At 37.8% G+C, this 72,089-nt stretch overlaps 4 protein-coding genes across 6 annotated transcripts in view; 2 read left to right on the top strand and 2 right to left on the bottom strand.

Moving 5' to 3' along the window:
* The window catches only part of LOC107596649 (beta-chimaerin-like), a 47,768-nt gene extending 34,370 nt beyond the window's left edge, over nucleotides 1–13,398 (top strand). For both annotated transcript variants that reach the window (XM_016287427.1, XM_016287428.1), the window contains 7 exons: nucleotides 829–915; nucleotides 4,696–4,780; nucleotides 8,983–9,156; nucleotides 10,610–10,687; nucleotides 10,946–11,083; nucleotides 12,391–12,496; nucleotides 12,896–13,398. In XM_016287427.1, the coding sequence (XP_016142913.1) occupies nucleotides 829–915; nucleotides 4,696–4,780; nucleotides 8,983–9,156; nucleotides 10,610–10,687; nucleotides 10,946–11,083; nucleotides 12,391–12,496; nucleotides 12,896–13,067 (840 nt within the window). In that variant the 3' untranslated portion in view covers nucleotides 13,068–13,398. The remainder of the gene's footprint in view (nucleotides 1–828; nucleotides 916–4,695; nucleotides 4,781–8,982; nucleotides 9,157–10,609; nucleotides 10,688–10,945; nucleotides 11,084–12,390; nucleotides 12,497–12,895) is intronic.
* Nucleotides 13,399–18,390: 4,992 nt separating this feature from the next.
* LOC107596753 (peptidyl-prolyl cis-trans isomerase FKBP14-like) lies at nucleotides 18,391–21,752 on the bottom strand. 2 transcript variants are annotated; one of them, XM_016287551.1, is made up of 5 exons: nucleotides 21,428–21,752; nucleotides 19,923–20,074; nucleotides 19,645–19,772; nucleotides 19,200–19,280; nucleotides 18,391–18,932 (listed from the first exon to the last, which is right to left on the bottom strand). In XM_016287551.1, exons 1-5 carry the CDS (start codon nucleotides 21,622–21,624, stop codon nucleotides 18,855–18,857), a joined length of 636 nt encoding a protein of 211 aa, XP_016143037.1. In that variant the 5' UTR covers nucleotides 21,625–21,752; the 3' UTR covers nucleotides 18,391–18,854. The 2 variants fall into 2 exon arrangements, with proteins under 2 accessions (XP_016143037.1, XP_016143038.1); XM_016287552.1 differs by lacking the exon at nucleotides 19,200–19,280 and having other exon boundaries at nucleotides 18,391–19,013.
* A 1,001-nt stretch (nucleotides 21,753–22,753) lies between these two features.
* On the top strand, nucleotides 22,754–45,481 carry LOC107596648 (pleckstrin homology domain-containing family A member 8-like). Its single transcript, XM_016287426.1, has 13 exons — nucleotides 22,754–22,886; nucleotides 23,298–23,414; nucleotides 24,430–24,585; nucleotides 25,233–25,363; nucleotides 25,609–25,767; nucleotides 25,851–25,891; nucleotides 25,966–26,069; nucleotides 26,160–26,448; nucleotides 28,457–28,542; nucleotides 30,630–30,688; nucleotides 31,174–31,375; nucleotides 31,490–31,551; nucleotides 44,379–45,481. The coding sequence occupies exons 1-13, from the start codon at nucleotides 22,847–22,849 to the stop codon at nucleotides 44,574–44,576; spliced, it is 1,644 nt and encodes a 547-aa protein (XP_016142912.1). The 5' UTR covers nucleotides 22,754–22,846; the 3' UTR covers nucleotides 44,577–45,481.
* Nucleotides 45,482–56,950: 11,469 nt separating this feature from the next.
* colq (collagen-like tail subunit (single strand of homotrimer) of asymmetric acetylcholinesterase) overlaps nucleotides 56,951–72,089 on the bottom strand; it is a 20,931-nt gene continuing 5,792 nt past the window's right edge. Inside the window, exons 6-17 of the mRNA XM_016287425.1 lie at nucleotides 71,119–71,190; nucleotides 69,740–69,802; nucleotides 69,601–69,627; nucleotides 69,448–69,492; nucleotides 69,320–69,355; nucleotides 69,103–69,183; nucleotides 68,918–69,014; nucleotides 68,062–68,174; nucleotides 67,778–67,897; nucleotides 64,905–65,031; nucleotides 59,153–59,255; nucleotides 56,951–57,807 (exon numbers count right to left, since the gene is read on the bottom strand). Coding sequence (XP_016142911.1) covers nucleotides 57,738–57,807; nucleotides 59,153–59,255; nucleotides 64,905–65,031; nucleotides 67,778–67,897; nucleotides 68,062–68,174; nucleotides 68,918–69,014; nucleotides 69,103–69,183; nucleotides 69,320–69,355; nucleotides 69,448–69,492; nucleotides 69,601–69,627; nucleotides 69,740–69,802; nucleotides 71,119–71,190 — 954 coding nt within the window. The 3' untranslated portion in view covers nucleotides 56,951–57,737. The remainder of the gene's footprint in view (nucleotides 57,808–59,152; nucleotides 59,256–64,904; nucleotides 65,032–67,777; nucleotides 67,898–68,061; nucleotides 68,175–68,917; nucleotides 69,015–69,102; nucleotides 69,184–69,319; nucleotides 69,356–69,447; nucleotides 69,493–69,600; nucleotides 69,628–69,739; nucleotides 69,803–71,118; nucleotides 71,191–72,089) is intronic.

Below are 72,089 nucleotides of genomic sequence, written 5' to 3'. Positions count from 1 at the left end.
TTTAAATTACGGTTTAAATTGGGTCTAAGCAAATCTGAATCCTGAAACAAGTGATTCCGGCACTATAGGAGTATCCTGTGATGCAGGATTACAACTGTAAATCTGCTTCAATCCTGATCAGATTTGTAACAGAAGTTACAATCAGAAGTTTAGTGACGGAGAGAGGTCTAAAAGGCTAAACCACATAAAACCTCTCAGTGCTAGACCTGAAAAGAGAACCTACTCTTCTCAGAGCAGATCTCTGATTTTATTGCTTAGCTCTTTGGCTTTGAGCTGCAGGATTATCTTCTCTCAAGGGAACTGCGGTGGAATCGTGTCTGGAAGCGCTGTGTTCTGGATTCCATTGATCCCACTGCAGAAACCTGCTGAGATGTATCTACAAGACTGACACAATCACTCCTTCTCCCTCTCTCTCGCATTGCTGTTCTCTAAGAGTGCTGAATGTATGCTATTGTGTGAGACACACTCCTGCCCCCAGGCAGCCCACCCACCATACCTCCCACCCCCAGCCCTGCCCATGCAGGACCAGGCTGTCCCCGTTCTCAGTCGACCCAGATCACCAAGGAGTGGAGGACTGACTCAGTCCCTGCTTTTATCTCCCATTCCATATTATTCTCATCTTCCTCTACAGAGGAGATGCAGGCTCTTCCGAGGCCCAGGGCCCAGGTTGTTGGCACTAAGGGGTCAGCGAAAGGTGAATTAGCCCCTCACAAAGCCAAACAGGAGGAGCGTAAGCACCAGGAGCTGTTGGCGTTAGCTCTGGGGGTGAATCTGGGGGGTAAGGGTGCCCTCCTCTGGACGCCTCTAAAGATTTTTACTTGTTCACAGATCAGCCCGTCACCACTGAGCCGACGGACCACAATCAAGGACGGACCGGAGAAACACTGCAATTATGAGAAGATCCACAACTTTAAGGTGGGTGCTGGTTGTGTTATGGTTATGTCATGTTGGAATTATGATATCTGCACCATTCAAAAGTTTGGGGTCAGTAATATTATTTAAAAAAACATAATAATAATATTTTTATTTAGCAAGGATGGCAATTGGGACATTTATAATGTTACAAAAGATTTCTATTTTAAATAAATTATGTTTTTAGAACTTTCTTTTCAGCAAAAATATCCTGAAAACATATTAAGCAGCACAACAGTTTTCAACATTGATAATAACATTGTTAATCATTTTCATGAATGACAAATCAGCATATTAGAATGATTCCTGAAGGATCGTGTGACACTGAAGCCTGGAGTAATGACTGCTGAAAATTCAGCTTTGCCATCACAGGTATAAATTATATTGTAAAATATATTTAAATAGAAAACTGTTATTTTAAATTGTTATAATATTTCACAAGAATACTGTATTTTTAACCAAAATAAATGCAGCTTTGGTGAGTATAAGAGGCTTTAAAAACCATCAAAAATCTTACCAGCCCCAAACTTTTGAATGGTTCAAAATGTTCATCTCATCATAAATCCTTATTGACATCATACAAAAAGAGCCAAACTGGCTGCATCTTCAACAGCTGAAGGTAGTTGGGTAACTATCTTTTGACTGATTTTTATTTGAAATGCTATTTTATTAATTAGTCTCACTACGTCATCTCTTCATTGTGATCAATTTGACATGACATCAATTTTAATGTAAACATGAATGTTTTATGCAGAATTATCAGTTATTTTAGTCAATTATCTGTATTAAATGTTGATATGGGCATACTGAGGATATTTTGTGAAGCCTTGTACATGTATTTGTTTGAGATTTCTCAATTGTTTAATAGTTTTTTTCAAAATCACCAAAATTTGAAATGTTGGTTGTGGTCCTAACAAAGTCAGTCACTTCTATATTTGGCATTAGCATGAGATTTCTCAGATGTTTACTAATGTCTCATTCAAATGTTTATGTACTGACAGCATTTAAATGCACAGTACACATACTGTGAGCCTCGTATCAATAAGCTTAAATCTATCATATGAGCCTAATTGCCAAGGCTTTTAATCCATTAACAGCACTATTGACTGATAGGATTGATCGCACAAATCAATAACCTCTTGCTGCCGAGCTGTTGAATGGACTCTGCCATTTCATGCCTTTTCACACAGTGTACCATCATCTGACTTCCTTTTTAAACCCCAAAAGAGCAAAACAAAGCAATCATCTGACTTCAACGTGTCGCTTGGAAGTTTCCTTATAACATCTTCCTCATGATGAACTCAGGCTGTGTTCCAAAACCTAGTGAGCGCACTCAGTATGTAGCGTTTTAAGGTATCATTAGTGTGTTCCCTATGCCAAGGCAATGTAATTTATGCTGGCTCGTGATATATATTGTTTGGCCAAATGTATCAATCAAAAAAGCATGATAAATATTTTGATACTAAAAGTAATCAATAAGTAGTTTAATGTTAAAAAATGTAATGTAATTGTTAAGAAATAAAATAAGATATAAAATATCTGTATGTATGTATGTATATGATATATATATATATATAATTTAACATATTTCTGGCCAAATCCAAAAAAAATAAATTAAAAAACAGAAAATTCAAGACGATGAAGGAAGAGAAATATTTATTACTGATTTTAAATACTTATAAATAATCAACAAATACATTAATGTTTAAGAGTAATAAAAAAACATCTAATTGTTAAAAAAGTTGCATACAAAAAAATAAAATTAAAATATTTTCACGTTTGCTATGTGTATTGAGTGCTATTTATCTGATAGAGTTTCTGCCCTATGTAGGGTGCAAATCAGTCACTTATGAGGGGGCATTTCAGCTAGAATGTAGACAGCTCATTGGGTTTTGGAACAGCTGCTAGTTCTGGACAGAGATTAATAGTATTCTCATTATGATATTTACATTTCAGCAGTCATACACCTGGGCTTTGTTCCAAAACCCTGTGTTGTGTCTTTTCTTTTGTCCATCTTTGTTCTGTGTTTTGACAGCACAAGGGCGTGCATGGGAACATGCTTTGCGTGTGACTTTCAGCAGCTTGGTAACAGATGCCAGACACATTAGCCCCTAGCAATCCTGTAATCTGACTCACATGTATTCAAATTTAGAAAATCAGGGCTGTGTCTTTACAGGGGGTCCTCCCTATTTACATTCTTTCGGTACCACCCTCAGTCTTAGAGGTTTGATTATTTCCTCAGAACTTTGGATAGGAGCAGTTTGTCTCTGAAGTTCTTCCTGCCTTCAAACTGACCCTTGAGTGATTGGTTGCTGTCTTAGGGTTTGGCACCTGAGACGGTGGAGCTAACACTTCACAGAGCTACAGACAACAGCTTCACTCGTCACTGGCTGTCGTTTCCTACAACAAACTTCATGTGTCATGTCAATCTAAACACATTGAATTTTAATACATTTTTTGGAGCTATGACCCAAGAGTTAGTGTACAAACACTTTGCCATGATGGTGCATTGATGACAGAAAACAACATTTTAATCACTTCAGTCACATTTCCTGGTACTTTCAAGAAACTTCATGATGATCATTGTTTGGTTGGTTGGTTTTGATTTGTTTTGATATATATCTATATATTTTTTTGCTTTGTTTATTTTTGCTTTGTTTTGTGTTTTATTTTGTTTCCTGGGGCAAGTGACAAATTGAAATAAAATAAATAGTTTTATTTAATGTTTTGTTTGAATTTTTGTTTTGTTTTATCTTCTGTTTTGTTTATTTTTTGTTTTTTGTATTTGTTTTCACAGCTGTTTTGTTTTGTTTTTCTGAGGCAAGTGGTAAACTGAAATTATTTAAAAATTAATTAAAATATTTAATCAAATTTAAATTGGCCAGTTTTCCAAAAATACGTAACTTAAACGTTATTGGTCAGTACCTGCCAAAATTTGTAAAATAATATAATGTCAATGGTTCTTTATGGAAACCCGTTTCCGCCACTGAATAAAAAAAAATTAAAAAGGTAATTGCGACTTTTTATCTCACAATTCTGACTTTTTAGCGCAATTGCAAATTTATATCTTGCAATTCTGACTTTTTTCTCAGAATTGCGTGATATAAACTCAATTGTGAGTTATAACGTCAGTATTGCGTAAAATATATAAACTCACAATTCTGACATTTTTTAAATCAAAATTGTGAGATATAAACTCACCATTGCGAGTTATAAACTCCAATTCTGAGGGGAAAAAAAGACTGTTATTTTCTCAGAATTGCGAGTTTATATCTTACGATTCTGACTTAACTCACAATCGCGTGTTATGAAGTCTGAATTGCGAGATATAAACTCACAATTCTGAGGGGTTTTTTCTCGCAATTGCAAGTTTATATGTCACAATTCTGAGAAAAATCAGAATTGCAAGTTTGTATCACGCAATTCTGACCAAAAAAAAAGAATTGTAAACTCGCAATTGTGAGAAAAAAGTCGTAATTACCTTTTTTTATTCAGTGGCGGAAACGGGCTTCCATAGTTCTTTATACATCATAGAACTATAAATGTGTAGTTCAATGCTTTTCTTTTTATGTTTGTCCAGTCTCAGTGAGACACGTTCTCTTAGTTGTCAGGTACAGTAAGAGATACTCTGGAAATATAATCATTCATTTTCTGTGGAACTTTCATTATGAGCTTTAGCTGGAAATGAAAATCTAGAGATGAATGATTCACTGGCCTAATATGCATGTATGTGTGTTTTCAATGTGTGCTTGACTCACAATGACTGCTTTGCCTTTGGTGTAGGTGCACACCTTCAGAGGGCCGCACTGGTGTGAATACTGTGCAAACTTCATGTGGGGTCTTATCGCCCAGGGCGTCCGTTGCTCAGGTAACCCGCCACCAATCACAAACCCTCCCACACAAATAAAATGTCCATCAGAATTATGGCACCGGCCAAGGAGCATTATTCATATCAAATTACAATCCAAAGGCCGCTTAGGATCCAGATAATTTCTCATGCCATTCTGGTAACAATGCCTAATTGGCTGTAGACCTTTTCCAACATGCGGTGGCAACCTGAGGCTAAATGAGTGAAAGTGAATACCTGCGACAATCAGGGTTTTAACTAGTATGCTGATGTGTGGGTATTTTGCATTCCTAAATGACACCTGGTCCAAACCAGTTGAGTGCCTTCTGTTGAGTGTTGACTATTTATAGTGGAACATACTGTGTACACTGTAGAGTACTGTGAGAGAGGCACACCCAGGTAAACCAGGACAGTCTCCTTGTGTTAATGCCAAATGCATCAGGCTACACTTCAAATCACACAGATAAACATACATAAACAGATGCTTATATGCACGCACACCTGTACTGTATGACAAAGTATGACACTTTATTGGTTATGTGTCATTGGTTAAGTGATGCATATGATTTATACAATAGCTTTACAATAAACTTAAATTCTTTCAAATTAATAAATGATGCATCACGAACTAACAATTTTTGTAGGAATTCATTTTAATCCAGGTGAATCTAGGTTACTTTATAAGTAAACTATTGTTATTGTTTTTATATTGTTCAGTCATGTTTGGTCATTAATCGCATCAAAAATAAAAGTTTTTGTTTACATAATATATGTGTGTGTACTGTGTTTGTTTATTATGTATATATAAATACAAACACATGCATGTATATATTTAAGAAAAATATGTTTATATATTAAATATATTTATATATAATATAAAACATAAGAATATGAATATATAAATGTATAAACATGTAAATATTTTCAAAATACTGTATATACTGTATGTGTGTGTTTATATATACATAATAAATATACACAGTACACATACATATATAATGTAAAAAAAACGTAAATTTTGGATGTGATTAATCGCGATTAATTGTTTGACAGCACTAGTTTTTTGTTTTGTGATATATATGTTGTGTTTTTGTTTTGTTTTGCTTTGCTTTGCTTACCTTTGCGTTGCTCTGTTTTGCTTTTCATCATTTTGTGAGGCAAAAGACAAATTGAAATTAAATGTAAAAATAACAACCAATAAATCCTAGTTGACCATTTTTGATACAGGATGGTCCTAGATGTGACCTAGATAAATAAATACACCTTAATTCCATGATTACAGGTTTGCTCAGATCTCATGTTAACATGGAGCTGGTTATTGTTTGACATCACTTTCCCAAAACACTCTGTACATAAACTCAATCCAGTCACAAGGCTTTTTACTGTTGGTTTTTCACACTGTAAATGGTCTCATCCATTCAAGCCATTATTCAAGCCTTTTCTTTCACACAGGAGCCTCTCTTCTTTCACTCTGGCCCCCGGGCGAGTCAGTGTCATCAGACACATTGAGAATCAAAGCAGAGTTGAATGTGTCCCTAGGCCCATACGGAGGAACACAGAACGTTTTTCTTTTTGTATTCTTCTGTTTTTTTTCTCGGCGGCCTAAAGATGTGAAGGAGGGGTTCAGGCAGGCAGTAAAACTGACAGAGTGTGATTAATGGCATTGCTGAAGATGAGGAGCAGTGGGACAGCATGTGCATGCTACTGGAGACACGCTGAGAGACAGACCACCCTACTACCACATTCCCCTACACACACTCACAGTCTCAGTGTCAAAGCAGGTTATCAAACCAGGATTCTTACAACTTAAACAACATAAAAACCTGTTCATTTTTTCCACAAGTTCTAATTGTGGAGTCAAAGGGAGAGTCTTGCACTCATTAATTGTAGCAAAACTGTGTCAAATGCAATTTTAAGTAGATTTTTACATTTTCTGAAGAAAATGTGAGGGCTGCGTGAAATGCAAACATCGCCACAGACACTAGGGTGTTTTGCGTGGTTCCCAGAGCATTGCTATGTGGTTGCTAGGCTGTTCTGGATGGTTGCTAGGTGGTTGCTTACTCTCTAAAGTAAAAAAAGAAAACTCGTAATGGTCCCTAAATATTCTATTCATATAATATTCTGGTTCAACACCTGTCCTTATGCCACATAATTTCAAGTATCATTCATGTCTGTATCACAATTTGTGTGGGGTACATTGCATGCTGACGTTTCATTATTTTTTTCTCCAAATATCAAGCTAAGCAAACACCTGTAATATGGAAAAAGGTCACATTTTACAGTACGGTTTTATGTGTAATCATTTGTTCATGCAGTGGCTGACATGAAACAACAATGAACAATACTTTCACAACATTGTTTGTACTTGGGCTAGTACATTTTTAATATTTTAAGTTAGATTGAGTATAAATTAATATGAGTTTATATACAATGAACAAATAGTAATAAATATACTTTGATATACTATGAATAAGGAGTAATAAATATTACATTTATAGCTTTAAGTTCACCCAAAAATGAATATTCAGTCATAATTTACTAACCCTCATGTCATTCCAAACTTGAACGTTTCGGCTGTTTTTGTCAATTTTAATCGAGGGAACTCAAAAGCCTCAAACTCCCAAAGCGACATAGTCAGTGTTATTTTAGTATCATTGAGGTGCTATTATAGTTTTTATTAATATTTTGAATTAGATTTTATGTTTAGATTTTCTGTTTTCAGTTTTAATTTAGTTAACATTTTAGATAAAATTGTGTTGTGTGTTTGTTTGGTATTTTTATAATTGTTGTATTGTTTTTAATATTTTTATTTCCGTTTTAGTTTGAGTCATTTTAGTACATCAAGTTAAACTAAATGAAAACAAGAAATATTTCTTGGCAGCTGGGAATAAAAATAAGCTTAATATGTTTTAATAATTCAGTAAATAAAATGTTTTAAGTTTTATTATTTCTGTTATACTTTTTATCATTCTATTTTAGTTAATGTTTATTTTATTTTGAGTGATGAAAATGTTTTAAAACTAAATGTTTTAGTTTTAGTTAACTATAATAACCCAATGCAAATGGATGAGGCCAGTCCATAAATGGTAAAATACTTCGTTTCAATGGTACAGCCACAAAACATATACTCATTATATAGTTGTGGACTGTTAGTTCATGACACCTGTTCATTAAGGGGATAGTTCAACCAAAAATGAAAATTCTGTTGTTAATTACTCACCCTCATGTCGTTCCAAACCCGTAAGACCTACGTTCATCTTCGGAACACAACTTAAGATATTTTTGATGAAATCCGAGAGCTTTCTGACCCTCCGTTGACAGCAACGCAACTACCACGTTCAAGACCCAGAAAGGTAGTAAAGACATTGTTAAAACAGTCCATGCGACATCAGTGGTTCAACCATAATGTTATGAAGCTACGGGAATACTTTTTGTGTGCAAAGGAAACAAAAATAATGACTTTATTCAATAATTTCTTCTTCTTTTAAAGATGTCCTTACTACCTTTCTGGGTCTGGAACGTGTCAGTTCTGTTGCTGTCTATGTAGGGTCAGAAAGCTCTTGAATTTCATCAAAAATATCTTAATTTGAAGAACGAACATCTTGCGGGTTTGGAATGACATGAGGGTGAGTAATTAATGACAGAATTTTCAATTTTGGGTGAACTATCCCTTTACGTACTGCTAACAAATTCAGCTTCATTGTGTTGCTGAAAAGCAAATAAACAAACTTTTTGCAAACAGATTGCAAACTTACAGATTCCTAATTCAAATGAACAAAATATGTGTAAAACAGTTGGACACAAAATTCAGGCTAGACTGAATAGGGGCAAGAGCAGAAGAATTGTTTTTCAATTAAGCAGGTGTCCATCACGCACATGACAAGAGGCCCCTGATATACACCTGCATGCACATACATGTATGTACTGTATGTAGGCCCGCTGGCAAACACACCCAGAAGTCTCTCAAGGTTATGCTCTCAGAATGACAGAACCACAAACACACGTCAAAATGAATGTGACTGATATTGTCACACTTTACCACCCAGTTTGACTGACATGCACCTGTTTCTCCACGTATACTTTACCCTGAAGATATACCCTCCATAAGACCCCTAGACACACACACACACTTTGGGTCTCCATTCCCTTGGAGTCTGTCTTTTTGCCTCTTTGGAGACAACAGGGTCACACTCTTCTAACCATTTAACCTGTTACTCTTGCAGACTGTGGGCTGAACGTGCACAAACAGTGCTCAAAACTCGTGCCCAGTGACTGTCAGCCGGACCTCCGCAGGATCAAGAAAGTCTTCAGCTGTGATCTCACCACGCTGGTCAAAGCCCACAACACGCCACGGCCGATGGTTCTGGACATGTGTATCAAAGAGATCGAGCACAGAGGTACTGATCGCTTCTAAAATGGAGTGCTAGAACATTTTAATATGGAGATCCCAGATCTTCTCTAGCACCTGTGGCCTTCAGTAAGGCACTTAATCACTGACTGCAGGCGTCTCACAGCTGCCCTATTCTCTGGCGTCTCCTTGTCATATATCAAGATGTGCAAAAAGAAGAATATCTAACATAAAACAACAGGGAGAGGAAGCAAACATTCTCCACATTTTGACTGATTGGGTAACGCCTTCCATTAAAGAGAGCATTCTTTGAGAAATTTGTTATATATTAGCCAACCGGCATTCTGCTTGCTATATTTGAGAGAAAAACTAGTCAAATAAAATTAACTTTTTGTTTTAATCAGTTTCTTACTATAGAGAGACATATAATATGTGACCCTAGACCACAAAACTAGTCATAAAGGTACATTTTTCAAAATTGAGATTTATACATCATCTGAAGGCTGAATAAATAAGCTTTTTATTGATGTATGGTTTGTTAGGATACGACAATATTTGGCTGAGAGACAACTATTTGAAAATCTGGAATCTGAGGGTACAAAAAAATCTAAATATTGAGAAAATCGCCTTTAAAGTTGTCCAGATTAAGTTCTTAGCAATGCATATTACTAATCAAAAATTAAGTTTTAATATATTTACGGTAGGAAATTTACAAAATATCTTCATGGAACATGATCTTTACTTAATATCCTAATGATTTTTGGCATAAAAGAAAAATCTATAATTTTGACCCATACAATGTATTTTTGGCTATTGCTACAAATATACCCCAGCGACTTAAGACTGGTTTTGTGCTCCAGGGTCACATATATAATATAAATATGTATTTGTATTGTAATATGAATTTTTCTGTGACTAGAAGTGTGAAAACATTTCACAAATGCCAATATGCACAAATAATAATATGTTGAATTCATGTTTAGATAGTATTTTAATTATTTGTTTTTGGCTTAAGTATAGTGACAGTATAAAATCCTACTTAATTTTGCATATAAATTGTTGTCTTATCATACAGCTTTTTTTTTTACATGATATAAAATGTCTTTATGCATGAAATTATATAGCTGATTTTGTATTTTATGAAGATGAAAGATCATAAGGAGATCCTTATGTTTTGGGGTCGTCATTTTTATCCTGTAAAAATGGCAAAAGGAGGAAAAATTAATTTTTTATAACAGGACTGTATAACAGTTCCACATAATTAAATTTTCCATCATGGAGAATCAGGGATGAAGTTCCTATACACACATGTGTGAGTGGATGATAGATGAACTGTGCAAGACACCGCATATCCAATTTGTCAAAAGGATAATCAAAACAATTGATTATCTGATTAGTTGTTAGCTGCAGTCCCAGTTTGATCAATACTAATTTACACTTTTACCTCCAAGTGCACTGACTGGATAGTTGAAGTAAATATGTGTTACTTCTGCTTCTTCCAGGTTTGAAATCAGAGGGTCTGTACAGAGTGTCAGGCTTCACAGAACACATAGAAGATGTCCGACTGGCCTTCGACAGAGGTTTGTAGAGGTTTAGAATAACTGTTTGTGCCTCAAACCTGATGTAATCAGGTGTATGATAGGTGTTCAACTAACATTTGGTCTCTTCACATTCGCTTACATGCTTGAATGAACTCACAGTCCTTTGTATCACTGTTATTTTATCAACATGCAGCCTGGATGGAAAAACCCATGCTTTTCCATTCAAAACAATGTATTGTTGGTACGGTATAGTGATTAATCTGTTACTCATAACAGATAACTAATTCTCCTTTGCAGATGGTGAGAAGGCAGACATCAGTGCCAATATCTACTCAGACATCAATATAATTGCCGGAGCTCTGAAGCTTTATTTGCGAGATCTGCCCATTCCAGTTATCGCATATGACGTCTACTCCAAATTTATTCAATCTGCCAGTAAGAGACTATAACTATATATCAATTATATGTGTTATAATTAACTAGAAACTTTCTCTTGTATTCTGTTTTGATGATCATTATTTTTTTTACTACTTTGATCTAGTCATTAAAGGGTTAATTCACCCAAAAATTCTGTCATTAATTACTCACCCTCGTGTTGTTCCAAACCCGTAAGACCTTCGTTCATCTTCGGAACACAATTTAAGATATTTTTGATGAAATCTGAGGGCTCTCTGTCCCTCAGTGAGCCACACGCTCGCGTCATGATACTGTCGTGAACGCGTGTCCACAAGTGACGCAGTAGAGACGAAAATGTGGAATAAAGTCGTTATTTTTGCGCAAAAAAGTATTCGAGTAGCTTCGTAATTTTACAGTTGAACCACTGATGTCACATGGACTACTTTGTCAATCATCTTGGTACTTTTCTGGACCTTGAACGTGGTAGTTACCTTGCTGTCTATGGGAGGGTCAGAGAGCCCTCAGATTTCATCAACATATCTTAAATTGTGTTCCGAAGATGAACGAAGGTCTTACAGGTTTCGAACAACACGAGGGTGAATAATTAATGACTTTGAGTAATGAATAATTTTTGGGTGAACTAACCCTTTAAATACCCTTTGATTCTGGTACAACACTTAAATAATTTTAATAACTTTAATAATTTTGACAATGACATTCAGAAGTTTGGGGACAGGATGATTTCATTGATCAAAAGTGACAAAAACATTTATAATGTTACAAAAGAATTATATTTGAAATAAATGCTGTTTGGAACTTTCTATTCATCAAAGAATCCTGAAAAAAACCCTTATAGTTTCCACAAAATTATTAAGCAGCCCAATCGTTTTCAGCAGTGAAAATAATAGGAAATTTCTTGAGCAACAAATCAACGTTAGAATGAATTTTGAAGGATCATGTGACACTGAAGACTGGAGAAAGGGCTGCTAAAAATTCAGCTTTGCCATCAAAGGAAAAAATAAATTTTTTAAAATATATTAAAACAGAAAATGGTTATTTTAAATTGTAATAAAAATTCACAACATTACTTTTTTATACTGTACATTTGATAAAATAAATGCAGCCATAGTGAGCATAAGAGCAAACATTTAAAACATATTTTTAAATCCCCAAACCTTTGAATAGTAGTGTAACTTGTTAATGAAAAACTATAATAATACAAAAATAAATCATTTTCATTAGTGATCTCAGATTTTGGACTGTACGTGGTCAAATAGTGGCCACAATTCTTTGCACAATTCTGAACAGTATTTTGCAAAACATTTTCTTACACTTTCTGTTTTCAGAAATAACAGACCCTGATACTAGACTGGAGGCAGTTCATGATGGTCTCCTCCAACTTCCTCCAGCCCACTATGAGACCCTGCGGTACCTGATGACGCACCTGAAGAGGTATTGAATTTCCACACACATTTACTGCTCCCTTAGGTGCCGGTCCCATAGTTCATTACATGGCTCTGTACCTCATTGAGCTGTTAGGTTTTCAGGTTTTTTCAAGCATTCTCTCTGCGGTTTTAAAGAGTGATTTTACTTCCTGTCACCCTGCAATATAAAACGTATAAGACTGATTAGAAGGAAACAGGAAACACAATACGGCACTTTAGCTCAGTGCACTTTAGGAACTAAAAAACCTACACAATGATCCTGAGGGTTTTGTGCTTTACCTCTAACTTGCCAAGCCAGCTTTGTCACATTTCCCATCCATGGAAAGTATATCAGTTACCTACCTGCATGTTTATTATCAAAATTGTATTGTCATTGATTTTTCCACATCTTTTCTCTGTTTATCAGGGTCACCATGTACGAGAAGGACAATTACATGAACTCGGAGAACCTAGGAATCGTTTTTGGCCCAACACTCATGCGGCCCCCGGACCTGAACACACTCACCACTCTCAACGACATGAGATACCAGAAACTGATAGTTCAGCTCCTGATAGAGCATGAGGACATCTTGTTTTAAACAGCTGAAAGAGCGTGTACATTTTAAAAAGCAGCCTGCCACACATTTCAAAGATACTATGTTTTCTCTTTTGCGTACGAAATTTGGACTTATATGCACATTTCACTCAATGTGTTTCAATTCCCCAAACAAATACTGATAAGCATGGAGTAAATGAACATTCGTGCTGAAAACAGAATGAATTATTATTGATGGGCATTTTGTTTAAAGGAGTAGTTCACCCAAAATGAACATTTCCAGATACTTTGTATATAGATGAGATTGTTTCCCCATCAGAACCGATTTGGAGAAATTTAGCGTTACATCACCTGCTCACCAATGGACCCTCTGCAGTGAATGGGTGCCGTCAGATTCAGAGTTCAAACAGCTGATAAAGACATCACAATAATCCACAAGTAATCCACATGACTCCAGTCCAACAATTAACATCTTGTGAAGAGAAAAGCTCTTAACAAGATGTTAACTGATTATGATAATTGATGAACTGGAGGTGTGTGGATTATTGCAATGTTTTTATCAGCTTTTTGGACTCTCATTCTGACGGCACCCATTCACTGCAAAGGATCCACTGGTGAGCAAGTGATATAATGCTAAATTTCTCCAAATCTGTTCTGATGAAGAAACAAACTCATCGACATCTTGAATGGCTTGAGGGTGCTTTTTTGGGGGGGTGGATTCCTTTAAATCAAATTACAGTACCTTTTTATACTGTATGAAACTATGGTCAATTAGCATCGCGAAACTGACATATTGTCAAGTATGATTAAAAAAATATATATATATATTTTTGGGTCATGAGGTTGGTAAATGTATGTGTGCTATAAAGGTAAGACAGTTAAGATCATGTGTAAAGCGCTTTTTAATTTCACATGGAGTGTAAATAGTTAATATTTTGTTCACCCTGTGTTAATAATGCTGTGTTTAACCCATGCCTCCTTCAAATTATATTTTGTTAGCCCTGACAACAATTAAGTGATCTACGTTATCACCCTGTGAATGGACAAAATGGTTATGTGAGCTTTTATTTAGTGCTTGTTCCTTCCTCCTTGGACTTGTTCCCATTTCAATGATTTCGCTAAACAAAATTATGTGTATTGTGTTCATCTTGGACTCCTGAGAATAGATCAGTTATTCACCTTGAAAAAAAAGTCCACATATGGTACCATTAGTTCCTTCAAATTGTTTATTTGATCAAATCTTTTTACAGTTTTTTATTAAAAGTTATTTCAGTGAATGATTGTAATTATGATTGTAATTTATCAAATGCTGATTTATTAAATTATGTAAATCTGGTTACTTTAAATCATTTTGACAGTCAAAATGAACTTCTGAAAGTTTGTGTATTATTACTTAAAGCTGCAACACCTCACACTTGCAGCATGTGAAATATGTTGCCTTAATTAGTGCTTGGTCAGCTCTCTTTAGGCGTTGGTTTTCTCTAAGCTTGGTTTTCTTGTTCCAAATGCAGGGGTGTGAATGGCAGCATTGTTTCAGTATCAGACAGCTGAGACAGTATATGCCCCAAAGTGACTTTTTCACCAAATCACAGGGGAAGCGAGAACCTGAAACCAGCTTTCTGAGGGCAGTTGCAGCAGCTCAACAGACCAATGAGAGAGAGGAAGGAGGGCAATGAGCAACAGGTGAACTATAAATGAACGAATTCATCACTCATTATAGTTTAGACAGAGAGATGCAGCACTGTATGATGTTGTAAAGAATGTTCTGCTGGATGTTTTCTTAAAAGACAGGACTGTCAGTCTCTGGCTGACAATAACACACCTGAAGCTGAGGTGAGTATTTCTGATGGATAGATAGTTTCGCTTTAAAATGTCAACATTTAAAGTATGAGTTAAACTGACTAGAGATATAGCCTAGATAGATAGTTTAAAGAGTTAAACTGACTATATATATATATATATATATATATATATATATATATATATATATATATATATATATATATATATATATATATATATATATATCTGGATGGATGGATAACATAGTAATTAAAATATATATTCCTATTGTATGTATAACAATAACAATGTTCGCATATCATTTTATAAACGTTAATATATTAATTGCAGTGTGAACCGAATAATTAGACAGAATGGCAGACAGATACTCCTGGTGGAAAAACTTAACTGGAAAAAACAAGAACCATTTTAAAGAAGGCCAGCCGGAATTTGGAAATGCGACGTCGGTGAAACAAACTGGCGACGACAACAAGAACGGCAATCTGATCAGCGACGAGACGTACGACGACTCTCAGCTGGAGCCTTCCTTCAATGAACACACGTGCCGGAGGAATTGGACAGTTTCACGGTCTGGCCGTTTTAAGGAGAAACGAAGAGTGCGGGTCACCATGCCCGAGAACAACTTTTATGACAAAAACATTGCTGCAGCAAAGTAGATAGCCAGTTTACGGTGTTTATAATAAATGAAGTTGTTTACACTGCAAGCGCGCGATGCGTCTTCTGGAATTGAGGCTGGCATCTGGAGAAGTCCATCTGTCAAGAGGGCGTTGTTCTCATTTTGTGTGGGTGCGTCGTTCGCTTGCAGTGTAGAGATGATGTTATGAAGAAAACCATAATTCGGTGGAGCCATTGACTTCAGCTTCAGTGGCTGACTGACTGTAATGACACCCGTTACATTCTGCAGTAACCTGGGATTTGTCTCTGCTGAAGGCTTCATATGAATTTCAGTTATTTGCCTAAAAAATTTTTTTAGATGAAGGATATTCAAGATATGATGTAAATTATTATTATTACCCCTGCTGCAAACTCACAAGAGGTCAAAAAGGTGACATACACTCTTAAAAATAAAGGTGCTTCAAAAGGTTCTTCAAGCCATGCCATAGAAGAACCATTTTTGGTTCCACAAAGAACCGTTCAGTCAAAGGTTCTTTAAAGAACCATCTCTTTCTTACCTTTTTGTAATCTGAAGAACCTTCTTTTGCCACAAAGAACCTTTTGTGAAACAGAAAGGTTCTTCAGATGTTAAAGGTTCTTTATGGAACCATTTAGACAAAAAGGTTCTTCTATGGCAGGGATTCTCAAATCTGGCCCACGAGATCCACTTTCCTGCAGAGTTTCGCTCTAACCCTAATCAAACACCCCTGAGCATGCTAATCAATGTCTTCAGGATCATTAGAAAAATCACGGGAAGCTGAGTTTGATCAGGGTTGGAGCTGAACTCTGCAGCGCATTGGACCTCCAGGAGGTACTTTAAAGAACCATCTCTTTCTTACCTTTTTGTAATCTGAAGAACCTTCTTTTGCCACAAAGAACCTTTTGTGAAACAGAAAGGTTCTTCAGATGTTAAAGGTTCTTTATGGAACCATTTAGACAAAAAGGTTCTTCTATGGCAGGGATTCTCAAATCTGGCCCACGAGATCCACTTTCCTGCAGAGTTTCGCTCTAACCCTAATCAAACACCCCTGAGCATGCTAATCAATGTCTTCAGATTCATTAGAAAAATCACGGGAAGCTGAGTTTGATCAGGGTTGGAGCTGAACTCTGCAGCGCATTGGACCTCCAGGGCAAGATTTGAGGAACCCTGTTCTATGGCATCGTGAAGCACCTTTATTTTTAAGAGTGTAGTTTGGAAGAATGCCATAGAAGAACCATTTTTGGTTCCACAAAGAACCGTTCAGTCAAAGGTTCTTTAAAGAACCATCTCTTTCTTACCTTTTTGTAATCTGAAGAACCTTCTTTTGCCACAAAGAACCTTTTGTGAAACAGAAAGGTTCTTCAGATGTTAAAGGTTCTTTATGGAACCATTTAGACAAAAAGGTTCTTCTATGGCAGGGATTCTCAAATCTGGCCCACGAGATCCACTTTCCTGCAGAGTTTCGCTCTAACCCTAATCAAACACCCCTGAGCATGCTAATCAATGTCTTCAGGATCATTAGAAAAATCACGGGAAGCTGAGTTTGATCAGGGTTGGAGCTGAACTCTGCAGCGCATTGGACCTCCAGGGCAAGATTTGAGGAACCCTGTTCTATGGCATCGTGAAGCACCTTTATTTTTAAGAGTGTAGTTTGGAAGATGACCATTGTATCCTCCCCCAGAATAATTTTTTTTTTGAGAATTTAACATGTAAATGATGCGTTCTGGTGCACAATGACAACAAAATAAAGGGAAAAGACAACATGCTTTTATTTTGATTTGTGTAGCTTAAATTGCATAACAGGGTGATCCATTACCAATATATAAATTCTGATATATTTATATAAATATTTGCAGCCCAGCAATGTTTTAAAGGTAAAAAAAAAAAAAAAAAGCACATTTATACCACAAACTTATTGTACAGTGCAACTCTGTTGTCATCGGTGTTCGTACTTCTCTTTGTGAGCAGTGGAGTAATTTATTTTCGCAAATTTTAATGTTCACATTAGAGTGCGCATACTATCAACAAACTCCATCTTTCCACTGCTGAGGAAACCGAAGCTGCATCTGAAGTGGCATTAGATGTAGGCTATTTATTTTACACAGACTGTTTGATGAAGCTGAGGTGCCATAAATGCATGTACACCACAACATTTCAAATGCATAAATGATTTTATAAGATTAGTGTTTTAAATATTTTTGAACATGCAAGTTAAAAATGTTGGGAAAAATGCATACTTTTAAAAATGAAACCAAACCACCTGGGGTAAATGACTGTTTTAATGAGCTAGTCATTCATTCAAATGGCTGATTCATTCAAAAACGAGGCAAGTGACTGCTGTCTTTATGGAAAAAAAGAGAGAAATCCTTTTCGGATCTAGACGATTCTCATACATGACATATTTTGATTAAAAAGCGACTAGTGGGCAGGTGTGATTACCTTTTCAGTTCTGTTTGGGGGACAGCTTGGTTGGATTTACATTACCTACTGAATGTTATTGGTTTCGAGGTTTTATCCAAAATGATTTGAGACTGGGCAGATTCACCGGAGCAAACTAAAATGGAACTGTAAACTTGCTTAAATTTTACAACAACTGTGTAATGCCATAGTATGAATGGAATGCCGTTAAGCGTGACTGAGTATATGTTGTTGTAGGAAAATTATGCACACCACACACTAGTCATCTGCATTATGTAGGTGTGTGATGATGACTGTGCCATCTGCCAACAAAATGCCACTTGACTACATTTTAACTGAGCGTCTCATCGTTTTCAATAGTTTTGCATATTATTAAACATTACATTTTCTAAGAGTACTGTATGCAAGACATTTGAGACAATCAGTTATTTTGTGTCATGGAACAGGCTAAGAGAAGAGCTCTCTCTAGTGATGGTGTATAAAACTACAACGTCAATAGTGATGAGCAGCACAAAACTGATATACTTTATTCACATCACAAGAAAATACTTAAAGGCTACTCCAGACAAATTGACCGAATCATGTTCTAAATATTGTAAACATTATTGCAAAATTCATCTGAAAAAGTGACACACACATACTATAAAAAAATCAGCTCTGATGAAATATTCAATGTTTCAGCCAACAGGCACTTTGGGGACAAACATTCTCTTTGAGCAGAATTTAACACTTTACAATTGAAGAAGAATTACAGTCTTCAAATACTATAAAAGCTCAATCATACCACCACCTGAGTGTATTTACTCTAAAAAAAAAATAAAAATACAGACATGATATTTAGATAACAGAAAACCTGTTTAGAACTACTGAAACATGACATGAAATGATACAGACAAGCTGTAAATCTCAAAGAGAAAAATACTGGAATCTCTCTGAAGGTAAACATTGATGCTGTTATGCAGGAGTGTGAAGTATTTATAGTTCATCATGTTTGTAGGTGAACTCCCGAGCAGATATAAATCCATCATTATCTTCATCTTCTTTTTGGAAGATGTCCTCAACCATCACTTCATGATGGGTGTCATTGGCAGCATATCCATGCCGTTCAAACTCTTTACGCAGGTATTCTTTGACCTAAAACAGAAAGGCGTTTAGAATAACACAAATAACTCCCTGAAATGTATTATTGGCATTGATGGTTTCGTTAAGAACATTTAACATTCATGTAACCTTTCAATTGTACAAAAAGTTCTGTTTTACGGTGAAAAAAAAAGGTTCTTTAGATTATTAAAATATTCTTTAGAAAAAGTTTTGGAAGATGTCCTCAACCATCACTTCATGATGGGTGTCATTGGCAGCATATCCATGCCGTTCAAACTCTTTACGCAGGTATTCTTTGACCTAAAACAGAAAGGCGTTTAGAATAACACAAATAACTCCCTGAAATGTATTATTGGCATTGATGGTTTCGTTAAGAACATTTAACATTCATGTAACCTTTCAATTGTACAAAAAGTTCTGTTTTACGGTGAAAAAAAGGTTCTTTAGATTATTAAAATATTCTTTAGAAAAAGAAAAAAAAAATGCTTCTTTTAAGAACTATTCCATGAAAGGTTTTTTGGGGAACCAAAAATGGTTATTCTACTGCACTGTATACAAAACCCCCTTTAGGAACCTTTATTTTAAGAGCGTATCATAAATCTCATGCTTGATGGACAGCTGCTTTCTGATGCACAGTTGTAAACAAGCAACTGTTTCGACAAACCTCTGCTTTGGAAAGTTTCCAGTCATCATTGAGGTCCATTTCCTGAAAGGACTCATGTGATCTAGGCCCATTTCGGATCTCGATGATCTCAATGTCAAAGATCAGAGTGCTCTCCGGAGGGATTTTACCTGTGAACATAGCATAGCCATTGTCAATATAGCTAATCCGAGTTATAATTCGTATAGGGGTATGTTAGACAGACTTCAAATTCAATAGCAGAAGGTGGAGAACACCAGAGTTCCTCAAATGTTTTATGCATAAGCATCTTGCTGGCACACCTTTGCCCTCTTTGCCATATGCAAGAGCTGGAGGGACGGTCAGTTTCCTCTTCTCCCCTGCACACATGCCTTGAAGACCCATGTCCCAACCCTTGATCACCTCACGGATCCCCAACGTTAACCAAACAGGGTTTTTGTCTCCATGATGGCGGCTGCCAATTACAAGACATATGCATTAGTATTAAAGGCTAGAGACATGCACACTCTGTTGGAAAACCAAGCTTGAGTTGGTAGCTGTGCTATGGAACATGGCTGGTGGTTCCTATCTGGTCTAAGCTGGTCATTCGCTGGTTCAAACTCAACCATCTTGGGTCAGCAACACACCAACTAACAGCTAACGTGGTCAAGCTGGTTTTTGGATCAAGGTTGCTGACCAACTAATGATCATTCTGGACCAGACAGAAACCAGCAGTACAATGTTGCAAAACATAACTGTTTACCCTTACGAAAAATAAGTTTATTCAAGTGTGCTATTAGTATACTTCTTTTAAACTAAAAAATAGGAAAGTATACTTTTAGTGTACTTTTATGTACTTCTCAGAAATGGGCTTTATGTACTTCTCAGAAATATACTTAAAATGACATTTAAGTATACTTGACTGTACTGAAGAGGTAATAATGACTGTCAAGCTTTTGGGTGTTGATCAACTTTATCTATGTTTTGATTATCATTCTGAATCCAATTCATAGTCTTTTTTTCAGCTTTTTGTTCAAAATTTTGTTTATTTCTTTATTTTTTTATTTATGAAACTTAACCACATTCAGGTGTTTAAAAAAAAAGAATGCATGAAGCTAGAATCAAATGTTTTTGTTTACAAGCAGATACCCTGTTCTTTTGATGTTTTGTATGTTCAGATATTCATGTAACAATATATACAAATTAATACCTAAATAGGGACATAGTAGTATACTTAAAGTATGATGCAAAGCTCACGTAAAGAAAACTTACGAGTACACTTGCGGTATAAAACTACTAAACTAGTAGTTTACTGAGACTATACTTCAAAGTGTACTAAAAATGCTACTACAAGTATTAAATTAGTAAACTATCAGTATACCTATAAGTTCACCTTTAGTATAGTTGCAGTACAAGCTAAAAAATTTTATGTAAATTAGTTGTGTACTCAAAGTTTACTACTGTTATACTTAAAGTATACTTTTATATACTAGAAAGTGGGCCAATTTAGTCCCAAGGAGTATTGAAATAGTACACTTACAAGTATACTACTAGTACACTGATATTTGTATACTTACTACATAAAGTATACTTAAAAAATATACTTGAACTTAAGTATACTTAATAAAATAAACTTGAAGTATACTACTTTTTGGTAAGAGTAAGCTTAAAAAAAAAAGTGTATTCAGCAACAATAAACACATTCTGACAGTTAACCAATGCATTCTCATTGCAAAAGGGGAAGGTTTGGTTAATGAAGTAGACTGATTCTTGTGTAGCCTATATTTGCAGTGTATGAACATGCATTAGATGGTCCATTAGATGTCACCTGGAATGAAACATTGTGCCATTACTCTCCAGAAAGCCTTCGTAGTGAACCAGAAGAATATCTCCGTATTTGGATTTACGATGACAAAGGAAAGGTTTGTATAGAACTTCTATTTTCACCTCTGGTTCCGGAAGTTTTGCTCCATGCACGTAAAAGAATAATGCAGAAAAAATGCATGTCCACAACTCTGGAATCATCTTAAATATAAAGAACAGTTTAACACTCTCTCACTGTTTAACTAATGTTTCATGCACAACAAAGTTCTGATAAAACTTCCCAAACTACAAGTTGTGCCGCCGCGACTACGTGGCAAGCGAAATTTCTACAGGGGTCTTTCCCAAACCAGGGATGTCCGAGCCGTGAACGAGTCGTTCTTTAGAGTCGACTCTTTTCAATGAATCGGTTGAAACTGTTCACTAACTTGAAAAACGAGCAGTTCACTGTGACTGTTCGGTGTTCTCAATAGTAAACAGCAGACATGTTACAAATTGATCGTACTTGACATGTTTATGACTGATTGCATGAAACATTGAAATACATGAATGAAAGATAATTAATTTGACTTTTTATCTCAAAATACAAATTAGGCTACATTTTGTTTTATGAGCTTTATTATGACTTCAACAAGCTGGGAAATATCACAATTGCAATAACAGATTAAAGAAATATATATTTAAAATATAAACGTTATAAACGACAGAAGTGTTAAATGTACTGGACTGTATTTCATATTAAAATATATGAAACTTATTAAATTGTTAAACTTAGAAAATCTTTTTTTTTAGATAAGAGATAATGCATTTTGTTTATAAAAATACAAATTATATGACACTTTTCAAATTACTGGAACACATCACAATTACAACAAAGCGTAATAATAAACGGCCGTTTAGTTTAGAGAATGTAGTATGCCAAGTTGAGATATCATAACGGGATAGCGTAAAAGACTCGCTAAGTTCTTTTGAAAGGAATTGTTCGAAAGAACCGACTCTCGGATCTCAGCTCACACGCCCAGATTCCCAGCGTAAACGTTGCCGCCCTAAAATACAACATTTAATTATTATTGGTCAGCTTTTATTGAGGACACGCCTTAGCGACCAGTATCTAATTTTCATTGGACATTGCACACATAGTCTCAGCACAACCACGCCCATCTACTCACACCGTATCCAATGAGAGGTTCGCTAAACGAAAATCCCACAGGCGTCACGTACGTGGGCCGAGCCTTCTATGATCACATGGACCGGTATTCTCCAAGCTTTTACGACAGTCGTTTGCGTAATCTCAATTCCCAGCAGTCACTTTGCGTCTTTCGTATATAGTTGTCGTAGTTCAGAATTATCTCGAGTTTCTCAAAGAGGCTGTGTTGGGCTCAGTCTTGCCACGACTAAGTAATGAATTGTCAAGAGAAGGCCTATCATGGAGGGAGTTCTCTATAAATGGACAAACTATATTAGCGGTATGTATACAGCAATAGTTAAAAGCTATATGACGGAAATCAGGGAAGTCTGAAAAGCAGTTAGCCTGTTTGCTAGCTCAAGTAGCGTTAGCGTTAGGGTATAAATGAAGTTAAGCTTCATCCTCTTTAGCTCTTTGTGCCGATATTCTTTTTTTCCAAAGCTGGGACCAACTCAACCACATAAGTCTCATCTGCCAAAAGTCTTTTCAGAAAAGTTTGTTTTGGGTTTAAGATTATGTGTGATTCTGTTTTATGCACTTCTAACTATGACCAGTTAAAAGCCTGCAGTTGACTGGAAGAACAAGTCAAACCGTATTATGATCATGCATCTCAAACGTCAACATATTCATTGTTACATGTGTCAGTTACAGTGGAAAAATGTCATAATTGCTTTGTTGTTTCTCTTGAAAGGTTGGCAGCCTCGTTGGTTTGTTCTTGAGGGAGGCACTCTTTCCTACTATGACTCTCAAGAAGATGCATGGAAAGGATGCAAGGGCAGCATCAAAGTATCTGTGTGTGAAATACAGGGTAAGGAAAAGTTTATGCCTAACCTGAGCAGGAGACCTAATAACCATTACATCACAAGCAGTTATTCTTTTTTTTATGCTTCAGGATATCTTAACACATGTCTAGGCAAGTGGATGTTTCTTCCTCTTTGGGAACTTTTATGTCCCGGGGGCTGATTTTCATTAAAGCTAACGTTCAGCTGTTTTTTTTGTGAAGTTTGCATTAAAGCTAGGGTTGCAAAGGCGTGGGACATTTCCGGAAACTTTACAAAAATCCCTGGAATATTCCAAAAAAATCCTGGAAAGTTTCCAGAAATTTCTGGAGTCTTTCCGAAATGTACTGAAAATGTTCCACCTTTTTGCAACCCTAATTAAAGCTGTCTTGGGAACTTTTTTGATTTGTTTTTTTTTTTTGTTATGCCTTCAGATCTTATTTGTTTTGCTACTTTTCGAATGTCTTATTTGATTTTATCATTTTGTTTTTGTCCTAGACCAAGGCTATTAATCTTAATTATAAAAATGCATCGTGAAAGTATGAATCATTGCATCTTTGTAACAACCTTTTTACAATATTGTTTGAAAATGATATATAATTATTGCCTCTACAACAACAATGTTCTCCCTAATAGATTTCGAGACTATATGTTGGATACATAAAATGCTAGATAAGAATTTAGCCTTATGAAAGCAATTTATTTGAAAAATGTTCAAAATGTACATTTCCACTGCCATCGTTTCCACCATACAATCCTATCAAACATAATGCCTCATTGGAGATGTGGTGAAAATGACACTGATTAAAATCGTTATTGCTTTACTTAATAAAACGGGGAAAAGGAGCAGAATTGTGTGTTCACCATTGAACACAGTAATAGACTAGTAAAATAAACAAGTGAGAGTGTGAAGAGACTTTATTTTTTTTTAACAGGGCCAAAAGTGTCCAGAGTTGAGGAAACACCCAAGTACTGTATTACAACTATAGTGACTGATCTCATGCTTTACTTATCCATCTTCTTTGTTCTCTCTCTCCATTGTAGTTCACCCATCGGATTTCACAAGGGTTGATCTGATCATTCCAGGAGAACAATACTTTTATCTCAGGGCAATTAATGCAGCAGAGAGGCAGAAATGGCTTGTGGCGTTGGGGACTGCAAAAGCCTGCCTCACAGACAACCGAACTAAGAGAGAGAAGGGTGAGTGTTGTATTTCTGCCGTAATAGACAAGATATTCTATGTAGATCATCTGACTTGTGTTGATAATGTATTATAAACTACCGTTTAGGTTGATAGTTTGCAGTCAGTTCTAATGTTTTTGAAAGAAGTATGTTATGGTCACTAAGGCTGCATTTATTTAATTAATCAAAAATGCAGTAAAAACTACAAATCTGAAATTTCAGCAGCCATTACTTCAGTCTTCAGTGTCACATGATATGCTCTTTTGGTGCTCAAGAAACATTTCATATTATTATCAGTGTTAAAAGGGTTGAAAACATTCTTTGTTGAATAGAAAGTTCAAAAGAACAGCATTTATTTGAAATAGAAAGTGTCTTTTTTGTCACATTTATTGCATCCTTGCTGAATGAAAGTATTAATTTACTGAGTTTAATTTTAAAAAGTGTAAAATAACTGAGCCCAAACTTTTAAATGATATGTTTTAATGATGTTTTAATAGACAATATGTCAAATACAGGAAACGTATGATTTCATGGGGGCTTTAACCAATGAGATTACATAACCCATTCAGATCATGACGTTTGTTCATTTGGCAATTTTTCAAAGAGCTGTCAATTCAAGTCTATGAAGAAAATAATGTCATCAATAGTCTCTTTTATCTTCTCAGAGCTCCAGGAAAACACAGACGCTCTGAAAACAAAAATGTCTGAGCTAAGGCTTTACCGTGACCTTCTCCTTCAGCAAGTGAACAAAATACAAGAAAGTTCTCAAGCGGAGATGGCAGCCGATTCGGGGGAGGTAAGTAAGGGAGTGCTTGTCTTGAGTCAAGCTTCACTACGCTTAATTAAACAATATATAAGCTGTTCAAACATCAATACAGAGTGTTTAATAGCTCAGACTTGCACTAATGAATTGTATTATCATTCTGATTTTTCGTAGTTGTCTTTATCACAAAAATGAGGAGCAAAAATCAATTCTAAAACAGTAAGACTGATCAACCTACTCTAAATCTTAAGTTTTGTTGTGCTATGTGTGGGTTTCAGGTAGGGAATGAGACTGGAAATCTAGTGAAGTCCACTTGCACCACCTTCTTGAAGACCCTGGAGGAGTGTATGCAGATTGCTAGCCGGACCTTCAATCCAGACCTTCTGAGTCGGACCCCTCCAGGCTCTCCTCCTGTGGCTACCATCAAACCTCACAAGGTATATTAAATCTAATCACTGAATGGTTGTAAATTAATTTAGTTTGTCAGAACCTAAAATAGAATGTTTCTTTTTTCCCATAGATCAAACCTACTGATCCAAGAAATCAGCACCCAGGAGAAAAGTGAGTTCAGTTCATATTAATGTACTCTTGTGGTTTAGATTTTCTCTACAATGTTTAAAATGTGTGTTATGCAGACAAAAGGACTTAATAAACATCTCAGGAACATCAGCACATGAGAGTGGACCAGAAAACAAACCACCTCCATCTCCTCAAAAAAACATGCCTACATCTCCTACAAGTATGACAAACATTAAGTCAGATTCAGAAATGATTACGCATGCAGCATTTGGCAGACCTCAACTATCATTTCCTGTCTTGTTCTGTTTAGGAAGTGGTTTAATGGAGGGCCAGAGGGAGCCCACGGAGCCTCGTAATGGCTCTTCATCAAGCACACGGGACCCTGAAGAAGCTGTAGGAGAGGAGAAGGACATACCGACAGAAGAAGCCGACCTTCCCCAAGAAAAACAAGAGGAAGTCTCACTGAGCCCCACACAAAACAAAGAAGAAAAGGTCACTGAAGAAATCCAGGCTGACCTGGTAGTGAATGAGCCTCAGTCTGAGAATAAACAGGAAGAGGAAGATAAGGTGGACACATTCTTCAGTACCATGAGCCACAGGTATGAGGCGCCTCCATTGCTGTGATCCTCTGAGGGAACAAGATGAATGTACTGCACACATTTACACTATTCAGAATCTTGTTTTTGGTTTGAAAATTAGCTACGGTCATGCTAATGTCAAGTTATAAGCTAACACTACTCTTAGAGTTTTGTTTACAGAAATGTGCTATATGCAAAGTCAGCATTTCAGAAAAAAATCTAGATTGTGGGACTATAAATCTCCATTGAGTAACATTGTGTCCTGAGTAACCAGGTGCAGCGCGATAAAGTGACAAGCGGTCAATCCAGTCTGTTCTGTTAAAGGTATATTCAAAGGTAAAGTCTGTTGAAAGAATTTGCACTCACCTAAAAGTTCATCAAAACAAATGAAAAACCCGTTGACAGAAATGCGCTTTAATTGAAGTTATCTATATATTACATTCTAGATAAATTATTGTACTTATGTCACAAAAGACAGACCTTTATACTGTTTACTTGTTGCGTCTCACCTGGTTGGATCGTGATGTAAAAGGCACTTTCCACAAATAGGGTACCCTTTGTTGTCTGATTACTTTAATTTTTAAAAAAAAAAATTAAGCATTAGACGCACAAATGTTATAAAACCAAACTAGAACTTTTAGAAAAACTATTCTCTAACATCACATATGCGTAAAAAACTGTTTTAAATATATCACATATCTGGACCCACCGTAAAATAGAGATATTTTCGAACTGTTCCACCTCAGAGGTCTTGACCTCCTCAAAATACATTAATGTTATATAATTTTGACGATTTATTGAACTGATATTTGATTAATTGTAGTTAAAATCTATTTAAAAAGTCAAATTGAAATGTCCAAACATAATGTTTATGGTTTGCTGTGTTCCACATTATGCATGAAACCATGTTTCCAATTGCACCGTCTCTACAGGAAGACGCATAAATAATCTTATTTCTTTTGATATATATTGTCTATGATATTATAAAAATGATTAAATAACTATTAATCCATCCTAGGTGTTATATGACTTTCTTTTTTCAGACAAATACAATCAGGGTTGTATTAAAAAAATATTCTGGCTCATTTTGAAGCCCATAAAAGTGTATCCATCCATCATAAAAAATGCTCCACATGGCTCTGGGGGTTAATAAATGTCTTCTGAAGCCAAGCGTTGCATCTGTGTAAGAAAAATATCCATATTTAAAAGTCTATAAAGCGTAATCTCTAGCTTCCGCTAACTGTCATACACCTGTTCACAAAAAAAAGAACACAGAATCTCAACCCCCATTCACTGCCATTATAAACCTTGGAAGAGCCAGGACATTTTTTATTTAACTCTGAAAGAAGAAAGTCATATACACCTAGGATGGCTTGAGGGTGAGAAAATCATGGGGTCATTTTCATTATTGGCTGAACTATCCCTATAGTCAAGCACCCTCCTTTGCTGGATAGACTCGTATTTGTACCTTGCTTGTGGAAAGTTCCAAAACAAAGAAATAAATGTCATGCAGTTTCAACATAGTGATTTCATCATGTAAAGACAAAAGTGAATCATGATTAAATGTTTATCATGGTATGTTTTCTTTTGGTCGCTCAAAATGAGGCCCAGCCTGTGATGAGGGTTTGTAGATTCTTTTGCTATTCATAATTCTTTCATCTCTTTTATGTAATAATGAGGTTATCACGTATCTACAACACTAATCTGTTCCAACAGCCTTCATTGGGCTGAAACCAAATAAAATTGAATTGTCAGTAATGTGAAATGTTATCAAAGCAACGTGTCGGTATTCAGATATGAAAACCTTTTCAGTATTATATCACTGTGTGAAGGTTGTAAAATCTCATTTATAAAACCTGTATTTAATGTGTCCTGTTCTTAATTAAGGACTGCATGTTCCAAACTGGTTTTCTTCTGCTTTGGCTATGCCTGCTTTTGTATTGGTGTTTTATTTCATCAAATAAATGTTTTGTTGACGTATGTACTAATGTATTGTCCTTGTCTGAATGTCTGTGGTTTTTTCTTGTAGATTTAGTGATATAATACTGGAGGACGACAGTGGTATTCCCACACAAGCCTTTTTGGATTCTTGCTATGCTATAGTACCAGTTTTAGGTAGGATACTCTATCTTTCACTCTTTCTCCCTTTTCCACCCCTTCGTTGCTTTCTTTCTTTTCCCGTCATTCCAGGTTGCCTCATTCTCTGCTTTCATTAGTATTGTGCTTATTAAATGTTGTAAAATGCCACTGGGGACATTGATTTTTGTTACTCTGTGCATGTGTCAGTTCACCATGTGCTCTTGATTTTTTTGTTGTTGTTTTGTTTATTTATTTGCATCTCATGTTAGTCTGCACAGTTAATACCTCATTCTGCCTCAGGCATGGTCTTGCATGCTCTGCTATGTCTTTTTACTGGGACAGTTCGGTGAGTATATTTGGCCAAGTACCAGGGTCAAAAACAAGAAAATATGTGTCGGCAATCAATTATAAAACCTTTATACAAAAGATTTTCCTCACTTTTCATCACTTTCTTCTTAAGAACACACTGTATCAGGGTAATAACATGCACCGGTTTGCTACTGGTACAGTTTTTAAGCCTCACTTTTTTCTATGGTTTGAATGGGCATGATGCTTCTGAAGGTGATTGGGATTGAGTAAAGATTAATGGTGTTTCTCTCTGGGTTGTGGTGACTCAATACACTTGCACATCAGGAATACAGTAGATCTTTGTGCAGATAGATCATTGGACTGCAGATGAACTGGCACAAATTGTTGTTTCCCACAAATGTTTCTAGATCTTCATATTGAATTTCATGTGTGTCATTGTCTCACAGTTACTGTGACCCTCACCAATATATGTGTACACTAGCATTCAAAAGTTTGGGGTTGGTAAGATCTTTTTTTATGCTCCCTCTTTAATCCAAAATACAGTTTAAAAAAAAAGTGAAATTGTGAAATGGATTTACAATAATAATGAGCAGTTTTCCATGATGCATTTTAAAATGTAATTTATTCCTGTGATGGCGAAACTGCATTTTCAGCAGTAATTCCTCCAGTCTCCTTCTGAGATTATTCTAATATGCTGATTTTGGTGCACAGTAAACAGTATTTTTTAAATTAATATTATTATCAATATCGAAAACAGTTGTGCAATGTAATAATTTAGTGTAAATCATGATACATTGTTTTTTTTGGATTGATAAAAAGTTTAAAAGAACATAATTTGGAATATAATTTATTTTTTTTGGGTAACAATTATCATTTGCTGTAAAAGTCTTTACTGCCACGTTTGATCAATTAATTCTTCTTTGCCGAATAAATGTATTCATTTCCTTCAAAAAAAAATTACTGACATCAAACTTTTGAACAGTATTACATGTTTAGGAAGAAACTAACAGCTTAACCAACAAAGTACTTAAAACAACTTTCTCCCCTCAGACAAGCTTGGACCAACTGTCTTTGCTACAATTGGTGGCTGACTAAATACTTTTTTGCCCCACTGTAGATCATTGGACTGCAGATGAACTGGCACAAATTGTTGTTTCCCACAAATGTTTCTAGATCTTCATATTGAATTTCATGTGTGTCATTGTCTCACAGTTACTGTGACCCTCACCAATATATGTGTACACTACCATTCAAAAGTTTGGGGTTGGTAAGATCTTTTTTTTATGCTCCCTCTTTAATCCAAAATACAGTTAAAAAAAAAAGTGAAATTGTGAAATGTATTTACAATAATAATGAGCAGTTTTCCATGATGCATTTTAAAATGTAATTTATTCCTGTGATGGCGAAACTGCGTTTTCAGCAGTAATTCCTCCAGTCTCCTTCTGAGATGATTCTAATATGCTGATTTTGGTGCACAGTAAACAGTATTTTTTTTAATTAATATTATTATCAATATCGAAAACAGTTGTGCAATGTAATTTAGTGTAAATCATGATACATTGTTTTTTTGGATTGATAAAAAGTTTAAAAGAACATAATTTGGAATATAATTTATTTTTTTTTGGTAACAATTATCATTTGCTGTAAAAGTCTTTACTGCCACGTTTGATCAATTAATTCTTCTTTGCCGAATAAATGTATTCATTTCCTTCAAAAAAAAATTACTGACCTCAAACTTTTGCACAGTATTACATGTTTAGGAAGAAACTAACAGCTTAACCAACAAAGTACTTACAAAGACTTTCTCCCCTCAGACAAGCTTGGACCAACTGTCTTTGCGCCAGTTAAAATAGATTTTGTGGGAAACATTAAGGTAAGCGTAAAGGCAAACAATGAAATACATCTATAATAATGCATACTTATTTTAGATGACATGAGCTGTGGGTTTACAGATTATGGGTTAACTTTAGGATGACTTGCATGTCATTAGTATTGGGGTGAAAAATGCATTGGTGCATCTGACAATTGAAATTCAGTGCATCCAGTACAGAATTTAATCGTCTGTAATAATGAGCAGTAATGAGTAATTGCTGTAATAGTACAGCAAATATTTAGTTAAGCTCGACCATTCAAAGTAATGCCTGTGACGACTTTGAGACTGGTTTGTAGTGGGTTTCCTTGCATATTGTGATATATGAATTATTGCTTAGGAGGTCAGAACTTTTTCCCAAGAGTTTATCAGTTGAACTATTTAACAGGGTACTGTAATTTCTCTGTACTTTTTCTGGATGCTACCATAACCACTAGAGGGCATAATAGCTTGGTCTGAGAGTTCATCCTCCTTATTTTCTCCATCAGAAAATCCAGCAGAAGGTGGTGTCTGATCCTGAGAGTTTCCCCACCCTGCAGAGCATTGTGCAGCATGAGGTGGAGACGGAGGTGACACAGGTGCGGAACTCGGCCACAGAAGCGCTGCTGTGGCTTAAACGTGGACTCAAGTTCCTCAAAGAATTCCTTTCTGAAATCAATACAGGGATAAAGGATGTCCAAGGAGCTCTTAGTAAGTCGGATGATCAAATCTAAAACAGTTTGTGTTGCAAAAAGAAAATAACACCTGGTTCAAACAACTGTCCTTCAGTCAGTGCTTTGTAATGTCCCCTTTTTCTTCTTTCAGATAATGCATATGGAAAGACACTACGGCAATATCATGGATGGGTTGTTCGAGGTGTCTTTGCAGTAAGTGTTGTGCTAAGAGTGCTGTTTTTCCATTTTAAAGGAACATATGTCTGACGCCCTATTCGCATGGGATTAGTATTATCTGGGGACCTCATGTCATTTAGAAATTACCCCACCACATCTGAATTTCGTGTGGCGCATTCACACGGGATAAGCAAAGACTGTGATTTTACTCAAATTTACTGACTTGTCTCCCGGATATGAATGTTCCTTACCGCATGCTGCTGTAAACGTCATCCATCTAATTATTTTCTTTGTTTTTGCTCTTCTGATGGTTTTCAGCTTTCTCTTTCTGCAAATTGTGTGTAGGTGTATAGTGACAGGAGCGGTTATAGACCCTTTTTAGGTGGGTTTCAGCCCCCATATCTGTCGTCTCAGCCCTCTAAAACTATCTGAACAATCGGGCCAGTGCTGCTTCCTCTATGTTTATCATTCACATGTGTTTTAAGGCTTGTCTGTTTAAACATTTAAGTGATTTTAAGCTATTCAAGAACAAGACGGCACGAAAGAGATCTCAATGCGGTACTTGCACGCTGTCATGGATCATCTGTGTGCGTGCACACCTGAAGCGGGCACACAAAGAAGCCATCTCTGAGACAGCATGCAAATATCAAATTATGTCAGAATGGCTGTCTTGACTACTATCAACGTAAAAACAGATGGTTACGCCTTAAGTGAACGTAAATAGTTAAGAAAATATCATATGTGCATTAATAGACCCGTGCATTTCTTAAACAATAAAAGAAAAAGAGAGAATCAATCGCTGCTCTTAACTAAGTAACTGTAGCTTTAATGGATATTTGTGTATATTTGCTTAATACAATTTAGGTAATTTGTTTGTATCTAATGGTCTGTTTGAGGGCTCAGCCCGCCTGTGGATGAAATCCTAGAACCGCCCCTGTATATGACCCAGCACTGAAAATACTATCAAAATACTCCCAACACAGCCTCCATTCTTCGTGAAAGATTGATAAAAAGGTGCACAGGAAACAAAAACCTTGAAAAAATGATATACGACCCCGCCAAATCACAGAGATGCCTAATCGCACGGGACTAATATTATCACAGGACCTCGGTGTTCAGCGAAATATGGTAGGTCATTTGTGGGGGAATTTTTACTTTACAAATTACAAGCATGGCCGATTTGCACAGGATTAAGATTACAGACAACCTCCGCAATTATTACAAATGACTAGAGGTCATCAGGTAATACTAATCCTGTTCAAATAGGGCTCTAGTGTCACTTCATGTTCTGTTTATGTTTCTGTCAAACACCAAAATTGATCTCTTTTTTTTTTTTTGGGAGAAACTTTATACAGTTTTACCATACTTCAGTCTAACTAAAAAAGTTCTATCGAGGAACCCACCACTAATCAGTTTGAGGCTACAATATATATATTTTTTCTTTTTGTTTTTTATGTGTGTGCCTCCATATACATCATAACATCATCAGGCAATACTAATCCTGTTCGAATAGGGCTCTAGTGTCACTTCATGTTCTGTTTATGTTTCTGTCAAACACCAAAATTTATCTCCTTTTTTTTTTTGGGAGAAACTTTATACAGTTTTACCATACTTCCTTCTAACTAAAAAAGTGCTATCGAGGAACCCACCACTAATCAGTTTGAGGCTACAATATATATTTTTTTTCTTTTTGTTTTTTTTTTTTTGTTATGTGTGTGCCTCCATATTTATAAACACTTTTTTTTTCATACTGCCTTATCACTTTATTGTGATAAGGCAGTATGGAGTAGACAGGAAGCAACATGTTAGAGCATATTAATTATGTATTAGCCTATATATATATAACCTCTGACACGGAGAAGAGTTAAAACTCCTCACGTGACCACTACCGAATATCTGAACATAACGAAACAAATGCACATTTACAGATCTTCTTCTGTCTGTTCTGAAAAATTTAAACAAATGTATATTTCTGCAAGCAGTGAAAATATCAGTATTAATTGTGTCTAGGCAAAGGCATTCCTCCTGGAACAGGTCACGCGCCGCTGCACAGAGCTAACGTGGGTTTGGCGGGTGTTCATTTCAAACTTTGTGACAGCTTATTTAATATATAAATTATACATTGTATTTAATGTATAAGGTACATGTAGAACAAACTGGTAATGTCATAGTGGTATCTTGTACTGTAATCGAACGTAGCCTATCTATACCTGTGGAATCATATCTAGCAAACAAAATAGCCTTTGCAGATTTGCTCTCAATTGACTGTAGATCCAAAGCCACGTCTTCAACGCTCTTGATGTTCTTAAACTTTCTGTTCTCTTTCTAACATTCGTTCGTTATCTCACTATGGGAACGCCTTAGGCATGACCGATCGTGGAAGCACCAATAACATCACGTCTGCCAACCATGGCAGACCAATCGCTGCAGTGATCAGGGAGTCCCGCCTCCCTGTATATAAACCGCAGCTACCTGCTGTTTCGTCATTCTCGCTCTCTTCCCCCGTGGAACATTTTTCGGAAGCTGTTCTCAGCAGACTTCGGGAATTATTTGCTTAACAGTTTACAGATGCAGCCGCAAGGTAACGTCCCAAACGCAAAACATTCCTAACGTTTCTTGAGTGACTTCACTTGAGTGAGATAACTAACACGTCAAGGTGAGTTTCCTGCTCTAAGTTTTAAATTTATTTCCTGAGTTTTTGGGGTGCTCACCATGCACCAAAAAGAAGTAAAAGGAGAGCTCTCTATCGCAGCACAGCTCCGTACTAGTTGTCACGTTGTGGCTCCATGGCCTCTGCGAAAGAACCGGAGAGCCCCGGAGGAAAAGGTCATCCTCCCCATTCCGTGTGCTTGTGGAATGTGGATTTCTGTGAAGGATTCGCACGGCCTCTGCATCTCCTGTCTGAGTGCTAAACACGCTCAGGCAGCTCTGTCCAACCCCGAGGGCTGTCCTCACTGCGCGACATTCTCTATTAAAACCCGAGAGCGGAGACTCCGTGTGACAGTAGCTGGAAAGTCAGACCCATGCCTCTCTGCTCAACCCAGAGAGGAACTGATGGATTGTTCGCAGGCCGTCAGCTCGTGGGGTGAGATGATGGAGAGGGTGTCACCCGTCCTTCCCCCGCTGTTTGAAGATCCATTAGCGGGAGAGGAAGATGACGATGACGAAGTATTGTTGACTGTCCTCGAGGTCGAGGAGGATGATGATGAAGATGCTGTTCTTCCCCTGAATCAGTCGCGTCTGCCGAGTGCACAGGATGAGAGTTCACCCTCCCCTGTACAGATGAACACCGATCTACTCGAGGTCTGTTGCAGGGCCGTGGCTAGACTGTCGATCGACTGGCCATCCCAACCGGCAGGTCGGCTGGGAGGAGATATGTGTCATCATAGATTTAAACCTGCACATGTCCCGCGGAGCAGTTCAAAGTTGCGGTCGGAGTATGGGCTTAGCGGTTGTGGGAGAGAGACTGCTATGGCTGGGTTTGTCAGGCCTCTCTGACAAAGAGAAAGTGGAGCGATGCGTCAGCGATGTGACCTGCGGAAAAAAGAGGGAGAGGCATTCGAGGTCTGTCTCCCCAGAAAGCCGGCAGTTTGGCCTTATCACCCGAGCCAGACCTTCAGGGAGCGGGGGGCATTCTGATAATCAACCTTCCCGTCCTGCTCCACCACAACAGCCGGGAAATGCGGGCCCTCAGTCAAAGCCCAGTTTCGTGAAACCGAAACGGTCTTTCGCAGCCGCAGCAGCAAAACACCGGTCGGCCACCCCTCAGGAGAACAAAAAGAGGCGGTTGACCTGAGACTTCAGTTTGGCATCAGGAAGGGTTTGGAGACCGCACAGACAGTTTCTCTATCCCATCCCTTCAAAACGATTCCTTTCTCCCTGCCTCTGGGAAAATGAGAAGGAATTTAAATGTGAAATGGGTTTGTGTAGACAGTTCAAAATCTAGTGTGCATGGGAAAATGGCCCATGTTCCTCTGGCGCCCCCAAAGAATTTTCTCTCCCTCCACCTACGAGATTTGTTCTGAGGGAGGAAGGACAAAAGTTCATAAGCATCTCATCACAAATAAAGTTTTCACTGATGCATCCAGGCCAGGGGCTTGAGGGCGCCGAGTGGGATATAAAAAATATCACAAAAGATTAAAACAATCACAAATAAAGACGAATATAACTCCTTCACTGGAGCGGTATTCCCCTCCTTCGCCAATAAAGTGTGCTGCAACAGCGCTAGTGAGCGAAGACGGGAAGGGCCCACTCGCAGCTCAGGCGGCGAACTGGTGTGCATGCGCAGTTCATCCCTGGGTTTTAACCACGATAGACAGGGAATACAGACTTTAATTCGCTGTAAAACCTCCTGTGTTCAGTGGTGTGGTAATTTCAGTGGCCCAAGGGGAAGCAGCTCAGGTTTTAGAGGAAGAAATATCCTCTTTAATGAGAAAAGGAGTGATGAGAGTGATTCCAATGAAAGAAAGCCACATAGGCTTCTACTCCCGTTATTTTTTGATTCCCAGAAGAGGGGGAGGTCTCCATCCCATTTTGGATTTACGGGTCCTCAACAAACACCTCAGAAAATACAAATTCAAAATGCTTTCGCTCAGAATGTTGTGTCAAAGTATTCGTCAGGGAGATTGGTTCACCTCAGTGGACCTCCAGGATGCATATTTTCACATAGATATTTTTCCTGCTCACGGGAAATATCTGAGGTTCGCTTATAATGGCACAGCATACGAGTATACAAAAATCCTATTTGGCCTTGCTTTAGCTCCCAAGGTTTTCAGCAAATGTGTGAAAGTGACTCTGACGCCGTTAAGGAACAAAGGGGTCAGAGTTTCATCATATATGAACGATCTGCACGCCGTCACCGCGACCAGCAGAGAGCGATACGTACACCCTAGTGACACATCTGGAGAGATACATTTTCAAGATAAACCAGTCGAAATGTTGGTTTCTCCTTCACAGTCTACTTGGGTCTCAGGTTGAATTCAGTGATGTTTCGAGCTTTCCTATCAGAGGAACGCATCAAGACATTTCACAGCTGCCTCTCCCTTTTCAACGAGGGAGATCAGTCTTTCAGAATGTGTCTTTGGCTACTGGGTCTGATGGCCTCAAATGTGTCAGTGGTTCCCCTGGGACTGCTGAGAATGAGGGGTTTTCAGAACTGGACAGCGTCACAGAGCATTCACCCCAAGAGCTGTCTCAGCCGCAGAGTGAGCGTCTCACCAGAATGCATGAGTGCTCTCCTTCATTGGAAAGCCCCCTCTTTTCTCAGGACAGGATGCCCTCTGGGTCCTATTTTATTGAGAAAAGTGGTGACGACAGATGCATCTCTCACGGGCTGGCGGGGCGGCATTCGAGGGCAGAACAGTGAGAGGAGTTTGGTCTCCTGCACTTAGAAAGAAGCACATCAATTTTCTAGAACTACTGACAGTATTACTAGCTCTAAACATTTTGTGCATTTTTCTCAAGAATCATCATGTATTGGTCAGGACGGACAATATGATGGTGATAGTCTACATAAATCGGCAGGGAGGAGTACGTTCTCACAAGCTTTACTTGTTAGCGAAAGAACTGATTATGTGGAGCAGCAGGACCCTCCTGTCATTACGTGCGACACGTGTTCCAGGAATAATGAACAGAGGAGCAGATTTACTGTCCAGAGGGAATCCTCTGTACAGGGAGTGGATACTCCACCCCCAAGTGATCCTTATGGTGGGGCAGAAATTTGTCCGGGCCGCCGTCGATCCCTTCACATCGCGCGAAGATGCGCAATGTCCCCCGTTCTTTTCTCTGGCCGGCGACGATGCACCATTGGGTGTGGATGCTCTAGCCCACAAGTGGCCAGACGTGTTACTTTGCACGTTCCCTCCGTTGAGCCTGATCGAGCCAACGAGCTTGTGACTGTAGTTACTATCGTGTGATAGTCATGCGGTCATCTCTTTTGACCATTATTCTTGATAACTTGCCCCAAAATTTTACAATCTCCTTGGACTTGTCAATGTGTTCTTTTGTGTTAATGTTGAAAACTGTTCTGTGACAGGGGCTTAGGTTTAGGCTTGCTTCAGAGAGGCTGGGGGCTGATTTTTGACCTCCTGTTGTCTTGGGCCTCTGTGGAATTTTTGTGACTCCTCGTGCCTCAACTCGGTTTTGACCAAATCTTAGATTGTCTGATTCGGTCTGATATCCTACACTACGGAGAGTTCGGGAATGCAAACATGTAATGATTCTGATCGCGCCATACTGGCTGGGAGACTGTGGGTTGCGGAGATTGCGCAACTGCTCTACGACCAGCCATGGCCGTTACCAGCACACAGGGATATTCTCTCACAAGCATGGGGGGAATTATTTCACCCCTCCCCTCAGAAACTAGTTCTCTGGGCATGGCCCGTGAGAGGCTAAATCTGAATGCAGCTGGGTTACTTCCGAAAGTGATAGAGACACATCAGAATGCGAGGGCTGCCTCGACACGTTCTTTATATAATCTCAAATGGAGGGTGTTTGAGCAGGCACGCAGATGGCACTAGGGACGGGGGGGACATGACCCCCCCAGATTCATAGTGTCCCGATCCGTCCCCCTCACTGTCTCTACGAAAGGTGACATCGGTAAACAGAGGATTAATCAGGGTTTCCGCTATGTACATTAGCCTAAGGCCCGGCCCGCTGCTCCTTAAACGTACACTAAGCAATTTTTGAAAAACACTTTTGACCGCAGTGTCTGACCGAGTCCCAAAACACTTGTAGCCAATCAGCAGTAAGGGGACGTGTCTTGTACTTATAGAGAGAAGAGGGTGCTAAATTTGAGTGCAGAGGACGTATATTAGCAGATCGACTATAGATAGAGATGGCAGATAAAAAAGGAGAAAATATCAGAGAAACAAAACATCAAAAAGATTTACGATCAGGCAAGAGGTAGGTAATTTCGGAGCAGCTTTCCAGCGGTGGAGAGAAACTCAACTTATCCGTGTTGGCTTTTGTTTGAATATGCTTTTGTGTCATCTTCACTTGTTTCCGCGATTGTCGTTGCCATGGTTGCGTGCGTACGTACGTGAGGTGGAGATTTCAAAATAGGGGCGAGGTCAAACCAATCTGTTTTTGCTTCAAATTTCGAAATTATACAATGTCATTTAGATTAAAAACTGCTCATGTTGCATGTATGCAGCATCTTTGTTTGGATCATGATTAAAATGTAGTGGTTGCCTCTAATTTTAAATGGAAAGAGCACAGACAAAGCCTTAGTTTGTTTTTTATAAAGAGATTTATTTTATTTGTGTTATTTATTTATTTGATTTGGGGCTTGTTTTAAAATTTCAATTTAGTTTTGTTATTTACATTTACATTATATTTACATTTTTGTTATTTAGGAAACACTTTTATCCAAAGTGACTAACAAATGAAAAAAAAAAACCTTGCTACGTGCACTGCGTTAAGCTAACTGAGACTTCTTATAGCACTTGCATATCATTGCTCTTTTGTTGATTTTGAGTGCTTCTATTGTCCTCATTTGTAAGTTGCATTTTAAATGACTAAATGTAAATGAGGACAATAGAAGCAATCAAAACCAACAAAAGAGCAATAATTTACAAGTGCTATTAGTATATTATTATAGTGTTATTTCAATTTCACAAAGAAATGTACAGTATTTTGTCCAAGCAATAATAAAAGGACACATTTAAAGGGTTGTTAGTCACATTTAAATCGTGAAATCAAAATCGTAAATCAAATCGAATCGTGAGTTACATCCCTACTGCTGACAGCTTTGTCCCCCCCAGTTAAAAAAAATTCCATCTGCTCCCCTGTGTTTGAGGGATGGTGCGCAGATAGAAACATTGTTCCTTTCTTGTGTTCAGTTTTGGATGTGCTGTGCTTCCTACAGGACCTTCTGGATAAGGGCAGAGCCTTTTCTACAGTTAAGGTTTATCTGTCCGCTATCTCGGCATGTCATGTTGGTCTTAACTCGGGTATTATTGGCCAACACCCTCTCGTCTGTCAGTTTACGAGAGGGGCACGTAGGCTACACCCAGTATCAAAGCCGCTGGTACCGCCTTGGGATTTGTCCATGGTTTTGAACGCACTCTCAAAAGCCCCTTTCGAGCCCATTGATAACATTGCCTTGAAGCTGCTCGCTTTTAAGATGGCTCTATTACTCTCACTACAGCAAAAAGGGTGAGTGAACTACATGCTTTATCAGTTTACTCCTCATGTATAATGTTCGCTCCGGGTGGTCAAAAAGTTTGTTCCTAAAGTGTTTGATCACGCTAGTGCAATTCAATCAGTGGATCTGCTAGCTTTTCATCCACCACCTTTTTCATCCCCAGAGCAGGAGAGGTTACACAGTTTATGTCCGGTTCGTACTCCGTATACGTATGCTCAGAGAACCCGCACACTTTGTAAGAGCAATCAGCTATTTGTCTCATGGGCTGACTCTTACAAAGGAAAATCTGTCTCCCATCATTGCCTTTCTCACTGGGTGGTGGAGGCTATCGTGTTACAATAATGTGAATATAGATCCCCCAATAGGACTAAGAGCACACTCTACTAGAGGTATGGCTACATCCTGGGCTCTGTTTTGAGGCATTTCTATTCAAGAAATTTGTGCGACAGCCAGCTGGTCTTCTCCGCACACAATTGCCCATTTTTATTGACTGGATGTGACCGAACCCTCTCTGGGTCACTCAGTCCTGGGAGTGAGTAGTCAGGTTGTATAATGCAGTTTTATTAAAGGCCGAATTCCTCATATTATTCTGTTTTCACCTCCGTCGAGTGCTATGATTCAGATAATAACCCACTCATTCTTTAGTCTGCTTCGTTAGCATTTCGGCAATACGGGCATTGTCTATATTCCATAGTGAGATACCGAACGAATGTTAGAAAGAGAACGTTAGGTTACTGACGTAACCCCGGTTCTCTGATAACATAAAGTGAGGTATCTCACAAACATTGGCCTCCTTGCCTGTCCTGCATGGAGAAGAGATATGCGGAGAATGACGAAACGGCAGGTAGCTGCGGTTTATATACAGGGCGGGACTCCCTGATCGCTGCAGCGATTGGTCTGCCATGGTTGGTAGATGTGGTGTTATTGGTGCTTCTGCAATCGGTCACTCCTGAGGCGTTCCCATAGTGAGTTACCTAACTTCATGTTATCAAAGAAACCGGGATTACGTCATTAACCTAACGTTACAACTCTGAGTGAGAACCGCTTCAGACGACTCAGCGCGTGCGGCTGGTAACTGAACGAATCATTCAAACTGATTCGTAAACCAATTGACTGTTCGCAAAGAGCTTGATTGACAGGCGATCTGACCAATCAGAATGCGGATATTATGTGCCGCCGCTGCTATCCACCATCTTGCCCGACATCTACGGCCGGTCTCCATAGAAATCCATGTTAAATTGGGGTAAAAAAATGGAGTGAATAGAAAGCTTTTCAATATAACTAAATATAAATGTGAGGAGGGTTAAGCTGTGCTGTTGTTGGCTGCCACAGTAACGCAATAAGCTAAGGAATTCCTTAGGAGTACCAGAAAACCTGTCATGTCCGACGCTGTATGCATGGCTTGCAGCTAGAGGGCTGCACGGGCTTTAAATTGAAACCCGAATCCGACCCGTACATGAGATTGTCTGACCCGGCCCGAGCCGACCCAAACGGCACAGTTAAATTTAGAGCCCGAACCCGTATTCCCTCCCCACCCCCCCACCCCCCACAATGTGTATAGCCAATTTTTAAAAAATGCTGTATTTCATGATTGCATGCAACGGTCAGTAAACAAATACATGTAACAGAATAAGGCTCGGCCAGTTCACAAGGCAAAAGAAAAAACACCAGTTATGAAAGTTTATGAACATCAGTGCAGTGCTCACATAAATTATGCAGAGTTTTTGAATGGTTGTATACGACAAGACGATAATTCTTCCATCGTGCAAATTATGGTAATTTTCATCAGTTAAGGCTCGTTAGCATTCGGCCTGCTTTAAATCAGATGCAGTGCGGTAAGATCACATTTATTTGAATTAATTATATAGTTTATTTGAATTGGTGAGAGATAGAGAGGTATGAAAGTTGCGTGTGTGAACCTGCGTCTGCGCGCCTCTCTCTACAAGCAATGAGGCTTAGTTACTTCAAAAACAGCGATTTTACCCCCTCATTGCAGAGAAATATAAAGTTGCGAGTCAGTAGCCTGTCTAATAAAATGATATGTTAAAGAGGTCCTATTATGCTCTTTTACAAAGTCTTGATTTTATTTTGGGGGTGTACTAGAACAGGCTCTCATACTAGGTTGTTCGAAAAACACATTATTTTTCACATATTTTACATTATTACAACACCTCTCTCCACAGTCTGGCATGAACGGCTCGAATAGTTCCTGTATCAAATGAAGGCCCGCCTTCTGAAATATGAAATGTGCTGTGATTGGTTAGCTGGGCCAGTGTGTGTTGTGATTGGCACCACTCAGCGCCTGGTCATGCCCCTTACCGTAGCCGCCTGCTGCGAGCTTTAGTGTAAATATTGCGTCAAAATCAAATCAAGTTGAGCGCGATTTAAACCCGGATGATTGTAAACACTAAGTTCGTCTGCCTTGGGAAAGCTAGCATGTCTCCGACATAGTGATAACACTCATTGCCTTCTTTAGTGCAGCTCAACCAGGTCTCGTCCCATTCGTCGGTATTTGTGATGTCACAAATCCCGGAAAATATGTGTTGTAGTCCAAACGAGTCATTCGTTGTAGTTTTTGAGAAGTGATTTCTGTTAAATAAAATATCTCCTTTTGAAGTGGACTTTGAGCTTTGTAACTTTGCAGATCTTTTTTATGCTCAAACAGCAACATTGCAGACTAACTAAAGTTGAAAAAGTGAAAGAGCATAATAGGACCCCTTTAAAACGTATGCTCTTATCATTGTGGACAACATCCCATGAACTTTGCCCCGATCGGGAGCTGTTTATGCACATTGTGTGCTCATCTGTCTTCAGTGCAGCTAACCTCACATCACTTCATGTCATCTTCCCATTCATCAAACTATGACAGGTCCTTTACTGCAAAAAGACGATCATTGCGACACTGTAAAGTGATTAAACTATGGCGCCATGTGCTTTTTTTTAACCATTTTCATAGGTTTCACGTTATATTGTTGGCTCGGAAAATATGTAAGTTAAATGAGCATGCCCAGTAGCCACAGCTGTATCCCTTATAGCCTTAACCACAAATGAGACAGGAGAGTAGATCAACTTCGGTGGACTTAAACTTGAAAAATGATGTGTTACACGGTTGAAATGAAATACTTTCTGATGTTTATTTATGCTCATGTCATGATTTACGTAAATATGAAAAGATGATCGGTTTACGTGTTTGAACTGAGGCAATACAGTGATCTGTCACTACACATTAAAGAGCCACAAAACGGTATTTATTGTTTGAATTTCTTTAAAAATTAAAAAATGTGAAAGCTGAGAGTCTTGAGACCTTGTTTCATATCGGAAGTAACCTGTCTTGTCTGTCAGCACGTTGTCAGTTTCCTCTTTGCTCTGTGATTTGTATTTTTCACTGCTTGAGAACATGGTGTGTAGTGTGAGAGCGGCATTGTTTGCCGGGGATAGCAACAGTAACTAAGGAGGGCGGGTCAAGCCTTTGAACAGAATTGACTCAAAAGAATGAATCATTCTCGAATGGGCATCGCTCATTGCCCAGAGAAAAGTAGACGGCGCGTTTGGAATAAATTGAGGCATTTTTAACTTGTATTGTATTAAGATAAAGTAATGAGAGGAGCGTCGCCCACAGTAACGAAGTAAAAGTATACCGTTAAATATACTCAAAGTATTAGTTACCCAAAAACTTTACTCCAGTAAATGTAACTTGTTATTACTACCCACCTCTGCACACTTGTATGTATCAAAATGCCCTTCTTTGCAAGTATCCTAATAAACAGTAATTTCATCTTAAGTGAAAGCAAACAGCTGAGAAAGAAAACATGTGTAACAGTATATTGGATCCGGGCAGCTCTTAAAGTGACAGCAGTCTAATATTCCGGTTGTCTGTCATTCATGTTAATCAAACAACAAAAGAGAAAATTTCTCACTGCTCTCGACTAAAATCACTTTTGTAATTTTAGCAAGAAGACATTTATAATTTATTTACACAGTTAAGAGTATGCAGTGTTTTTATACATTTGTTTACTTTATACAGTGTATGTAGCATTTCTACATTTATTTGTTCTTCTGTAGTTTTTGTCCTATTGTAATGTTTCTTATTCTTGTATAATCACTGACGGTTTACTTTTTTCAGTGAGTTTTTGTTTGTTTGTTTTTATATTTAGGCTAGTATTAGTTTTTTGTGATACTGACACTGGTGACAAGAATTCTGACATTTCTATTGTATCAAAAATTTATATCATAAAGACCTTATTTAAAGCAAAAATAACTGTATTGTGATATATATATCATTACCGTGAAATAGAATTACTCATATAATGGTTTTGGCCATATCGCCCACCCCTATAGCACACTATCAAAAACCCTCCACCTCCACCAGCTCCACCCATATAAATCTGCTACAAATAATTTCATGGATGCTGTATGTTCACAGCAGCTTGTCATTGAATATACTTGCAGTGGTAAGTCTCTGTACTTGCTCGGCAGCAATGTTGCAGATTTATTCAGCCAAGACCAAATACGTTAACACTGGCATGTCCATTACAATGCTAAACTAATCCGAGAGTTGTCGTGATTGATCGTTTTATGGCACAGGCTGTGCATAGATTCTTTAAAAATGTCCTTTAGTGTTCCATTGAAAATTTAATAATTTACAGCTTTGTAAAAACACAACAACATGCATTCAAGTCCCCTTAGGCCTTTCTGACTGTGTTTATGTTCATTTTAGCTGGCTCTACGGGCTGCCCCATCCTATGAGGGCTTCATGACTGCTCTGGTTTCTCATGAAGGCGATGAGCTGAAGGAAGGCTTTACGACCGGCATGCATCAAGACCTAGACTTCTACCTGCCAGCCATGGAGAAGCAGCTGTCCATCCTGGATGCTCTCTATGAGGAGTATGGCTTGGAATCAGATGAGATCGTGTGACTAACACAAATACACCCGCACAGCAAACAGAGCTTGGTTCTGACGGAGCTCATCGGTTTCAGTGGTGAAGTTGTTACTCTTTAACCCGCTGTGGTAACCGAGCCCGAAGTTAGTGTTGAAAACAGGGAGGTTTATGTGAGGGCAGGGCTTGCAAAGCCTGACCAGTAAGAGTGTGTTGGATAATGTGGCATATGCAGACTCCAGTAACAGTCATCCCTGTGAAATTTAAACGGCCGCGTCAAAATAATGCTAGCTGAGGGGGGCAGGGTGTGATTCCAAGTGTTTTCAGGGAACAGGTATATTTTTAGAAACCTTCAGTGGCGTGATCAAGTGTTTTGTTGACATTGGTCGTATGTTTTTCATACACTTTTAAGCATGAGAGTACAATGGCAGATAAGATGAAGATATTGTTTGCAGTATTCTTATTTACAGTAAAACTGCACATGTGCTTTTCTCCTCACTTGAAATATTGCATTACTTTTTTTCAGATACTCACATCTGTTCGTTTTAGACTAGCACAAAACTAAGAAGTTATTCAGAGACTTTTCATAAAACCAAAAAAAGTGTGTTCATAAAACCAAGTACTTAAGTTAAGTATACAGAGACTGTGGTGGGCTATTTTTTGCAGTGACATAATCTTAGTTTAAACACATTCACAATGGCTCAATTTAAGACTTGTTGGATCAACTTGGTGAGAGGGATCAAAGCAGAGTTGTTTCTTCATGATTTTGTGGAAAGATTTACTACTGTTGAGAACATGTAGCTGTGGCTCTACAAAAGGAAAGATGTCATGATATTTCCTCAGTGACTTTATTTATTGACTTATTTATATCAATAATAATTCTAACTGTTGATTCTTATTGTAAGAATCACACTATGCTTATTCTCAAATCATATGAATGATACAAATTTGTGCATGTTGCATTGCATGGATTATGTTTTTGTATTTTGACATTAATCTAGATTTAGATTACTAAATGATTCGCACATAATATGAGGATGACTGTTCTCTTAGGTTTACTTTTTATTTTAATTGAATTCCACAAAGTTTTAAACTAAAATCCGACAAACCATTGGCTTTATAAATATGCCTGCATTGTAAATGTCAGAATCGTATGACTATATGACTTTCTTTTTCTGCTGAACACAAAAGATATTTTGAAGTATTTTGGTAAACAAAAAGTTAAGAATATAAAATCATGAGACATTTCTCAAAATATCTTCTATGTTCCATGTAAGGTATTAAGTCGTACAGTTTTTGAACAGCATGGTGTCAAACTTGAGTTGGTGTCTTTTGACTTGGTGTCAATAAACTATGAGTTTATTTCTTCTGTTGAAGTCAAAAGAAGATATTTTGAAGAATGTTGGTAACAAAACAGTTGATGGTAGACATTGACTTCCATAGTATGGAAAAAAAATACTATGGAAGTCAATGGCTACTGTCAGCTGTTTGGTTAACAATATAAATATCTTGTGGATGAACTGTCCCTTTAAATTCAGTTGAAGTTTTGACATCCTAAGAAGAATAGCACACAGTATTAAATGTGGTATGCCTTTTTATATGTATTTGCTAATTGTAATTTTTTAATTGTATGTCATTTATACTGAATTGCCTGCAGTTTTTTTTTTTATTAAAAAATGGCAAATTTCTCGCAACATAGATCAATTTTGTATTTTCAAATTCATGAGGTGACCAATAAAAAGCATTATCCATTCCAGCGACCTTTTTAGACGCAAGCAATGTTACATCGTCGTTATGACACTCAATCCTTCAATATCTGGATGTGGTTGCTGGGATACTCTCACCACAACAGAGATGATCTCTAGACTCATTAATAAGGGGCGAGAATAGAAGAATTGTTTTTACGTGCACTTGTGCATGTGTGCTAGAGGGAGAATGTTTTCTGATGTTTTTGTTGGTCAAAACACATAGAAAATATCCAGAGTCAGTGGTTAACTTTGACTGTTTTGAGAGTGTATTCTACATGACCGATATGTAGTGACTAAATATACTACTACAATCGAATACAGTATTTATTAAATGGCCGTAATGACAGTTCTGAGAGGAGTTATATTACATTCCATACTCAATGGAAACACTCTATTGCACACTCACATGCAGCGTTGTTCCATCCATTTCTAGGGGATGATGGGAAAACATTCGGGAGAACTTCTTGGGCAGGCCGCACGATGGAATTGGCAATTGGATGCCAAATTAACCCCTTGCAACACCCCCAGCACTCTATCAAATACTTCTTGGCCCATGAACAGAGTTTTCCAGTGACCTGAATGCAAGCTTCTTGGAAGAAGAGGTCTAATATGTTTATTGTATTTCAGCCAGCCAGTCAGAATGTAAATGATTTTTGATTAAGCAGTATCACAAGCTTTTGTACAACATTTAATTTAACAGTTCATACAAAACGCATTCCACTACACTGCTTTTCAGTGTACTAGCCTGACATATTTAAAGGTGCAATAGTGATTGTCTTCAGTAGGATTGTCAGAATGGCTGAAAAACTAAATTTGAATTTTGTACTTAAATTCGAATTTTATTCGAACTTAAAATGCAGAATTTCAGTTAGGGTGAATAAAAGCTTTTGGATTCTCTCCTGAGGCCACAAGAGGGCGCATCGAGCAAAATATTACTAATGCACGTTTCTTCAAAGCACAAGATAACATGACTATCTGTGAAAAAAGTGCATAATGTTTAAAATAATGTTTATAAACTAATTATAATTAAGTTGCTTAAACAACTATAAAAAAACTGCATCATGTATGTATGTATGCATAGTTTAATACAAAGGGCCGAAAGCCACTCACACAGAGTACATTTTTCATTTAAAAACACGATTTGCAGTGGGATGGGGAAAACCCCCCACCATAAAGTCTCGAGATATGTTTTTCAAAGTTGAACTTGCATTAATTTTACATGGCTTTCTAAACATGCGGCTCATTTGTGCGAGATGCGAGTGCAACGGTGATAGATGTCCCTCTAGAAAATGTGCGAAATATGCGTTCTGTGTGAATGGCTTGGCTTCAGTTTTGACGTAAAAAAACACCTTCTCCAGTGCGCATTGATGTTCTCTTTCCCCGCAATATTTGTAATTAACAACACAGCAGTGCTGCATCTAGTGGCTTCAACTGGATAGGATAACAAAAACATTAAAATGCGATGACACTTACATCGTCATCATCACATCTTGTGCGCCGCTGATAAGGCTGCCTCCTTAACGCACACCTAAAATTCGATTGCAACGTTTTTGCATTCGAATGTGGATTTTAATTTGAAAAATATTCGAAATTCGTATTTTTTTGACAGCCCTAGTTTTCAGAAACATTTTTTTGTTGTGCTGGTTGAAAGTCTCTTCACATCCCGATAGCAATCATTAAGTTAAGTGGTCTAAATGTATTTATATGTATTCATTAGTGCTGTCAATCGATTAAAAAAATTAACTAATTAATCACACATTTTTCTGAAATTAATCGCGATTAATCCCACCTAACATTAACGTTTTTTAAAATATACTTTTATATTGCAATAATTTCACATTCAATCTTCAAATTTATGTACAAACAACAAATATTATTATTTTTTATTATTATTTTTAAATATTTGTTTAATGGCATATTTTTTATGACTGAAGGCCAGTATCACTGACTACATTTACATGGACATCAGTAATCTAATTATTTACCTTATTCTAAATAAGCCAATATTATGATTATTGTGTTTACATGAGTTGCTTTTAGAATATTCCTTTCACGTTCCTGTTTTACATGTTATAGTACATAGTTCGATTAATGGCACACATCATTACGTCCCCACGTGACACCATCTGACGTCCCCTCCGTAATTTCACGTGTAAACAAAGTTTGTCTTCGTGATGATGCCAGTTTTGGGTGTTTCATTTTTAATTTTATGAAAGATTCAAATGCAGTAAATTATTTGTACGTGCATACAGACGATGGCGGTGTTGAAGCTCTTTTATTTGCCGTCAAACGGTTGACCACTGCCGTGTGTGTATTCTGTCGCAAAATGTGGCAAAAAGTCCTACACGATGGTAATAATTTGATTAAGGTGTTTACATGTCTATTCTGCACTTCAGTAATGCGACTAAAATAGGAATACTCCACATGTCTTAATTCTATTTCGGTTTACTTCGAATATGGCTTTAGCCGGATTAAGGTAATCAAAAATCTCTGTTTATATGGTAGATTCTTAATTGGAGCATTGTCTTAATCGTGTTAAAATTGGATTATTGTTGTCCATGTAAACATACTCAATGATACCAATACTGATTTCTCTATTAAATTGTCCCCCCCCCCCCACATCCTAATATTTAACCATTTACTATAGCCATTCAACATTACAGTATAATTGAGACATTTATTAGACTTTAAAAAATAACTTCTAATTTAAGTTAACTTAAAACAATCTTCACATAAACCCATTATAATAAATGTCATATTTACTTGTGCCCTTCAGCAGAAATATACGGAAATTGAAACTGAAGTTATCAAACACTAAATTCTAAATGAAATATAGATGAATCCTTAAAGCTATAAAAGTTAAGTTTTTCTTTTTTTTTCTTTCTTTGTCCTTTGATGAATAGACAACACAGCAGCTAGTTGTTTTGGCTGCTATTTCTTTAAGAGCTGCCGCTGCTGAATGTGACGCGGATCTGACACGCATCATATTTTCTCTTAACTCTTTTTACCTTTTCTGACCCACTTCAGGACTTAAAGTCTCTATTAATGAGCTGAGGAGTTAAATCGGGTGTGTTGGATGAGTGAGAGTGCTGGGCTGCTCCAGAACAGTTTTGAAAACCATTTCAGAGACATGTTCTTAAATGTGACTCGTATAAAATATATTACATGCATGCAGTTTTAAGGCAGCTTTAATCAGCTTTTTGGTAACTTCATGACTTAACTGACCACGATATTGCATGCAAGTAGTTTATTTCGCGCTTTGATATGAAAGGATACAGGCTACAGCGTGCGCCGGCGCCTTTGTGCGTGCAATTGAAGAGCACGCGCTGCGAGCACAGTACCGTTTCGTGCTCGTTTGACTCGCGCCTGGCGCTGAAGTGGAGCGCACGTCTGAAATGCCTCCCGTTCAGTCGTTCTGCGACTGAATAAATGCACTTCTTGTCAAGAGAAAAAGTGACAGAAGCAGCAGTTGTGAGTGGGGTGGCCAACCCTAGCCCCGCCCCTGCGTTAATTGCATTAAATATTTTTTTTTAACCACTAGTATTTATATATTCTGTGGAAGGCGTGGGACCAAGAAATGTTCGTCCAATCAAAACGCTCGTTCCGAGCGTTTTGATTGGCTTTCCTACCTGCCTGTCAACATATGTATTTGCATATCTCTTGCCACCCGGTTCGCGCAGACAGGATACGTCATCAGTACGTTCACGTAAGCTATGCAGACAGAGCGAGAATGACAGGCAAACATCAACAACCTGATCTTCCTTCCTGGTAGAGGTCTGCATTCCCATGGCTCACACCCGACCAGATTTTTTGCACCATGGGATTAAATTCCCAAATAAAACGCGGTAGCGATCGGTAACTCTGGTGTAATTTGGAGTGGGCGGTCTAACAATATCCCGTTCCCGACGCAATATTCCCGTGCTTTATTCTTATTAACCACCGGTACAGCCTACACTCAGACTGTTATGCTCGCACTGCACGCATGCTTTAAAAGTCATGCGTTTTATTTGCGGGGTCTGTGCACAGCATGTGCATAAAGATGCTCAGAGAAGGCTGTACCCATGGTAAATATACGGCTCTCGGATAGAACAGGCAGGTTGTCGATGAGTGACAGAGCAGAATAAGGATGGAGCAAAGTGTGGATGCGCTGTCCTTGAAGGACGTTCAACTCGGTTTTGTTTATATTTTGCTTAGCCTATAATTTTAAATGACAGATGTGGTATTTATTTATTTTTCTCTGCGACACTTTTCCTACTGTGTTAACAGAAAACTGTCCAATGAATTTAGTATTTTGACAAGACGAATAACCTAGCTAATAGGCTATTTTTGTACAACCTACATTCTTTTTTTTTCTCTCAGCGACACTTTTTCCTATTGTGTTGTAAATGTTAAACGAATTGTATCCTGACAAGCCGAATAAAAATAAGAAATACAATTTCCTACGGTGTTGCATAAAATATTAAACGAATTTCGTGTCTTAAGATAATTCATATAAATTCAAGTCAAAGTCAATAAATTCAAGACTCTTGACAAGACGAATAAAATAACATACAATTTTGTGCAGACTACACTTTTATTTGTCAGCCTATCTCTCTCTCTTTCAGTAGCGGAAATTTAAATGTGAGATTCTGGAAACGAGATCTAAATTTAGCGGGAACGGTCGGGTTGGGAAGAAAATTATTCTAAGCGGACAGCGGGTGAACAAAGAGTGAATATATAGCGGGAGCGGGTGGGTGCGGAATATAACCTTGCGGGAGCGGGAATTAAAAAATAGTCCCGCGCAGACCTCTACTTCCTGGTATTGTAGTACTGTTACTAACTGTGCTATAAAGTTTTTTCACCAGTGAATGACACAAGATGTATTTTAGTAATGTTGTCTCTAATGTGGTCCTTTGGTCTGTTCGCGTTCATGCGTTCAGGAGGCGTGGCTTTGGACGGCGATTTGTAAGGAGGGTGGGACGTTCGCTTTCAGTGCCATCAGGCTAAAGTTAGCATTTTCCAAGATCATCTACTGCACCTTTAACTGTTGAGCAAAGGTCACACATCTTTTGCAAACTCTTGCACATGACAGTATTTGAAAAATGTAATCTTTTCAAAAATGCATCTCTAGACCTTGTGTTTCGTGTTATTAATGGTGAAAATGCGTTTTCTGTAAATTACCCCTAATGATATTTCGATCCTAAATGAATCAAGATTTGTTGATTGAATTGAGGTACTGATTTTCCTGCAACACTGCAGCTTTGACATTTGTATTCTTTGTATTGAGGCAAGAGGTCAATCTGTGATGCTACTTTGGCAAAATTGCCTTTGTCATCACATGACCTATGGCATCAGTTCCATTGCTGCCCATTCACGACTCCTCTCACATGTCCATCGAACACTGCACATTTCAACACTATACTCAGCTCAACCAATCAAATTAGAAGGCTGCAAACAGCTGTTGTATGAAATATATTAGACTGCTGCAGAGATTGTATTTGTAGGCCAAAACCAGGAAACAAGGACATTTCTGGAAATCTGAAGGTGCAAAAAAAAAATCAAAGTATTGAGAAAATCGCCTTTAAAGTTGACCAAATGAAGTTCTTAGCAATACACATTACTGATCAACAATTAAGTTTTGATATATTTACGGTAGGAAATTTACAAAATATCTTCATGAAACATGATCTTTACTTAATAATATCCTAATGATTTTTGCCATAAAAGAAAAATCTATAATTTTGAACCATACAATGTATTGTTGGCTATTGCTACAAATATACTCGTGCTACTTATGACTGGTTTTGTGGTCCAGGGTCACATATGTTAATGACATTAATTAGGAGTCGTTTACAAGGCAGAGAGATTTGATCATTCGTGATTCATAGATAGATTTTACATCTGAAAGAGAGGCATACGTGCGTTTTCTGTGTGTATGTTCATTCTATGAATCACACGTATGCATATTTGAGAGATGATCGTAAGATCAAATTTAGGATGGTTTCTGTGCAACATATTATAAACGAGACCCCATATTCTGTGTTGTCAATTAATATTTAAAAATTTTTAATAGGTTTTTGGTTAAACGCCTAAAATAAGTTCTAAGGGTAACACAAGCTAAAGATATTTTCACGTTTTATTCCTTGACATAAAATTACATCAGAGGTTGTTATGGACATTAATAGTCATCACACCGAACAGGAAAACATCTACTCACTAGTCTGCTTTTACAGCCTCATTTTGTTGCCTTATTTCCTACAATAATCCAAAAGCCAGTGGAAAAATCTTACTGACTCTGTCGAGGCAAACAGGGAAATGCTAACTTCCAGGGTGTGGCTTAAAAAATGTCATCTCTGCACTCTATAGCATTTATTGCCCTTGTCAGTAAAGTGTAGCTAGTTGATTCTATATTAGACTTAAATTTTTATATTGATGAAAACTCATTTAAGATTTAAGAGTTCTTGTGATTTGGCCCTTTGTTCCTGGCTATTATCCATCCATTTATTTCTAGTGTATATGTGTTTGTGTATGTTGTTCATTCCCTGCCATTCTATTGCACCTTGCATGTTTGCCATTCCTTCCGTAGGTCAGGGATTTTCACTGGGGCCTCGGGTGACAGCTGGGTCCTCTCTGTTTCCTGCCTGTGAGGCCCCCTGTCCTCCGTCCTACACCGGCACCCGAAACGTGACACCACTAAACCTGCATTGGTATAATCCACCATCATACTTACAATATGGCAGCTGTCTTTTTTCCTATTTAATTTAATCACAGTCTATAGAGCTGTTTCCAAAATTGCCCCCATACACTATTTCTTTGCTCATTCATTCCACAAGTCCACAGAATGAGTGAAAGAAGCGAGCACGAGTGAAAGTCATATTTTTGTGGGAATTAATTTGGCGCGACCCTCATAGTATTCTTTTGCAGCTAGCTGTTGAGTGTACATCTGTTGTACACTTGTTGTTGAGGTGCATTATGGGATTGAATGAGTGCACTCGATAAAGTCCACTAAAGTTTTCCACACCACTACAAATAGTCAGTGTTGGGTAGATTACTTGTAAATTGTAATCCGTTACTGATTACAAATTACATACATTTTGTTGTGTAGTCTGTTAGATTACACATTTTATGTTATCTATATAATCAGTCAAGGTAATTAATCTGATTATGAGCATTTTAAAATGTCATAATCTAATTACAAGTACTTTATTTTTGGAATCTGATTACATACTCTAGATTACATTTAATCAGATTCTACCCTGAAAATAGTGCACTATATAGGTAGCGATTTAGGACACAGTTTAGAATTTCACCAGCAGACATGTCAAACTCCAGACTATAAGATTAGCAGAAAGTTTCCACCCAGACCCAATGGAAAGTCCTGGGCAACTTTAGCTAAATAAGACCCCATTTGAGCCCTTGCAAATGCAACAGGGGTCTTAACTCACACCCAGTTCCATGCGACCCCCTCTTAAATGTCTCATACTGGCACATTCCCAACAAAGTTCAAAATCAGATTGTGTTATGCAATGCATATATAAGATATTGCCTAGCTCATCTGCAGGCAAATTATCATAATGTGATTAGTGGGTAAAGATATGGCTGTGTAATATGGTTACTGAACGGCAACCATCTTCAAAAATCAGTGCACCCAACTCAGGGTTCCTGCCAACCTTTACAAACACACACACACAATAAAAAAAAAAGCCAGTCTAAAGCCATTGCACAAGACTTTTCAGGTTCTATGGTCCATTCTTCCATCAGCACAAAGTGTTTCTTTCCTGGAAAGCTGTCGACAGCATCCCTTTTATCTTTCTCTGTCACCTTCTGTCTCCTCCGTGATCAATACACTGTCAGGTCTCACGCCCACATATACAGTCTCTGAACAGCAGAGCTGGAGACTCAGCACAGAAATGCTGATGTAACTGCGGCTGGCTGTGATCTAGCACAGAGCTTAGTCAGCTACAACACCTTGATGAGCTAGAAAAACTCATCAAATATACAGCAATGAGAGCAGTACGGCATTCTCTGAAGGCTTGCCAACACAAAAATGTTAGCGATGCCAACCCTGATATCACATCAACCATAAATAACTTTTAAAAAGTGTAAGGATCACTTCAGTCAACATAAAGGAACAATCATAATCCACCGCTGTTGAACAGAAAATCCAGTACTTTTCACTTTTTGAATCGCTCTGTGGTCTGTGTTTGTGCATGGTGATGTGCTTTAAAGTGACCTTTTCTGTCTTCATGGGTGAACCAATTGCCTTCATTTGGAACTATTTTTCTGGCAGAGCAAAATTAGACAAAAATTGTCAAAAATGTAAAGAATCAAATACATTACACAACGTTTGCCCTGAATGAGTCAACGCTGCCAAAAGTCAGAGACGATCTGCAGTTTTTCAGCAGTTTTTTAGCTTCACACTATGATTCCATCCAGTCTGAGGATATCAAATAAATTTGATATTTTGAGCCAATTTTAGAACACATTGTTTTCATTTGTCATATGTCTTCTAGCAACAATGCAAGTTTCTGCATGGGCTTTTGTTGTTTGGAACATCTGGTAGTGTGATGTGTATTTCATTTCATTTCAGTCAATTCGTGTACGATGCCAGTTTTCTCTGTAACCATTTACAAAGTCAACAAATGAATTATACCGACTAACTCAACATTAAGTTTTCATTCATTGAGCTGTTGTACAAAAACAAAACTGCATTTGTTCTGTTGGTGTATTATCCTTAATGCCTTTAAAGCTGGTATACACTACACAACTTTTCAAATCTGAAAATACTTTATAACACTAGCCATCATACATTTGTCATGCATCTCATAGCAACAAGGTGCATATTTCTGCATGAGTTTTTTTTGTGGTCAAAATTACAACTTGTGCCCATCATACATCAAACATGATTGGCTCTGACTTTGGGCAACTAGCATTGACAATATTGTGTAATCTATTGCAACATTATGACGAAAGAATATAAAGACAAAATCCTCACAAAATTCATGTTTAGGAGAAGAAAATGAATGGGTCCAATATAAACAACAGTGATACAGTAAAAGTTAGCTTTTCAAGCTTTATTTTAGCATCATTACAGGACAGTATCAAACAAGTTTTAATACTGAGAACAGCTTTCAAATTACACTAGGACAAAACATTCAGTCTCTTTTGCATTTGTTTGTTGTGCAATATTCGATGTTAACATCTTTCCTCAATTTGTACAAATCTGAGGATAACAGTCAGTTACAAGCTTACTGCACTTTAACTCCAAAAATGCCTGCCTGTCCTAAGCCATCAATGTATGTGGCAATTTTGCTCTTTTGAACAAGAGTATACAATATAAACATGCAGTTTCACCGGAATAATAAATTCAAGACACTTATTTCGATAATATATCCATAATATTTTACATGAAATCTACAGGTAAGTCAGGAATATCACCCCAGAAATGTAAGCAGAGTTTTCTGTAGCAAATGCATCATATAGCTTATGGAAAACTGGCTCGATCAAAAAACTCAAAGATACTTAAGCAAGATTTCACTGAATTTAACAGTAAGTAAGTGCTGTATGCTACACCTCAGGTCCTGTAATCACAAAGGCTAAAGCACATCGTATATGCTGAGGTATATTGGCATATTATATACTGGACTTTGGCATAAATCAGTTTAAAGCCTTTGGGACGACAAAAACTGTCCAGCCGTAATCCAACAGTCTTTAGCCTGAATAGCAGCAAAATGCTACCCCTGCAATAGCAGACAGTACAAAATGTTCAATAACAACTGAATGGTTTTTCCAACACAACCTCACGGCAATTCCGAACTATTTTGCCAAATTGATGGCTATATTGAATACATCTGTAATCTGCTTACACCCCACTCACTGATGGTTAGGTTTAGGGACAGAGCTTCACATTGTTTGAATTCAAACAAATCGCCACCTTGTAAAATAGTTAGGTTTCCTCGTGAGATTGGTTGGTTTTTCCTCCCTATTTTAAGATTTTCAGACCCATAACCCAATAAATAAGCAGTGTTTGCTTTACTTCAAGATCTTGAAGCACAAAACAACAGAGTGGAACTAAGCTAAACTGTGGAATATGTGCACCCTACTCCACACATGGAGGTGGATGGGTTATGGATATCTTTAAGTGGTTTCCTGAGTTATGATGGAAATGTTAACTAACTGTGAACCCATAAAACATACAGAGAGCCTGGAAAGCAGGGCCTTCTAATCTTTAACCACAATAATACTACTGACTGACAATATTTAGGATGTTTGTGTTTAAGTGCATTTATGCAGCCTTTTTTCCATTAAATAGTCTGTGAAAACACACCTTTTATACCCAGGGTCCAAAAATAACACCTGCCATGCACCAAACTGAAGTAAAATGTGAATTTGGTTCTTAAGTATATGGTTTTACTGGCCATTTGGGTCACTGCAACAATGCAAATTGCAAGAAACCACTAAAATGAGTGTGTAAATGGTTTATGAGAGGTAGCGTTTCATATAAGGGTGAGTAAAATGGTTGTAAATGTGACAAAAATGTACCTTATTTTAACAAAAATTCAAAGTCTAGTTGATCTGCTTCCATGTGTGATTTGAACGCGACAACAAACTGCACAAACCGTGACATCCAATTTGCAAAGAAATGAAAAAAGCATTATTATAGGGTGAATTCCAATCAGAATATATGCCATTTTATGAGCTCTTAAATTCCATTTTTTCTTCAATTTACCCATTATTGGGCTGTATGGCAACAAGTTAATTTTGGACCCAGTATGCAAAACTGTACTAAACCTAATGTACATCAGTGTTATTTAAGATAATAATGAAATTATTAGGTTTCTTCCAAGGCCAAGCACCAGTTTGGTCTATGCCTGCATAATATTACATTTCAAGATATGAGCCACTTTTGTTTTTTCAGTTACATGCCTTGGTAATGATCTCTGCTGACATGTCTACAGCAATCTCAGCCTCATGCAAAATACTATAGTAACAACGTCATATTGCATTCCACATACAGAGCACCCTATGTGAGGGAAGGTGGGGTGGACCAGGAGAAAACGGCTTTCCTCTGAAACAGTACTAAAGTACTTTGAGGTATTGAGAAGTCCTTTACCCATCTCCAAGAAGCAACCAACTCACCTGTTTCCTTTTAGTGCAGCCAAGCACGCTGGCCAAATGTCGAGCCAGGGCCGAATGGCAGGCTGCAGAGGCTGAATGAATGGAGAATGGAGTCTGAAGTCCTGTTAAGAGTTCTTAAGAGCACGAGCACAAACGTGGCTTTGCCAAGCGTTCCTTTCCCAAGTGAGCTACATGGCCTCTCAGCATCATGTCAACGGAGGAGTTCAGCTAATGTGTTTGTGATAATACCATCAATGATTTCTACTCTCAGTTTATCCACTGAATCTATGGTTTTCAGTGTCGTCGTTTATATGGATCTCGCCAGCTGAAACAAGACACTACTTTCTTTTGTCCTCATGTGAAATACTTGCAGTTTGTTGAGTCAATGAAACAGTCAGCTGTGCACGTGAGATGTCCATAAGATCTGTGGACAGAAAGACAGGGATGCTATTTGGACAAACTTAATTTAATCAAAGCAAAATTCTTTCAAAATATTATTTTAATATAACATTGTGCTAGAGCAGTGTTTCCCAACTGGGGTGCCGTCTGTCGAGAGCAGGGGTGCAGTGTAAAAAATATTTTTTAATATTTTTAAATTGCTATAAATGTTCATAAAAGCAGCTATTATATAATATCCATTTCTGATGTCGCCAATAATTAGAGATGCACTGAAATTCCGGCTGCCGAAAATTAGTCCACCGCTTAGGATTCACTTTCACGTAGTGTGACGCTCTGCGTATTATCCCACTCTATGTGTGTGCACTCCGCTCAGTCGCTCATGGCCCATGTGAGTGCTCCACTCATATACCGTTCATGCTCATCGGAAAAGCAAAGTCCACTCAAAAATCGAGCTCACAGGAAACTTCTATGTAGTACAGTATTGTTTCTGTTTGCAATAGCCCTACTGTGCTGTAACAAGGTGTGGTAAATGGGCAACTCTGGTAACGCTGCCCTCTCATTCATTGATCTGCTAACCGTTATGCTCACATGTCCTCTGATAATAATAGCTTTCTAGGATTAAACATTATTTGGATAATTGGTAAAAAAAATTATAATAATAATTATTTTAATAGCCCTACTGTGTGATAGACCTACCTGAAATACTAAAAAGCAATTTATTTCATTTGTAGCCCTATCGTTATTTTTTTATTTGTGCTATCATTAGTAATTTCTTTATTTGTTCTTTATTTGTTTTATTATTAACTGCTTGATCTCCTTTTCATTTTTTATTCAATTCAAAGTTTTAAATCAAGCTATCTCGTGCTACTGCAACAAAATTACCCAACTGTAAAATCAAAAATACACTTTGTTTAATTACCATTATAACTAGCTATCTCACAATGTTTACATATGAATTAAAGCCTACATTAAAATCTGTCATATAAATTGGTCTTTTCATTAGAAATCAGTCCACTGATTGCCACCATTGATGGACAATTTTTGTTAATAATATTAAAAAATATCTGTATGACAGTATATTCTGCAGTTCTTTCCTGCTGTACCGAATATCTACACTTTTTCAAAGTATCCCATCGAAGTTAGAAATTCAAATATTGTGACAATTTATTTTGTAGGGTGCCACAAATTTGTTAAAATTTCCAAAGGGTGCCGCGACTAAAGAAAGGTTGGGAAACACTGTGCTAGAGTATAATAGTCAGTAAAGAAATAAATAATATTAAAACTCTTTGGGACGTGAAAAATGGCTCATTTTCCTTCAGGGGGATTTTAGCTTCACCCTATCCATTTTAAACAGGCTTGAACAGTCTTACCCAGGCAAAAAGGATCTGCATGTGTGAAAGCCAAAATCCTTTCCATCACACTCCTCTGCTTCTTCATAGCGATATCCATCCCCACAATATGCAAGTTTGCACTCTGAAAAAGAAAAAAGAAGCAGCAAAAGATTGGTGAAATTTACAGTAAAAAGCTGGCACCGATATACAAACCCGATTCCAAAAAAGTTGGGACACTGTACAAATTGTGAATAAAACGGAATGCAATGATGTGGAAGTTTCAAATTTTTAGCTCTCATGAAATCCAAAATGAGCCAATATTTGGCATGACATTTCAAAATGTCTCACTTTCAACATTTGATATGTTATCTATATTCTATTGTGAATAAAATATAAGTTTATGAGATTTCTAAATTATTCCATTCCTTTTTTACTCACAATTTGTACAGTGTCCCAACTTTTTTGGAATTGGGATTGTAGTAGCAAATGTACATTTTAAGCTTTACAGACTCAAATTAAAAACATAGATTTTATGAACTGAGATAATGTTAATATACCAAATTATTAAAATCAGTTTTGAAATGTCTACACGAATACAAAACACCAACTTGGCAAACAGACATAACACTAAAATAATGCAATAATCATTAATTAAACAACTTGAGATATAACACAAAACCCTAATGTACATAAGTGAAAAGACATTTTTTTTTTAAACTAAGAAGAATGCCCTGGTGTTACTACCTCGGTTCCCTGAGATGAGGGAATGAGCATTGCATTGCTACATATATCTGGAAACTCCTGTTTACTCTGAATACTGAAGCTTGATTTGTTCATGTTTGTGCATCTGCACGAACAAATGGCACTTCAACCCGCCAAAAGGAGTGGAGCCAGCTGCTATACAAGTCGGCTCTTAGTGCCATTTTGTCCGAATCTTTCGACTAATAGCGACAGTCATCGACTCCTGTGTAGCCTTATAGCACAGCAGGGAACTGAGGTTACGTTAGTAACTGGAGGATTCCCTATTGAACAGTCTCTCCCGTTGCATTGCTACACATATGGGGAACGCATCCAATGGCACCATGAGTGCAGAACGAAGCTGCTCTGTGAGCCCAGCCCCAGAGAACCCGAAATTATGGCCCCTAAGAAGCATGAGCCAAATATGAGAAATAAGCCACCAGGCTGGGGTCCATGTTACAAGACCTTCTCCACTCATAGAGGGGATTAGGTAAACTAAGCGGACAAAATCCATGCCTGAAGGCCAGGGACCTCCAAGATATAGAATCTGGTGAAGGTAAACGGCGAAGACCAGTCGGCAGCTGCACAGATACAGTGGGGAAAATATTTTTTTGATCCCCTGCTGATTTTGTAAGTTTGCCCACTTACAAAGAAATAAAGGGTCTGTAATTTTTATGGTAGGTTTATTTTAACGGACAGAGACAGAATATCAACCAAAAAATCCAGAAAAAACACATTATATAAAGGTTAGAAATTGATTTGCATTTCAGTGAGTGAAATAAGTATTTTATCTCCTACCAACCAGCAAGAATTCTGGCTCCCACAGATTGGTTATGTGCCCATGTGGAACACAGATCAGTCATGTCACTTTAAGAAGTTACTCCTAATGTAAGCTCGTTAGGTGTATAAGACACCTGTCCACATAATCTGTATCTTACATTCCAACCTCTCCCACCACCATGGGCAAGACCAAAGAGCTGTCAAAGGATGTCAGAGACAAGATTGTAGATCTGCACAAGACCATCAGCAAGAAGCTTGGTGAGAAGGAGACAACTGTTGGTGCGATTATTCAGAAATGGAAGAAATACAAAACAACCATCGATTGGTTGTTTCGGCATTGGTCTGGTGCTCTGTACAAGATCTTGCCTCATGGGGTAAGGATGATCATGAGAAAGGTGAGGGATCAGCCCCGAACTACAAGGGAGGAGCTTGTTAATGATCTTAAGGCAGTTGGGACCACAGTCACCAAGCAAACCATTGGTAACACACTACGCCACAATGGACTGAAATCCTGCAGTGCCCGCAAGGTCCCCCTGCTCAAGAAGGCACATGTACAGGCCCGTTTAAAGTTTGCCAAAGAACATCTAAATGATTCAGAGAAGGCTTGGGAGAAAGTGCTGTGGTCAGATGAGACCAAAATTGAGCTCTTTGGCATTAACTCGACTCGCGGTGTTTGGAGGGAGAGAAATGCTGACTATGACCCCAAGAACAGCATCCCTACAGTCAAGCACGGAGGTGGAAACATTATGTTTTGGGGCTATTTTTCTGCTAAGGGCACAGGACGATTTCACCGCATTGAGGGGCAAATGGACGGGGCCATGTACTGTAAAATCTTGGACGAGAACCTCCTTCCCTCAGCCAGAACACTGAAGATGGGTCATGGATGGGTCTTCCAGCATGACAATGACCCGAAACATACCACCAAGGCAACAAAGGAGTGGCTCAAGAAGAAGCTCATTAAGGTCATGGAGTGGCCTAGCCAGTCTCAAAAATCTGTGGAGGGAGCTGAAACTTCGAGTTGCCAAATGACAGCCAAGAAACCTTAAGGATTTAGAGAGGATCTGTAAAGAGGAGTGGATCAAAATCCTTCCTGAGATGTGTGCAAACCTGGTGACCAACTACAAAAAACGTCTTACCTCTGTGCCAACAAGGGTTTCTGCACCAAGTACTAAGTCATGTTTTGCTTGGGGATCAAATACTTATTTCACTCACTGAAATGCAAATAAATTTCTAACTTTTATATAATGTGTTTTTTCTCGATTTTTTGGTTGATATTCTGTCTCTATCCATTAAAATAAACCTACCATAAAAAATACAGACCCTTCATTTCTTTGTAAGTGGGCAAACTTACAAAATCAGCAGCGGATCAAATAAATATTTTCCCCACTGTATCACCAATTCACTGTATCACTCTGCTGGACCAAGCCCAGGAGGAGGACATTCCTCTGGTAGAATGGGCACTTACTACAATAGGACACTGCAAATCCACTGAGGCGTAAGCTAGGGCTATAGCTTCAAATATCCAGCAAGATAGTCTGACTAGCAGCCCTTTAGAGTGGCCTCCGAAGCAAACAAAGAGCTGCTCTGAATGCCAGAAGTGGCTAGAGCACTCTATTTAAACTCTAAGAGCCCGAACCGGGCAGAGTAAAGGAAGTGTTAGGAAGAGCCAGAAGGGTGATAACTTGTGCTCTGAACGGAGTGGAGAGAATCTTAGGCACATAGCAGTGTCTTGGTTTGAGGATGACTACAGTTGTTAGGCCCAAAATCAAGCCATGAAGCACTGACTGACAGTGTAAGTCACCCACTCGCTTGACCAACGCTAATGCCAGAAGTAGGGCAGTCTTAAGTGACAGAGGCCTTAAGTCGGCTGACTGGAGCGGCTCAAAGGAAGACCCTCGTAGGGCCCTAAGGACTATGGATAAGTCCCATGTCGGCACAGTATGAGGATGAGGGGGGTTAGTCTTCAAGCTCCTTTCAAAAACTTATTCTGACTGACTGGCCAGCCACGAGAGCGTGATTCGGTGTGAAGGGTGCCACATACACTTTGAGAATAGAAGGAGTGGGCCCTTTGTCCAGCAGCTCTTGTAGAAAGGTTAACATGGATGACATGTCACAAGAGGTTGGGTCCTCGTTCCGTGCTGCACACCATTTAGAAAAGACAACTTAAGGGTGTAGAGATGTCTTGTAGATGGGGCTCTAGCCTCCAAAATGGAATTAGCCACCTTCACTGGGAGCTGTAAAGACTCACGTTGAGGGGCCAAACATAAAGGCTCCACAGCTAGAGCCGGATCAATGGAATTGGCCAAGGGGATGCTGATAGCAGCTGAATCAACTTGGGAGAACCACGTCTGATTACTCCTGAGTGGGGCCACCAAGAGGACCGAACACCCGACTTCCCTGAACAGTCTGATAACCTGAGGGAGTAGGGCAATCGAAGGGAAGGCATACAGGCGAGCGCTGGGCCATTTGTGGGCCAGAGCATCCCGCTCCTTCGAGAAATATATTGGCCAGTGAGAGTTGTCTTCTGAGGTGAAGAGGTTCACCTCTGCCCTCCCGAAGACAGACCTTTGAACCATTTGGGGATGTAGTCTCTATTCTGCTGGAGCTACATTGTCCTGGGGCAGCATGTCCGCACCCTGGTTCAATCTGCCCAACATGTGGACTGCCCTCAGTGAGAGCAGATTATACTGTGTCCATAGAAGGAGGTGTCTCGCCATCCTTTAAAGGTAGTGTGACCTGACACCGCCTTGGTGATTTATAAAGGCTACCACTGTCAAGCTGTCCGAGCAGACCAGGACATGGTGCCCTCTCAAATCTTAGTTATGTTGAGCCAAAGGTGGCGCTCCAGCACCACCAGGTTGGCCATGGCCTTGCCAATTGCCAGTTGTTCATTTGCTGTGCACAGCTCCCTGGAGGCATCAGAACTCTGGCCAGACTCATCCATTGTGCAGAGAAGTTCAGCCTGAAAAACTTGTGAAGCACTGGGCCAGCCTGAGACTTCAATGTCTTTGAAGTAAAGCATCCTCTGATCTCTATGGAAGGCCAAAGCATTATCAGTCTGGAGGCGGCTCAGCTCCTGTTAGTTATTCACCACAAAGACGCCATCCTTGCAGGTACCACTCATCTAAGCAGCTGCGGGAGGGCTCTTCAGGAGCCAACCAGTTCAAGGCGAGGTCTTCCACAGCCTTTGAGAAGATGCGGAACTGCTCACTGTCCATGCTGGGCTGTGTTGGTTGCTTCAAAGTGAGGGTGCCAGGGTCCTTACCGGAACACACACAATCTTCTGCATCTGAAGCTGTCAGCGACTTTAGAGTCATCGGTGACAACTTGTTCGTGCTCCTACACGAATGTGAACAAATCAGGCTTCAGTATTTAGAGTAAACAGGAGTTTCTCCATGTGCCTAGCAACGCAATGGAAGAGACTGTTCGATAGAGAAACAGTTATTTAAATGAAGAAACCATCAAATGTGAGTTGTCGCACTGGGAATGTCAATTTATATTGTTTTTCACTACAAATTATAAGACAACTTATTCTTTTTCACTTCCAGAAACTTTACATTTAACAGTATTTTACTGTAAAATTACATTTATTTATTTATTTGTTTATTTATTTAGTTTCTCACATTATAGAATAAGGGAACTTACTGTTAACCAGTTAACAGGTTTTTACTGTTAAATCTTTATTTTTTTTTTACAGTGAGAGATAATGTACAGTCTGTTAATGTACAGGCTGGCAAAATAAACTCTTAATACATGCCAGCATATTATTCAGCTTATTTCATGGCACACAAAATAAATAAAATAAATGAACAAACACACAAATACTCTGCTTCACGCTGTTGGTTGCATTACCAATTTGGGTATGCATTATTTTCCTAATAATTCAACTGCCTGTCTTCAATTATTCCTTACATAAATATTGATTTGAATGTTAAATCATTAAATGAGAAGAAAGAGAGCACGGTGCGACACAAGGCCAGAATGCCTGGGACAAAAGCCAGCTCTACAGTTTAGCGGTCATTGTACAAAAATATTTGACCGCAGAATGCAGTGATCGACCAATCAGAATGGAGTATTCCAGAGCGCCGTGTAATGAATTATGAGCACATATGTTGGGGTGACTTCTGAATGAAGGTGTTATTCTCGGCTTCATTTGCCATACAGGACCGGATTATTCCCATTTTAGAATGCACTTTCACGTTAAACTGCATTACAGCATGTTGTTGGGAATAAGCTGTCAGCTGGAGCGCCTCTGTTTCAACCTGATACTTACTGACACAGCCATCTGTGACCACCTTATTTCCGTCATCACACTCCTCTCCATTCTCAACTTGCACGATGCTGTCTCCGCAGAAACCCTCCTGGTCAGGATCACGCTCCATCGACTGGAATGGTGTTAACTGCAATCAAAGAGTCTTTTACAGACCTTGGAGACTAAAATCACTGTGTAAAACTATTAAGAAATAAGTTGCATTTCAAAAACAGACTGACATGAAATTATTTTGGGAAATTGACATATTAACATGCTACAATTCATATTATATTTTATTTTTGCATTTATATTTAGCCTACTATACAAAGTTCTATGACATAATTTGACAAACTACATTAAATATTTGCAATTTTAAAAATTCATTTGTCACATCACATGGCTATTAAAAATGATGAAATTAAAAAATATAAAATCAATCATAAATTTAAAAAAAATTCAAATATATTAAAGCAATACACTACAGGTGAATAGGGTAAAACTTATAATTTTTATAATTACTATAAATATGTATATTATATAATACTATTAAAACTATTATTAACTGTTAGATATCACCATTAAATTAAAGTACATTAAGACAACTGTTTTTTATTACGTTTTCTGAAATAAAATAGGTAAATGAGGCATTATCTAATTAAGTATGTACTAATTTGCATACATTTACAAAACAAAAATCAGATTTTAGTATATACTACAAAGGGGATTTTGGATATCACTATATAAATCAGAAGAAAATGTCAACAAGCAGAAAATCTTCAATTTTCAAATAATGATATATAAACAAACCTCTCTGCAAAAAACTTCAGAATTACATAGGAATAAAACTGTAAAGCTTGGTGTATGTAAGTGATACTGAAGTAGATTTCTGGCTCCGTGCAAGAGAGAGAAAAAAAAACGAATTTTGAGAAAACGTCCTTTAATGATATGAATTGTAAAGTATATCTACAGACACAAATAGATAAAAGTGTGATAAAAAAAAAACTTAAATGTTTTTTTTGGATGTATTTTTTTTTCACTAGTCTGAAAGAAGACAAGTTATGGAAGCAAAATAGCAAAAATTTACCAGTGTGGGAAAAAACAATGATTTTGCCTGTAGTGTCTTTTATGATAAAAAAATCATATGCATTTATGATAAAATATAAACTAAATAGTAAACCTTTTATGGGTCAATATCACTGTAGGGTGCCTTTTGGTGTCCTGTACATAAATAACAAATTTTCCAATAACTCATAACTTAACATAAAATGACTATGAAAGGGTGTGTTATATTAGGCTAAGTTTTTATATTCATAACAAAAGCATAACTTGGCTACAAGTTATGCTTTTAGATACAATTTCTAGATTTTTTTTTTTAGTTTTGTGTAAGAGGATGCATGTTATTTTTCTGTCCCATGCACTGCACATTTGGTAAATAAGAGATTACTCAATTTGAGTGTATTGATCATTTGGTAATAAAAACTATATTTTTATTTAATAAAAAAGAAGAGTTTGTCCATGTCCCTTGAATGGTTTTCCACCCTGTCGTAATGGGGAATCCGCCCCTTTAAAGGGGTCATATGATGTGATTTCAATTTCTCTTTGAAGTGTTACAAGCTCTTGGTGCATAAAGAAGATCTGTAAAGTTGCAAAGACTAAAGTCTCAAATCCAAAGAGATATTCTTTATAAAAGTTAAGAGTCAGCCACACCTACCCAAAACGGCTCTTTCTAACATGCCCCCACATATCTACATCACTATGTGGGAAGATTTGCATAAGGCCGCCCAAATGTTCACGCAAAGAAAGAAGGCGTAACTTTTATTCTCGCTGTAGTATTGTTGTTGCCGCCGCCATGTCATGAAGGCGCTGTGTGATTCGATGTGAAAGCGAAACTACTTTGTTCAGCCTTCCAAAAGAGGACGATATCTGCTTCGTCATGCCTACAGCTGATCCGTGCTGGTTGCTGAGGAAAGACTACAACTTTGTGCTGTGGATCGCCGGATCGGCTTTCACCGTGGACGAAGCGGAGTCCAGCCCAGGGTTGTCATATGTGGCCCTCCGGCCGCTCCTTCGTCGAATCCGCCGCCTCTGCTAACTCTAGCCATTTTTTTTGTCTCTTTAGTGGCGGGAATTTCAACGGCTGAGGTGAGCAAGTTGGTGACTTTTCATTTGACTAATTTTCTTCGTGGGTTTGCATACTTGCTTTGCCAAAGCTTAACATGTCCACCCTGACAGCATAAAATATGCCAGAAGTGATTAGAATACAGTATTTTCAAAATATGTAAGTTTAAATATACCAAATTCTCTTCAACAACCAGACTAAATATTAAGCTAGTCACAGTTTGTTGTAAGCTAATATGCTAATTGAAGCTCAAAATTTCCACCCTGTCGGCCACTTAGACTCGATAGAGTAGACATAGGGATGCTCAATGTGATTGAGGATGTAATTATATTATTTATTATTATTATTATATTATTTTTTTAACAACACTGTTTAGGATCATACCTTTCAGAAAATATAATTTGCATCTTAATTTTGCAATGAAAACGTATTTAACAGTAATATATATGTCCATGACAGGGTGGACATATCTTATGTTTTATGCTTTGAATAATGGCCCATGATTATCTAAAAAAGAGGAGCTCAGCTAATATGCTTCTATAGTACTTGAGTGTCTACTATTTATGATATGACAAAGTGAATGGGAAATTAAAGCCACATTTTTTAGCATTGGGAGGGTTGAAAGGCACTCTATAGTGATATTGACCCACATACAACCTAAAATATGTTTTTCTTAACACACATAATTTTAACACTAAAAAAGTTGATAAAAATAAAAGTTCTGGACAAGTATTATGCCATCTGTTTATGTTTAGATTACAACAATAATGGGCACCTGAATTGGCATCCAGCCATCAATGTCTTTGAAGTAAAGTGACCTCTGATCTTTACGGAAGGCCAAAGCGTTATCAGTCTGGAGGCGGTTCAGCTCCTGTTCGTTATTCACCACAAAGATCTGCAGCACAGACATGAAATATTATCAACTGCTTTACTGGCTAAATGAATTGAATGGTTTTAAAATTGAATATCATCCAAAAGTAACATTCAATACAGTGCAGTGCACAGATATCTGGGAATATTCAGGCTTAGTTTGTAAAGCGTGCTGCATTGCTGGCTTACCGCTGGCACTCTGGGATAGCTGCCCCAGTGGTCAAAGGAGGGGGCATTACAGCCGCAGCGTCCCGGGCTGCCAGGATGTCCCTTCTCTCCTTTCTGTCCTACCATGTACAGTCCTGGAGGAGAGGTAAACAACATTAAGCCGAAGGCATAAATGTCCCTCCATGTGATGCAAAGTAATGGAGTGATTTCAAGAGCTACTAACCCTGGCCCTCATCTATCACGAAGAGAAAGCAATTGAGTTAATATGCACAGAAACCAAAACAAGACAGCAGCTGTCCTGTGAATAAAGTGATGACATAATGTTTGGAATTCTGCGAGAAGCTTGGCCGCTCCGGCCGTCAGTTAAGGACATGATGTCATGGCTTCAGTCTCCTTTGGGGCTTCTGTTTCAGTCATGGATCAGGTTGCCTCTGAAGCTAAATAGACCAGTGGTGGGATTTCCTACAGTGATTTAAGATCCATGTGCTTCACCGTCTGCACATGGCGAATGCTGCAATATCACCATGTGATCTTGACAGAGCCGTTACCACTATTGTCATTGAAGGGGACAAGACACAACAGCCCCCCCCCCCCCCCCACCCCCCCCCAAAATTAGAATGAAGGGGACAAGACACAACAGCCCCCCCCCCCCCACACACCTCCCAATAATTAGAAATGGCCACATTTTCTTAATTTTAATTAATAAAAAAAAATAATAATAAAATAAAATACTATGAAAAAAATTAAAATGAGATTTATTTTAATTTACTTAATTTTATGTTCTAAATTTTCCAAGCAATTTTCCCAAAGAAACTATACTTTTTTAGAGACCACAAGAGATTTGAGAACTATTAGCACTTGTATGCAAATTTAATACCTGAGGCAGGCAAACCAGGAGGGCCAGGGTGACCAAGGGCCCCTTGAGGGCCTGCAGGACCCATGGGTCCAACTGTACCAATGTCACCTTTTGCACCCTGCATCAGAAATCAATAATAATGGTCATTTATTTCCAATGCTTTTGCACTGTTATCATGTGTTATTATGTGTTTGGGGATGGATCACCTGCTTTCCTCTTTTTCCTGGGCGGCCGGTGGGTCCCCTGTTCCCTGAGCTTCCAGGTTCTCCTTTTGGGCCCATTTCACCCTGAGAAATTATAAGATTGCCTTTGTTTCATTATGTTAATAAATAATAGACCAATTATTTTTTATATATAATACTAACTACGCCATAACTTAAAAAATATATTTCTAATAATATGAAATAATAATATTTTCAGAACCTTCTGGCCAAGCATTCCAGGAAGACCCATTGATCCCTGAAACAGTACAGAAATGTACAAAAAAATAAATGATGGATTAGACCAGTTACAATTTGCAGAATAAAACTAATTGCACTATGGTAACTTACCTTGTCACCTTTTAAGCCAATTTCACCTCTGAAACCTTGTGAGCCCTAACAGGACAAGATCGAAACAGCAAAAGAATAACTTAACGATGAACAACTGGGGTACAAAATTAAAGAATGAACTGAATGATAAGTGAGTTCAGAGAGGTAACTCACTTTTTCTCCCTTATGTCCAGGTAAGCCCTGCAATAAATGAACAATATTCAGCGAACAGGGTACAGTATTTTATGTCCATATGACAAGGCAGTATGACTGTAAGAGTCCTAATTCAGGGGGGAAAAAATGCTGTCCAGACCTTGGGTCCAATTGGTCCTCTTGCCCCTGGCATTCCCATCAGCCCAGGGTCGCCTTTCTCCCCCTGTTAAAAACACAGGGGTCACAGGAATAACATTGTCATGGTTTCCAGAAAAATATTAAGGAGCTCAACTGTTTTCAACACTGATAATAATCAGAAATGTTTCTTGAGCACAATTCAGCATATTAAAATGCCTTCTAAAGGATCATGTGACACTGATGACTGGAGTAATGGCTGCTGAAAATTCAGCTTTTCTATCAGAGTAATAAATTACATTTAAAAACATATTAAATTAAAAGACTATTTTAAACTGTATATTTAGTGCTGTCAAATGATTAATCGTGATTAATCGCATCCAAAATAAAAGTTTTTGTTTACATGATATATGTATGTGTACTGTGTATATTTATTATGTATATATAAATACACACATACAGTATATATATTTTGAAAATTGTTACATGTATATACATTTATATTCTTATATTTTATATTATATATAAATATAATTAATATATGAACATAACATATTTTTCTTAAATATATACATGCATGTGTTTGCATTTATATATACATAAATAAATGGGTCATATGGTGCAATTTCAAGTTTTCCTTTCTCTTTGGAGTGTTTCAAGCTGTTCGTGAATAGATAAGATCCAGTCTGTAAGTACGTTTTCATATTTAAAGGATTTGCCACTGATGGATGATTCAAACGTGAGTTTTGAGCAGCGTAGAGTGGCGCTTGTTGTTTGTCATTTCTCCAATCACAAATGCAGAAATGGTGTTTTGTTTACGCATTGCGATACAACGCAATGCGTAAAAAGACAGTATACGTCCTTATAATCAGTAATTATGTCCCCACTGGATGCAACAAATGCCTCGTTTATAATGGGTTTTATTGGTTTTGTCTCGTCGTACCAGGACACGGCATCAGAGTATGGTAAGGGGCGTAACATTTCCGTCACACGCTTGAGGTATTCGGCCAATCACAATGCACTGGATATCCGGCCAATCAGAGCACACCTCCCTTTTCAGAACGATGAGCTTTGTAAAAATTGACGCGTTTCAGAAAGGCGGGGCATAGAGGAGAAACAATAATGTACAGTATGTGGAAAATAATGTGTTTTTTACACCGCATAAACACATTTTATTACACCAAATAATGTTCTTTTTTGCAACGTCATATGGCCCCTTTAATGTACACAGTATACACACATATGTAAACAAAAACTTTTATTTTGGATGCGATTAATCGTGATTAATCGTTTGACAGCACTAGTAATAATATTTTACAACACTAATGTTTTTACATTATTTTTTATTAAAAAATGCAGCCTTGGTGAGCTTTTTCTAATGTGAGGATGGAATTAATTACTCACCTTAGGCCCAGTTGGTCCTTGCCATCCGCTTGGTCCCTGTCGTCCTGGGAGACCAGGAGGGCCAGTCCGTCCCTGTAACACAAACAGCATAATTTTACACACAGAGAGAAATATACATTTAAAAGTACTCTAAGCTTTAAATCAGCTCCATATATCCTTGCATATTGGCAGATTTCACTGAAATTAATGTCTTGATAAAGTGTTATTGGCTTAATAAACATCCAATCTTCTATGGCTTAAAAAAACGTCCAATCTTTTTGCATGCTCAGATTGCTGACATTATTTTGGCTGATATATCTTTAGTGCACAGGTTTTGGCTGTCCAATGCAGTGGCTCAGAGCAGTTACCGCACAAAATAAAATGATTAGGATGATTTTAATTAAAACGTAATTTATTTTTTCAGTTATTGCCAAGGCAACATTTCTTAAACTTTTTTAAGTTTAAGTTTTTCATCAGTCAATAAATGTTTATTTATAGAGCACATTTAAACACAACCAAAGTAGACCAAAGCACTGTACAATTAATAAAATAATCAAAAGGTAACAATAATGAATTTAAAGGGAACAATATATAGAAATAAAAACAAAATATGTAATAGACAATCATCAATCTACAAGAGAAGTTAAGTTTTACTCTGGGCACAGTGAGTAGGCCAAGGTCACATGATCTTAAGGTTCTAGAAGAAGTATACAGGAGCAAGTATTGAGGTGCCAGGTATTGAGGGCTTTGTAGACAAATAAGAGTTAATTTATACTTGACAGGGAGCAAGTAAAGACATTAAAATATGTAATGTGGTTATATTTGCAAGTCCCTTTGAGCAGTCCAGCTGCAGACAGGAAATGGAAGCTTGAGTTTCAATTGCTCATGGATGAAAGACCTTAACTTTAGTAAGAAGGTTAATCAATGTCTCTTGTTAATCAATGTTAATCAATGTTGATAAAAATATGACTTGACAACAGCAGTGAACTTTA

The sequence above is a fragment of the Sinocyclocheilus grahami genome, unplaced genomic scaffold (assembly GCF_001515645.1).
Source record: "Sinocyclocheilus grahami isolate Dianchi unplaced genomic scaffold, SAMN03320097.WGS_v1.1 scaffold222.1, whole genome shotgun sequence".
Lineage (NCBI taxonomy): Eukaryota > Metazoa > Chordata > Actinopteri > Cypriniformes > Cyprinidae > Sinocyclocheilus > Sinocyclocheilus grahami.
Note: the sequence above shows the minus strand (reverse complement) of the source record. Positions and strands in the feature narration are given on the sequence as shown.

Coding starts and splice junctions, on each gene's coding strand:
- LOC107596753 (XM_016287551.1), bottom strand. CDS start 21,624: ATGATTCCAGAGTTGTGGACATGCATTTTTTCTGCATTATTCTTTTAC. Junction 19,773..19,922: donor ATATGGCAAAGAGGGCAAAG/GTGTGCCAGCAA, acceptor CTATGTTCACAG/GTAAAATCCCTCCGGAGAGC. Junction 19,281..19,644: donor GGAAACTTTCCAAAGCAGAG/GTTTGTCGAAAC, acceptor TTTCTGTTTTAG/GTCAAAGAATACCTGCGTAA.
- LOC107596648 (XM_016287426.1), top strand. CDS start 22,847: ATGGAGGGAGTTCTCTATAAATGGACAAACTATATTAGCG. Junction 22,887..23,297: donor ATGGACAAACTATATTAGCG/GTATGTATACAG, acceptor TTCTCTTGAAAG/GTTGGCAGCCTCGTTGGTTT. Junction 25,364..25,608: donor TGGCAGCCGATTCGGGGGAG/GTAAGTAAGGGA, acceptor TGTGGGTTTCAG/GTAGGGAATGAGACTGGAAA.